General features: G+C 37.9%; 1 protein-coding gene across 1 annotated transcript; it reads left to right on the top strand.

Moving 5' to 3' along the window:
• Positions 1 to 48,808: 48,808 nt before the first annotated feature.
• TMEM106B (transmembrane protein 106B) lies at positions 48,809 to 56,232 on the top strand (the record flags this gene model as incomplete). The annotated part of the gene is made up of 7 exons (XM_079538336.1): positions 48,809 to 49,028; positions 52,049 to 52,112; positions 53,320 to 53,479; positions 54,237 to 54,377; positions 54,487 to 54,536; positions 54,925 to 54,978; positions 56,094 to 56,232. 7 exons carry the CDS (start codon positions 48,809 to 48,811, stop codon positions 56,230 to 56,232), a joined length of 828 nt encoding a protein of 275 aa, XP_079394462.1.
• Between the last annotated feature and the right edge of the window lie 15,857 nt (positions 56,233 to 72,089).

The following is a 72,089-nucleotide window of genomic DNA, read 5'->3' as shown; positions in this document are numbered from 1 at the left end:
TGATCAGAGGGCTGGAGCACCTCTCCTACAAAGAAAAGTTTAAGGCACTGAACTTGTTCAACCCGGAGAAGAGAAGGCTCCATACAGACCTCATTACAGCCTCCTAGTCCATAAAAAGGACCTACAGGAGAAATGGGGTGAGATTTTTTTATCAAAGCAGTGTAGTGATAGTACCAGGAGTAATGGCTTTACACAAGAAGAGGGGAGATTCAGATTAAACATTAGAAATACATTTTTCAGAGGATTTTGAGGCACAGGCTGCCCAGAGAAGCTGTAGATGCCCCATCCCTGAAGGGGTTCAAGGCCAGGCTGGATGAAGCCCTAGTCAGCCTAATCAAAGATCCCTTCTAACCTAAATCATTTGATGATTCTATGTCTAATGAAAAAGTAGGAGCTATATAACAGCTTGTGTTATTACCTGAAATGCAAGGAGTTTCATTGCAACTGACCAAAAAAAACCCCCACAAAATTATATTTTTGTTATAGCCATTAAAATTCTTCTAAGCTTAAGATGCTTTTTCTTTCAAAATTCTTTATTGATATCAGAGTTTCAGTTCTGCAAACTTTTGGGGAAACTTTCCTAGCTGCCCTTGGTATTTTAGTGCGAGAAAAGAATATCAGGAATTATCTACACTTTAGTTTTTTTTAATATTCATCTTACAAAAGCAATTTGTTTGGAAAGCATTCATATATTCCACAATTTCAGGGGGAACTGATAAGAGTACATTATATGTCCTGCAGAGGTGGGGAGTCAGTCCCAAGCACAGACCAAGGCATGAGCCAGCAGAGACATTCATCTCCCTCTTGACTTGAGAGTTCCTGGAGGAAAAACAAGAATATAGAGCCAGGCTGCATACAGTGTGGATTTAGCACAGAGAAGCAGCTTAAACCTGACATAGAAGAAGGGAAATCACTCAAGAGGTCTTAATCTCTGGCAAGAGCCAAAAGCAAAGATTTCTGAAGACACATTTTAAGCAGATTGGAGGGGAACTGGATTGGTACATTACATGGCATGACATTTCAAGCTTTGACAGAAACTAAATAGAACCATTTCCCTGAGCCCATACCACTGCTAAACATGCAAACCCCTCTGTACAAGAGATAATCTTTATCTAACGGAGAAATGGTTTGTGAATTTTTGAAAGTAAATTTTATTCAGGTCGCTCTTGTGCTAAAAATGCCCTTTATCCTCAGGTGAGTATTTACTTTATTTATTTTTTTTTATTATTATTATTTCTAAACAACCCCCTAAATTTATGTTACAGAACAAAACTTACATATGGTAAGAACATGAGAGCTAATTAACCATAACATCATTCCAAGGCCTCAATTTCATCATCTTGTAACATGAAAATTATAGCTTCTCTCCTTCCTGCCTCCCTTCTAATAAAAAAGCATACTTTCACTGGAGCATTTTTAATGGTCTGCAAATGGAATTAGGCTGAAAACCACCTCTGATATTACTGGGGCATCCTCCTTGCCTGCAGCAGCCTAAGGACAGGACACAGTTCTGACAGGCTGCAGTTGTGATAAGTAAAGCCGACAGCTCAGGGGAGATATCGAATAAACTTATCTCATGAATAACTTCACTACTGGAAGAGAGGATAACTTTCGTGTCAGAACAGTCCAGAATAGCACATTGAAATCATGATGTACGTTCATACTAGCACCTTTTCCTGCACCATCTTTACCACAGACTTAACCCTGGTTGGCAGCAATGGCAGGTAAAATTGAAAGCACTAAGAAATGAATGAAGAAAGGCGGGTGTTTTGGTGTTTTTTGGTTGTTTTTTTTTTTCATGTTACTAAAGGAAAAAAATCCAAGCTGTCCCTAATACCATTAGACACTGTCATCTTTTCATGCAAATGAAAAGAAGCTGGAGAAGGTGACTATGCTATAAATATGAATTAATTTTAACACTGTTTTGCAGCTGTTAAAATTAAAATGCTTTCTTTCTGATTACACTCTGAATGCAATTTGAATACATTGATTAACTATTGATTAAGTGCAATAAAGCAGTGACTTGCACTTCCAGAATTTAAAGAGGTAAGTGAAAGGTAGGTTCCAAGGAATTTAAAACATCTGACATTGATCAAATAGTTACCAAAGGAGCTACTACAAATGCAAACCACAAGACTTACAGTATCAAGTACAAACTCTGGTTAAAGTTATTCCTTTCTCCTCTATTCATGCTACTATTTCAGTAGGACACTGATAAAATAAAAACTTTACTGCTCTCACATGGCTTTAATGGAAAAGCTAATTTAAGTAACCACAGTTCCTTTTCTCCATTCCTATGGCCATGTGCAACACTATGTAAAACCACTGTACTATATGGTACATTGTCATGGTATACAGTCTGTAGAATTACCATGTCAGAATACGATTGCTCTGACAGTTTTCCACCATAAATGTACAGTGTGGGAAGACAAATGTGAATCAAGTGCCCAACCACAGCTAGGATTTCTGCTGTGTTGTACTCCCCAGTAAAACAAATGACAAAACTCAAGGAATATTGTGATATTGCTAAAGATGCCCTAAACTCCTCAGCATAAAAAGATAAGCCATCTAAAATATTAACCTTCAGAGTAATCCAAGGACCACAAATCTGGGCAAGGTCAAGTTCCACCTCTCCAGAGAAAACTGCATTACTTATAATCAGTAATACCAAAATCATGTATAATTACTACATATTAATCAGTAATATAGTCAAAAGACTACCAAATCATGGACAACATGACCCTCAAACATCTCCTGCTACTGAGTTTCAACACATCATTCTCAAGCAACTTGGATGACCTTTGCCCCCATGTCTCCTAAGCACCCTTCACAAGATCTGTTAGGAAAATGAAATGGGAAAAAAAAAAAAAGAAAAAAAAAAAAGAAAAAAAAGAGAGAAGGGAAAAAAGAGAAGAAAAAAGGATTTTTCAATAGAATCATTGAGAAAAGACACCTAAAATTAGGAAGTAACAGAATGAGTCTTCTAACATACACATCATCAGCAAGTAATTTTACAGCATTATCCTACAAACGAAGAGATGAACTGACTGGTTTCAAAAACTGGAGATTTTATAACGAAGTGGAAGAGTTTTTTTAAATAACTTTCTTCAGTGCAGCTCCATCAAACTCAGAGCTGATGCATCAATTGCTAAACGCAGCCACAGCAGAACTGTAACTCAAAATCCAGCATCCCGGCCACAGCGCTATATCTCAAACCGTGCACACTCCCCTCAAAACCACACCCACACCCTTTATTTCCGTTTCCATCATTCCACAGACGTATGCTGCACTTGGCGAGGAGCTATTAAGAGAAAACACCATCAACTCGCATGTATGCTAGCAGCGTTAACTGCGGTAGAGGTTTTTTTTCCACTCTACCTTGTCCTTCACTTTCCTCTGGGTAGTTTAAGAGTGCTCCAGAAGCAATCCCTCTCCATGCTGGACGAACACACCCCTATCCCCATCTCCGCACTCCCGCACCCGCTGCTCCTCCCGCATCACTCACGCCCCGACAGCGCGCAGGCAGCAGCGCTCCGCTCGGGCCGGCGAAGCGCAGCCGGTTGAGTCGCTGCTGGCACACACAGAGCAACTCCAGCCCGGCTCCTGGCGCACGCACGGAGCGATCTGAAAAAAGAGCTTACTGCTTCGCGTCCTTCAGACAGTAATTATTTGCTTTAACAAGACAACGGGACGGTTTCACTCCCAAAGACGAGGTTGGCTAGGTAGCGCCCGGCCGGCCCTCTCAGCCACTTCTGTGCCCAGCCTATCTTTGCTTTCTATAGAACTGGCTTCGCGGCACGTTTTTTCGCTTCGCCCTCCCAAGAGAGTAACCACTGCCGCTTTTAAACTCGTTCCGTATAACAGCCCCGAGCTCCCGGGCCCCGTAAGGCACTGTGCGGCGCTCCCGCAGCCCGGCACTGGGCACAGTGGGCACTGCTGTGCGCCGGGCGCGGTCCCAGTGCCGCAGGTGAGAGGCGGCCGCGCGGAGCCCCGCGCACCCTTCCGCGCACCTTTCTGCTGCCAGCCTTGTGTCACCGCGTCCCCCGGCCCGGCTTCGCAGGGCAGCTCCGGGTGCCGATGCTCACCGTGGGGAGGGCATGCGAGGACACAGCGGAAAGGCAGCGCTGCTCCCCCCACCCCGCGCTCAGCCCGCACTCACCGCTCCGCGCAGGGCCCCCTTCTTCTCTCCCTGCCCGCCTCCTGTGGCGGGGCGGAGCGGAGGCTCCGCGCCCCCCGGTGCCCCGCGCCGCCCACGCTCCCTTCCGCGGGCACTCACCGCTCCCCCCCCGCATCACGCGGCCGCCCGCCCCTCCCGAGAGCCGCCGGCTCCATCCGCAATGCAGCTGCGGCCGCCCCGCTCCTCTGCCCGGCACCGCACGCCCCGGCCCGAACCGGCACCTGCGCACCCCGCTGGGTAACTTCGACCCCACCGCCAGCTGTGCGACGCGGGGAAAAGGGAGAGAGGGCAGGGGAAAAATAAAAAAAAAGTGTCATGTACAGGAGGAGTTCTGCAGACTGTTTCTCCCCCCAAAACCTATTACTGCGGTGGACCCCAGGGACGGGGTGAGATTAATTGCTCCGCGTTAGGAAGAAAATGAGAGATGTCATTAATCAAGGAAGTTGTAAATCATCCCCGTTTGGAGATGGAATTCGGAGATTAGCTGGGGCAGATGGCTGGCAAAAACACAGCGCTCGCCAGGACTGGCGTAAATCACTCCACTTCTGAACTCACTAAACAGCCGATGACAGCACTGCAAGCGTTTTCTTAAGGAGAAGTGTTTCTTAGGAAGATGAATATTCACTTCATATTATGGAAGTGCTGCCAACAGCTATTACGTTTCCCTTTCTCAATAATTCAAATGTTGGGTTTTCCTTCCTGGATGTCAGAAAACTCATACCTGAAGAAAGAAGACTTTCCAGACAAATATTTTCCAGACACGGCTAAGAAACAAAGCTAGGCAAATACACGAGTGCACCGATCCTTGCTTCAGTGCCCTACCTGAATTACACAGGCAAGTCTGTGAGCTACTCTGTGTCCTCAGAGGTCTGCTAGAGTCACCTTTATTTGCAGCAACTACAGCAAGACCAACATTTGTTCTGAGTTTGTTGCTTTTTTATTTTATTTTATTTTATTTTATTTTATTTTATTTTATTTTATTTTATTTTATTTCTGTGCACTCTGAGGAAAGCAGTGAATCAATGCCACTTTTATTCATTACCTCTAAAAGAACATTGAACACACAGTGGAATCTAAATATTCCAAGCAGCTTTCTTTCATCAGTCTACCCTAAATTAGTTTCACAAAGCAAAAATGAGTTATGGCATGATCAACTTTAATCAATCTTGCATGATATCACATTGATTACCATGTCAAATGCTTGTATAAATATAAGCTTAGCACCAATATCCATGAGCGAGTAATTGTGAAGTTGATTGCATGCCTTGCAATAACGTGATCAGTCTGCAGTGGCATTCAGAAATTTACAGAAACTTCAGTGATAAATTGAATAATATCATCTATTCTATCACATGAAACAGACAGCAGTCCAAAACATGCCATTTTCAATAATTACTTGAAAATTATTCAGATGTTAACCTGATAGGCAATCTAAATGTTTACTATGCTCAGCAGTTAAATTTTCATTAAAAACTTCTTTTAGTAAAAATCATTTTTTAAATTATTTTACATAATTTTAAGAAAAGCCATGTACAACATAGAAAGTTGTACTCAATTACATTAGTATCTCAATTTACTGAACAGTGTACAGATCACAGAGTCATCTTTCAATGACTTCAGCAAGGGATGCAGAAATAGTCTTGCAAGCTTCACCATTTCTGATGAACATAATCTGAATCTGTGCTAAAATTATTTTTTAATTAAAAATGTAAAAATAATACTTCAGATGGAAAAGCAGGTCATTTTTATGTCTTAGAAATATCACTAAACACTGTCAAAATAATTTAAGTTGGAGGACCTTTCTAGACTCCTTAATCAAGGCAGGGCAACTACAGATCTAGACTGAGTTCAATCAGGTTTCAGAAATGGAGATTCCAGCTTTTCTGAACAACCTGTTTGACTGTGACCAGTGCTTATTGTACAGCATGTTTTAACAAATGGGTAGCTGATATGACTTATCCAGCTTCTAAAAGAGATACTCTTGATGAAACCTACACAATACACAATGGTCAAATTATAACTTCCTCCTAACTTCCTATTTCTGTCAGAAAGAGCAGAGATTTAGGCCAAAGTCAGTTATATCTCATTTGGCCATACAAGCTGACCATGCCATAATTTTAAAGGTTGCAGCAGCATCTACAAAATAGACTTATTTTTCCCAGGTGTTTTATGTAAACAAATGTTCAGTACTTAAATGTTTTTTGGGTTTTTTTCCACTAACAATAGTGATGTTTGCTTGAGACATCATTTCTCAGGTATGAAAGTTAGTCTATCTTTTAATGGACTTATACATGTGTACAACAGGGATACAGCTGATGCACAGTTCAGCCCTGAACAGCAGCTCGGAGGGAGACCAAAGGGAAAGGGAAAAACTGACAGAATGAGTAACCTAGGTTGAAAGTGTTTTCCCTTTAGTTCACAGATGCTCTTGTTTGTCTGCCATCTCCACTTTTAAAAGAGAGAAAACTACAATTTCTAGCCTCACAATTGCACTCACAAATAATCATAAAATCTTTGAATTGTTTACTAATATTCTCATTATCATTTTCATTCTAAACTGTCTTCCTTAATGTAATTTGTGCATTCTCTTTCTACATATCTATATATACTCATAGTTTATTAAAAATATATATATAAGGCATGTAATCTTAAGTCTCATGAATACTGACATTTTTGTTTTTCACTCTGGCAGCAAGCCTGCAGGCATCTCTGAAACCTGCACTATTCTGCTATTGTGAAATCGCCATCTCATTCCAAACAAACCTAACAGCTTTTCAAGCTGTGCTTGTAATATCATTATGGTTTTCTTCAGGCCTATTAGAGAATATCAAGGATGAGAACTGAAAAGAAATCAGATCAGCTGTTCTGATGGCAAGTCTGTAAAGAAGCAAGCAAGAAATTTCTTCTTTAATCTGTTAAGAATTTATGAAACCTTCCAGAGTTTAGAGATGCAAAAATACAAGGGAAAAACCTTCCCTGTGGAGCTTAAAGAGAAGATGTGTGCTCATAGGCAAAGAGCTAAGCAATTCAACATATTGGAGTAGGATAAGGAGGCTTTCACCTTATTTCAGAAATCTGTGATAAATGGACAAAGTTGTTACTATTTTACATATTCTTTGTCTGATATGACATTAATTAGTTACTTCACTCCAATTTCCATTGAGCAGAAACCTAGCCAAGAAATCACCAGCACAGCAGACACTAATTGGTGTTCCTTTTTTTCCATCTATTCATTTTCCAGGACTGTGGACACAGCATACGCAACTCTGCCACTGATTGCTTTGAAATGCTTAGGGAAAAAACAATGGTAAAATGCAGATAGAATTACATTGCCCATGTCCATGAAGTAACTCAGTGCTTACCTGCACTTCTCTGAACCTTAAAGTAAGAAGCTATTGAACGTCATTGAATATGTATTTTTCTACCATGATATTATAGCATACAGCCATTGCATAGAGCTGCAGGAACATTATTTGTCAGTCATGAGATGTGACAGCTCAAAGTCTACCTTATCCTTAAAAGGACAGTATGGAAATCCCTGTATGAAAGACTGCACATTTACAATTCAGCATAGCATCCATTCATTTTTATCAACCTTAATTTCCAATTTATCATCTTAATAAAAACAGCTTTCGAAATATGAGACCTCATGTGAGACCCCTGAGTTGGAGGACTATGACTGCAGTAATGATCAACTGCCATCCAAGCTTGAACTTGTGTGGAATTTGCTGCTCCACGTGGATGCATGCAAGTCCATATCATATGGGATTTATCCCATGGTACTCAGAGAGCTGGCCATTGTCATCACAAAACCTCTCTCAATTATTTTTCAGCAGTCTTGGGAATCTGGAGAGGCCCCAGTTGACTGAAAGCTTGCAAATGTTCCAATTTTCATGAAGAGCAAGAAGGAAGACCCTGGTAATTACAGACCTGTCAGTCTCACTTCAGTGCCTAGTAAAATTATGGGGAGAATTATGCTGGGAGTTATTGAAAAACACCTGAAGGACAATGTGGTCATTGGTCACTGCCAGCATGGGTTCATGAGGGGAAGGTCTTGTTTAACTAACTTAATTCCCTTTTATGACAAGGTCACCCATCTAATTGACAAAAGGAAGCAGTTGATGTTATATTTTCGGATTTCAGTAAAGCTTTCAATACTGTTTCCTTACAGTATTCTTCTGGTTAAAATGTCCTGTATACATTTAGACAAAAAACATGTGTCAGGAGAGTAATTACCTGATGGCTCAAAGGATTATAGTAAATGGGGTTCTATCAAGCTGGAAGATAGTCAATAGTGCAGCTCCTTTTTAGGGCCAGTTCATAGAATCATAGAATCATAGAATCATAGAATCATAGAATCATAGAATCATAGAATCATAGAATCATAGAATCATAGAATCATAGAAAGGCTTGGATTGAAAGGGACCTCAAGTGTCATTAGCTTCCAATCCTCCTGCCAAGGCAAGGCTGCCAGCTGCTAGACCAAGTATAAGATCAGAATTGGCCATTGGCCAGGACACCCTCCAGCCTGGCCTTAAATACCTCCAGGTACGAGGCAACCACAAACTTTCCTGGCAACCTGTTCCAGCACCTCACCACTCCCTCAGTAAAGAGCTTCCCCCTGACATCTAATGTAAATCTCCCTTCCTTTAGCTTAAAACCATTCTTCCTTGTCCTGTCACTATCTACCCATGTAAAAAGTTGATTTCCCCCCTGTTTATAAATTCTCTGTAAATACCTGAAGGCCATAATGAGGTCTCCCCGCAGCCTTCTATTTTCCAGGCTGAACAAGCCCTTTCTTCATAGGATAGGTGCTCCAGCCCTCCTCTGGACCCTCTCCAAAGGCTCCACATCCTTCCCATCTTGGGCCCCCAAATCTGGACCTGGTATCCAGCAGGGGCCACAGGAGAGCAGAATAGAGGGGGACAATCTCCTCCCTTGCTCTGCTAGCATGCTTCTCTTTAATGTTTTCATAAATGACTTGGATGTAAGACTAGAAAGCATTTTGAGCAAGTTGGTTGGTTGACAATATTAAATTGTGAGAAGCTGTTAATTCTCTCAAGGGTGGAAAAGTCCTGCAGAGAGATCTAGACAAATTACAGAGCCAGGCGATCACGAATTTTAACATGAGCAAGTGCTGGATTCTGCACCTGGGAAGGAACAAACCAGGCTACATATGCACACTGGTGGATGATATGCCAGAGAGCAGCCCTGCTAAAAGGAATCTGGGGGGGTCTTGGCCAACAGTGGCTTGAATATGTATTGACTGTGTGCCCAGGCAGCCAAGAAGGCCAACCACAGGGCCAACCAGGGGTGCATCAAGCACAGCATTGTTAGCTGGTTAAGATAAGTTACTGTCCCTTTCTACACAACACTGGTGAGGCCTGACCTTGAATACTGTGTGTTTTTGGGCATCACAGTACAAAAAGGATCTAAAAATATTAGAGTATCCAAAGGAGGGCTATGAAGATAGTGAAGACTATAGAGGAGGAAGATGTATGAGGAGTGGCTGAAGTCCCTTGATTCTTTCAGCTCAGAGAAGAGGAAACTGAGGGAAAGCCTACAGCTTCCTCATGAGGGGGAGCAAAGCAGTGGGCACTGATCTCCTCTCAGAGGTGACCAATGATAAAACCCAAGGGAACAGAATGAATCTGCTACAGTAGAGGTTAAAGTAAGATATCAGGAAAAGGTTCTTCACAGAGAGGGTGATCAGGAACTCCTCAGCGGCCTTGGCACCAAGCTTGTCAGAGTTCAAGAAGTTTCTGAACAATGCTCTAATAGTATGGTCTCATTTTTTCATGGCCTTGTATAGAGCCAAGACTTGGACCCAGTGATCCTTGTGGGTCCCATACAATTCAAGATATTCTATGATTCTACTATTGTTTGTCTGCATAATTTTAAGAAACATATCCAGTTCTCCATGAAATACAAATTACAGACAGAATTTTTAAACTATTAGTTTATTTTATTGATCTCGTAAAAAATTAAATGTATGTTTACAGAGAAATATTTATAAATATAATATATAAATGTGCACATATATCCCTGATAGTTTATGTTCCACGGGGCAGACAAACTAGATGGTTTAATTCCAACTTAATGTCAGTATTTTAAACCTTAATTGCAAAGGAGAGGTGGTACAGAATCTGTATGGATTGTACAGTCCTGAATCAAAGTTCCTGGAAAGTGCTCTGTAATGGGCTTGCACTTTTCTTTAACAAGTACTTACCTGGGAAGGTGAAATACTGTCATTCAGAGCACATCCAATGCATACCAAACAAAAACCTGTCAATTTTAGCATTATAAATTCTGATTTATGAAAACAAGAATCTTTACTAAACACCATCAATGAACTTGTAACGGCTATATAAAACCACAGTTGGATATTACCCTTGTTAATGATATTGAACCTCCTTAACATTAGTTAACTAATAAATAGAGTATGGATAATCTAATGAAACATTGGGTTTTTTTCTTATTTTTTTAAGACCTGAGCATCTATAGAGAGTTAGCAATTCAGAATATAAAGGTCAGTTTCAATTAACGATAGGCGGAATATACACAGAAGGAAAGAATTTTCATGAAAAGCTGGCTCGCTGTGCACTAATTGCTCATTATTCACAGAATCACAGAATCACACAGAATCACAGAATCACCCGGGTTGGAAGGGACCTCAAGGATCATGTAGTTCCAACCCCCCCTGCCTAGAGCTATTCTCATCATTCCATAGGAAACATGCAGATAATCCCAATTCAAGATAAATAGCTTAGCTGAAATTTAAGGAGAATTAACAAGGCTTATATCTACTATGAAGTAGTCTACTGAAGATACAAATGGCCCAAATTATTGCTAAGTCAGAAACTGTAATAATCTAGTCTAGTCACAGAAGAGCAGGGAGTCCTTCCTGGACTAGCCTGTACCAAGTTAACACTGTATCCCCAGCAGCAACCTCCAGTGTGCTTCAAGAAATCACTAATGTATTGATAAGAACAAATGCAGCATTACTCATTTCAGTCTTGATGATGTGCTACTTTCTTTCCAGAGAATCTCCTAACATAGCTATGTGGAATAAGCCCCTCTTTGACCTTGTGAAGAGAAGAGATCTCTTTAGAAGAGATCTCCTATGGCTTTTTTTTTGTTCCAGTTTTTAGTCATAAAATTATATTGGGTTCACTCAAGTGGAACAAAAGTGAGTTTCCCATGAAGACACTATATATAATACTATAAATTTCACATAAATGTTTTGTAAGATCTGGTCTGACAATGTAAACATTTGCTTGGGCCTTTTCATTTGCTGAAAGCAGGTACCAGGTGAACTTATCACTAACACATATGAACTGAACACGACCAATAGAAGCGATCATTTTTAATACATTATCTTTTCTGCATTGGTTTGCTCAGAAATGGCCAAATGCAAACTGCATCTCTCTGGTTTTGGCTCAAACAAATGGAAATATCACTGTTCTAAGGGACGGGATCAAAGGAGAGAGTGCCCATAAAACATAGGAATGGCACAGTGAGTTTTCTGTTTGCTTTTATTTATTTATCATTATTTTTTTTTGGTCACTTTTACCATGACAATACCTTTTGTACAAAAAACTATACTATTTTCTACTAGACTAAAACACGGCGCAGAATAAAAAAATCAATTCCAAGACATTAAACCAGAGTACTATTCTAACGCTACTGAACAGAACTCAACACGTTATCTAAGCAAACAACCAGTAATACTGAAAGAACTCTATATGATATAGAATATATAGGTCTATATAGGGTTATTGTGGAAATGTGGATGTAGAGTATTTATTATCTTTTTAGGTTATGCAGAATATGTAAATATTTTGTTCAAGTAGTCTTTAAAGGCACTTTATTGTCAGGCAGAGTACTGTCATTCTGTGAAGTGGTATCTCGTAAACATTACCATAACATGATAAATCATAATAAGAACAGCCCAGCAGAAATGGTTGCAAGATTGTGCATAGAGCTATGTTTGTATCTCTTAAAATCCCCTAGGCAGAAATCACTCTGCATGTTTATTCATATGACTGGGTCTGCCAAAACCTTAGGGAATTTTCTTTTCTGAGCTATAGAAATGCTTGGTGAATTTTTGCAGATTTTATTCAGATCAGAGTTGATTTTTTTTTTTTTTTTATTTTATTTTGCATTTAAGTGATATTGTGAGGACTCAGCTTCTTGTGAAAGAACAGACATGGCTAAGAGGAAAGACAAAAATAACTAGCCTGTCTCTCTTACAAAAACTTCTAACAAAAATGCTACAACTGAGTAGCACTATCAAAACTTGAGTAAAAACATCAGACACAGGATTTATAAAACCAAATAAGAATTAACATCTAATTCTCATCCCTGAAGTTGAAAACAAAATTTCTGGTGGCTTTGATGAAGATATTCTTTCCTTCCTGCCATCTCTGGTACATATTTACAAGTCTAAAAAGCCAAGAAAATAGAGGAAATATTAATATCAGCGACTAACGCACTATGTACATGTTTAATAACCTGATTTATAACACAAATAGCTAAACAGAAACTTTTTTTTTTTTTTTCAGTGTAACTCTCTAGGCCTTGAAAGTTGATGATATTTGTTTCAAATCATCAAGAAAAATCTCACACTAAGAAGTTAAATGTTAAAAAACTGGGTGCTCTCTGCTCTTTAGACAAAAGAATCCCCTGGATTAATAAGTGTGCAAGGCCCCCAGGTTGGAACGTGCTTGTAACAGGTATTGCTTTCTCTGTAGCTTCTAACAACAGTAAAAAAACAGGAAAAAAAAATCAAGAAAAAAAATCAGACCTGTTCAAAGCCTGCAATGAATCAAGAGGAAGATTGCTTCAGTAGCTGAGAGCTGGCAGGAATTGGGATTTTAGTTACAGTCTTTTCTTTCTTCTGACACATACCATGTACTGACAAGATTGACAACCATGATCAGAAACAGGTCTGTAGGATCTGAGATACATACAGAATTATGTAATTACTTTTTAATATAAAAAGAAGACAGTACTGTCAGTTATATATCCTAGATATAAACTTTTATTCTATTTTGATGCAGTGAATAAATGCATTAGAGTTATGGGTTAAAAGTTATGAGTACAATATTGACCAGCAAGTAACAATTTTTAACTTTGTTGCTTTTCCTATGTTTTTCCTCATACAGTTGACTCAAAGATCAGAAAGCTGTTTTATGAAAAAGGATAATACATCACCCCAATAAGGCACATAGAATCCTCATCATAGACTAGAAAGAAATGAGAGAGATCTAGAACCCTACATGCTATTTCACAATGAATACTTCATTACATTTTAATTTAAAGGTATTTTTAAAAAATTTCATGGATATCAGTGTGCCACTCTGAAGTAACTCTCTTAGCACAGTATGGAGGGAAGATAAAAGAAAGGTTCTGGTAACAAGATTTAGTCCTTTTTTCAAAAAGCAGTTATGATAGCTAATTGAAAACCTTTTGAAAATTCACAATTAGACACCCTCTAAATGAAAAAATTATATCAACCTACCTAAGGAGTGGTTTGAATTTCTGGACAACTATCTGGCATAATCAAAAGCTGTTCTTTCCCACTCCCTTTCTTTTTCTACAGCGAGAGCATGCTTTACAAAGCCCCTAGTGGCACTAATGATGCTATCGCTCCTTTTCGCTGAGCTGTCATTTCTCCTAATTACCATTTATATTGGGTTCTGCTACATTCTGATATTAATGTTGCCACATATATACTTTAATTATTAGGCAATGCTACACACTACTTATTCATAAGAGAATTCCAGGCCCCCAGACTTCCCTGAAGCCTTGAAATGTTGATAGACGCCTTTAAGATGGTCCCTGCTTAATGTTCATTACCAGGAATGAGATGGCTGTCCATAAAGCCTTTAATTTTATACATGCAAATGGCCATTGATTGAGCAAAATGGATAATTGAGCATCTAATTAGTGAATACCTGCTTGCACCCACAATTAGTCAATTTACAAGAGCAGATGCTGGCTTATGAATACAGCAAAACTGGTTCAAGTGGTATGGAAGTTCCCTTCACAGTTGACTCCCTTCCACCTCAAATGTCAAGTTACTCTCTTTTTCCAGACATGCAGGGAGGTAAAGAAACGTCACTCTGTCAAGTATTTCCTTAGCATTTTGCACTTGAAAATAACATGAAAATAGAGTAAAGGGTCTTAAAAATCTCTAGAAATTCCCTCATTCCTCAAAAATAACAAATAAATAAAAATAAATCCCAAGAATTTGGCTCCATCACGTTTCTGGTCACAGCACAACTGGAATAAGCATTCTTGCTCATCCTGTCTTTTCAAATCAATCTGTTACATGGAAGGTTCATTGAGCTAGTAAGTACCAAGGTTTATTTAGAAAAATTCTAGGTTCTATAGTATCAGTAAATTCTATAGTTAACTCCTACAATACATACTTTCAGACTGCTTGTTTAAATCAATAAGTCAGCCTGCTATCTTATGCATAATTTATGTATTTCTTCCTCTGAAAGAAGGTTTCATTCGCCTTGTTTTGACCAATTCATTTTTTACCAAGGAAGTTTGCTGACTATGCTACCACAGCATAATCTGATCAAATTCATTATTTTTGCAGATTTGGTCACAGACTGTTCTCTGGTAAGCACAATTAATTTCATTATCACTACGTCATCAGAAAGCAAAAAGTAGCCTAAAAAACAAGGATAACTAGTCTCGAATCCAGATTACTATCCTCAGTTGTTCCTTTTGTTCAGGATATGTGCACATAACATTGGCATAACATAAATTTCATTCAATATATTCAGCTAAAATTACTTTAGTTGTTCTAGTTTATGATTGTACCAATCTAAGGTTAATAGAAATATAAGTGCATTGTTATATGAAATGCCCGTAAGGGACAACAAAAGTTTCGGAAATCTGAATGTCTTTAGATATCTTTACTGTCTAGTTTTCCTATTTTCTTCAATTCTCTCCTTTTCTGCCATAAGTTAAAGCGCAGCAAAGTAGTGAATTGTAGGGGAAGAAAAAGTGATGAAAGATGCAACATTGAAGTGAAACAGTAAGAAAGAAATCACTGAATCAGAAAAATGAGAAAAGTTGTTATGTGTGGACAGAATGTACGTAGGTTGCTTGAAAGTGAGGCTTCCTATTTATTTCCATGGAAATACAGCAGGTAAACGAGAACAATAGCACTATAGATAGATGAAATCCTCAAGCTAAGAAATATTATTTCTCAACACAATCGCAACCATTAGTTGTGCATTTTCTACAGCAAGAGCCTGCATGCCACACTCATAAAAATCTGCATGGCCATCTGGAAAGTGGCTTGTCTTTCACATCTCTGTCATCACTGCAGAAACACACACCCACCACCTCACTGTGTTCACATCCACTCTTCGGGCTTCATAAACATTCAGCAAGTGTAGATGAACGTCAACAGGTGCAATTTTTTCTTCACGGAGAAATTTAGTTCCACACCTTTGCTTCATATCCACTTTCATGTCAGACATCTTTTTGTCAGACTGCCCCTCTGCTGCCATCTGTCACATGACAGAATATAAAGATTATTTGTGGAAAGGTTCAAGTTCTACTGCCTCTGACCTCCTGGGCCAATATAATAAAAATAGGAGGCATTACTTTCAAAGCAGCTCTAGTAAGATTCTTCTTGTTGAATCAAACCCACAAATCCACTCTGGAACAGTAAGTTGATGTTTAAAGTGGATTTTGTTTATAGAGAGTGGTATGGGCACAGATGGCCTGCTAATTACTGTGAAACAGAAGTAGTGTGTTCCATAACTTCAGGCAGCACAGTGATTCACCCATATTACTAATAGAATCCTGGTCAATTCTAATTTTGTTTTTTATAGAAATGAATGTGCTGATTACATCTGATTTGTGTGAAGAACATTAAGAAAAATAAGTTTGTAACATTAAATATTGAAGGACCTCTTAAGTTTCTATGATTACTGTTTTGTTGCTAGTTTTTTGTTTGCAAACTTAATTCTAACTCTGCTTTGTGATCTATACTGAAATTTACTTATATCCTTTTCACAAACAGTTGTACTTAGGCAATTTTTCTCAAAAGACCATCTTGTGAAACAGAAATATGTGAAAGCGTGTTTTGATTTAACACTTTGTGGTATGTTTGCTTAAAAAAATAATTGAAGATCAACTACAAATCTGTAACTACTAAATCTAAATCTGCCACTACTGTCCTTGTTGGTGAAAAAAAGAAAAAAAGGACCGAGACAAAGAAGTAATGAAGACAGACAGTACAGTGAGGTAAACAGTTCACACTTAAAATGAGTAGAGAACACAGGAATATTTTTCTTGGCAAACTGAGTGCCTTCAGTTGTATTCTGGTAAATACTAACCTTCCAGAATAAGGTAAAGTAGGAGAACAAGTTATTGCAACTGGGACAAACCATCAGGGTGGTTATCCAGACAACAGAGGGAAAAGAGTGTTTTATCCACTGGATCACAAGAACTCTTTAAAAGCACTTTCAGCAGCCAGTAGGACACTGAAGAAAGCCTGTAAATTAGTCAGGATTTGCTATCCCAGGAGCAATGAAATGGAAGATAATGTTATCAAGCCAGTCATCTTTCCCTAGTGAAGCAAAGGGACATGCCTGTATTATGCTCAGATACAGAGACACTCTACCCTCTGCTATGGGGCAACTATATGACTCACATCAGAACTGACTAACAGAGATGTGGTCTAAATTCGCCCTTTTCCCAATTTTGTCTAATTTAGATGATGTGTGGTTCTGTGTGTGAACACATAGCGCTGACTTATTACAAATCATTCCCGAGATTTTTGAGTGTTCATAATAATCTGAAGTTTGGATAATTAGCCACACTTAGTATTTTGGAAACGATACTATTTCTTAAAATACTTGTCTTTCAAAAGAAATTCGGAAACCTCTGCACACTAATCATCAGCTCAATTAAGGTTCCAAGCATGGAAGACTGTTCTGCCCTTTACAAAATTCAGAGAAGCAACCTCTAATGAGGCATAGAGTTGTGAGTGCTAAGTACAGTCATATTCACTGAAAAGCTGCCCTTTAGCCACAAGTGAGTGTATTCTTTAAAGACAATATGCAGTGCATCTGCTAAGAACCAAGAATGCAATTAGTAGCTTTAGAATATCAGAGATATTGCTACTTGTGCACTCCTCTTAGGTACACTAGTTAGAGAAAAACATTTTTATAGCTTAGCAACCAGTCTCAATCATTTCGTCATCTATTTCATTGTCAGGCTTGGTCATTTTCTTTTTGCAGACTTTTAATAGATTGCTTTTAAGTCCTGGGAGTGAAATACTCCCCACATAACAGGCACTATGCCAGCATGCTGCTAACTTTCATCTGGCTTTCTGAACTTCTCCAGCTGCCTTTCAGCTTGACTATTTCACAGTTACACAAGGCCACAGTTTACCTAGTAAACAGCAAGGAGAAAATTGGTGCTACATCAAAGATTAGAAAAGAAGCTTTCAGAAGAATGGTTGATCTTCTAAAGCTACATTTAAGGCCACAGATGCTGTGAACCTACACCCTAGCTGTATGTTAGGCTAGCATAATGCTTATTTCAGAATTTTACTTTGGGACTTTACTTGGAGCTAAATATGGAGAGCTCATTAATTTGCAAGGAAAAAAATGAACAAACAAAATATTTTGTCATAGGATTTCAATGATCAAACCAACAAGCATGAAAATAAGCTAACTAATTATGCCTAAAGTTCCCGTTAATTGACCTTGAGGTTCGCAGTCACTTCTTATTAATGTCCATAGCACAGTTATTTGTTATTTCTGTGTTGTTATTCCAATAATTCATCTTGACCTATTGCTTTAGCCACTGATAGAAGAAATGCCATTAAAAGACATTCAGAACTCCTGCATTAAAGCACCGGAAGTTATACCTTAGTTACTCTGCAAAAACCTGACACAAAGTGTGAAGTGGCTGACAAATGTCTAATGCATGGCTTAAAGTACTGTGGGTGTTTTTGTAGCATTCACTTGCTGCAGGGAAATACTCATGTTCCATACTTCAATAGAAAAGACATTAGCATCCTTCTGAATGCTCCCCTCCCATTCTTTCCCGCAACAGAGGGAGAACATACCATTATCAGCACTGCCATCATGGTGCAGAAGTTCATTTGGAAATTTTAATGTCTGTAGTTTGGGAAAAGCTTGGGATTATAAATTATTCTTGGAATCCTAACACTGTTATGAGGCAGCATTCAGGTCACTAACAAATATGTCACCCTCTTACTTCCAAGGTCCTCCTTTCTGAGTCAAGTTTGTGTTGACAACGATGGAGGCATGCATTCCTACATTGGGATTTCCGAAGTGGGTAATGCAGATTCTCAATACAGCATTGGAAACCTGGGAAAAAAAAGCAATCCATATTTTTTTTGTCTTGATTCCTGTAACCTTTTGCCATGCTAGGTCATCTTCCTGTACCAGCTGTAGATTTCTAAACCTCTGAGTAAACTTTAAATTCAAATAAACCAGAGGAAACTTGCCCTCTCTTAGTAACACCGATTAAAGGATTTAATTGAATTACAGAACCTCAGATAACACGAAATGAAAGCAGAATATATCAAGAATCACTTTTTCATGCAGAAATCTCATAAAAGTGTGTAATGGCCCACATGGTAATACTAATCTGGGAATAGATGACAGAAGGCTTTATGAGGCAGAGCCACAAGGCATGAAGGATAGAAAGTGCAATGAAAAGAAGATAAACTGACAAAGAATATACAAATATCAACCCACTAATAACCGGCAAAACATCATTTATTTGTTCTTTCAAAAATTTTTCATTCAAAAATGAAAGTACCTGATATATAAATTATTACTTCTGAATATTAAATTAAATGTCATTTCCTGTATCCAAAGCTGAAAATATTGTCTGCACAGTATACTTCATCTTTTATTTCATCTTTTCAAAACATATAATGGATTTTAATAAAGCTCCAAAGAAAAAAATATTACAATGGATTTTACTTTGCATTTCTTTAGAAAAATTCTCATCTACTGATAAACATTAAGACTCTCTCCTATTTTAAATCTCCATCTAGGAAGTTATTCATTCTGAAAATGACAAATATCAAGAGAAAGCACCATCTCCATCTGTGGGCTATTGTATCTAACTGCACTCCCTGCTCCAAATCACTGCACTTTCTGCTGATGTTCTGAAAGGTGATTTGCTGATTAATACAATAAGTTACAATATCTAAACCTGTAGTCAATATAAAAATAGCTCAGATCTTATTAACTATAATTCTTACAAATACGTCTGTTTTCCAAGAGTGCTTGATTACAATGGAACTAATCAGATGTATGAAACATGTTTGTAATCATTCACAGCATGGAAGAAACATTCTTCATATTATTTCATAAAATACTAAAAATCCCATTGATTTATGCCTAACAGTCTATTTTAAAATCCTCTATAGAAGCAAATTTCCTTAACCATCACATATGTTTAGTATCTTTTACAGATGCATCATTATTTTTTTCAGATATTCAACAATTCTTTTTTTTCTTCCTGCTTTGTTTTTTGAACTACACTAAAAGTTAACTTTGATGCATGTCATCTATCCAAGATTAGCCTTACTTTTTGTGAGTGACCCTTGTTAACTGAAAACTGGGCTTTAACTCTGGCTTTTAAATGAATTTAATTGGAAGGTAGGTCAAGCATGACCATAAATGACTGGGCAGAAAGGTAGTACTTGTTTATTCTTAAATGAGTCAGGTTCATTAGTTAGAAGCCATGTACTGTGCAGGAAAAGAGAATAACTGAGACAAAATAAAGAAAATTCCATCTTTTGGAATCTCTGGTAAAAAGGAATGATATTGTCTCATTAAATCAACAGCTTATTCCTACACTTACTTATATTAAATTACTTATTCACTCACACTACCTACTCAGTGCAATAGCGACTACTTAAAATATCCCTATATTCATATGAAGCTGGATAATTTTATGGTTGGAACTCATTTAGCAAGCATTTAAGCATTCTAGATCCACCAGGATGACACAGTAGACACAGATTTTGGGATGACTCTTGAAGTAACTGAAGGCTTCGGAAAAAAAATTAAAAATTAAAAAGAAAAAAGAAAGAGGAAATTGGAAACAGCTTCCCAGAATGCTGGATTCAAAACAGATTCAAATTTTCTGTGCTTGTGTTGACTACACTCAGGTTGTGTTATCAGCACAAAATGCTGAGCTCATACATTTGTCTTTTCCAAATGAATTGGACTTCTCATGTGACTTCCCAGGAATTTCAGTGTCATTTTTCTTTGTCTTTAAACATACCGCAGATGATCTGCTGGAGTGCAGCGATTCCTTTCTTGGTCAAACCTTGGTCACCAGTGCCTCACTACAGTTTTAACATAGATCTTATCCTTTCTATAAAAACATTGTTTTTAAAAAAATCCCCTTCCATATTTTTGTCTGTGTGTCATCATTTCATTATTTCTAGATAACATTGCTATCTAGATGTAAGTGTGACAAGAGATAAAAACAGATAAAGGCATTACTACATTGAGATTTTAAAAACATTTAGGAGTCATGCTAATTATTGCTAAAATTTAAACAGTCCATTCCCTCTTTGCATAAATATATAACCAGGCCATCTGTTTGGAAAACAAAAAGATTAAAAAAGTCTCAAGGGATAGAATGAGTGAACTATGTAACATAACGTGAAATGATTGATTCTGAGGTGGAATTGAAAAAATATGACACTGTCATTTCACTCAATAAGACTAATAAAATATAGAGTTAAAACTCAACATTACGTGCTGTAGTGTATCATTATTTAGCATCTTACTTGGGAATATACTTTCATTTAACACTTCCATAATGAAAGAATAGACTGTATACATAAGCGCAACCCTACAATATTTACAAAACATAGATACACAATGATTTCCCCAGTATTTACAGAAAAATCTGTTGCAGTACGTAGAACAGTCTATGCACAAATTACAAGGGCTGATTTACTGTGTTAGGAGTTAACCTGTCATTACTCAGGTAATTTGCATCCCTTTAATTATTTTACCAAGACCAACAATCAAAATTCCTTCTCTCTTTGTCTTAAGGCAGTCATCAATATTTGTTTTTCTACAGAATAGCATAAAATAAGACTCTTTTGTATTGGGACTCATAGCATGAGCCCACAATTTGCCCTCCAAATCTGATGCCCCAGAACTAGCCTGACAACTTGGGAACTCATACAGCTGTGATGTGGCATTGTGAAGACATGCCACACTGACGGAGAGCATTTCTAAGTTTACAATATAAACTCAGCTGCAGCCTTAGAAGTGGTTCTGATTTAGAATGTCTAAGAAAAACATTTAAAATTTTCTATTGGAAAGCTCTAAGGTTTGCAGTAGTCCAGCCTCACCTGACTCATTAAATCAGTTATTATTAATTAAAATGAACTAACGCTCTAACATGACAGCACCCACACAATTATCTTCTCCCAAACACTTCCCTGAAGAACAGGTTCTGTATCCAGCAGCCAGGCCCAGGCAGCAGTTCCTCCCATGTGGCAAAGCCTGGAGTGCAGCAGCTGCCGTGGGAACACTGCAGGGCTGTCTGCTGTATGTGCAGCAGCTCTTCTGTGATAGCTGTAAGTCCAGTTAACCTGGACTTAATTCATGAATGCCAGTTATAAATTCAATATCCCCTTGTACACAGCCACAGCCAAAAATATCCTTAGGAAAAAAGAGCAGAGCTCCAGACAGTGCTATAGTTGTATTGTTTATGCTTCCATCACCAAGGCCAATGCAACATTTGTAGTACAGTCTGTAGCCTACAAAATTTGAGAATAATTTATGCCTTGTGGCTGCTGGTGGTTTATAGCAATCACAGAGCAAAGAGGATCCTCTGAAACTAATATACCCCATGGTGGGTGCTCCCCTATGCAGAAGCTGAGAGAAAATCACAACCAGCACAGTAACAAGAAAGGGAACTTCTACAGCACTCAGCTGCTTCTATTTTTTCTGCCATTACCCTTCCCCAGCAGGGGTGCCCAAAAGATATAAATGAGGCAAGAACTGCAGCTGCTCAGCTTCTCTCCTCCTCTGCCTCAGGGCTTTCTGCTGCTCCTCCTCAGACATGTGGTGTGCCCATGAGCACAACCTGCCCACTGCTGTGGGCACGAATGCAGGAAACCCATTCAAAAGGAGTTCTCAGCAACTCCCTTCCTGTTGTAAGGAACTGGGACTGCAGCTATATGATTAAATTCAATGTCATTATGTTAACAGCTTAAAATGCAATAACAAAAAAACAAAACAAAACAAAAAAAAACAAAACCACAATGAAGTCTTCAGGGTCATTGTATTTCTCCATGTCAAGTAAAGTAGTACAAACAATGTCAAATAATTCTTGTGCTAAATTTCCTTCATATTAGTATCTGATACTGTTAGCAAGGATAGAAGTATCTTAAAAACATGCCGAAATTTGGCAGCATCCTTTAAACAGAGAAATCCTCACCCAGGCTCTCCCACTGGGCAAGCAAGGCCCAGACACATTTCTTGGTGGATAGCTGCTTTCTGGATCCAAGACAGGCAGTCCTAAAGTGGAAAGCTTGTTAAAGATCAGAAGGACAATTCAGAAGCTGTACTTATTTCTGTTTGGATTTTGTGGATTTTATATGATCATTTATAGCACTAGGAAGCTAAAGAGATTTATTTATTTATTTATTTATTTAAGGATAAAAATCAGTACTAACAGAAGCTAGTTTCCCATACGGCACTTAAGCAATAACATTTTTTTCATAAGTATTCCTTTTTCTTTTTGTTCAAATAGAGCCCATTGCAGCTGAAACTGCATGGCTGTCTTCTGCACTTTGAACATTTGTTTATGCACTAATGAATCTAACTAGGTGTCATAGCACACTTTAATGAGCATCACTCGCTTTCATTTAACTCTACAGCTTGCCATTATACACTTTAGAAGAGCTGTTGGTTTATTCATAGCAATCGCTAGATATTCTTTTTCATTAGATAGATACCAGTTTTCCCTGTTGTACCTTTTGTTATTAAGGGAACTATGAAATGTTAATACTGGCCTCAAAACCCAGGGCAAAAATGCCCTCGATCCTATTTTAAATGCAATTGCTTCTGTTGTAAATTACCTTAAATATCTGAGCACAAACAGCTTGAAATTTTCTTCATTTATTTATGAAAGAATGAGAGAAAGAAAAATCAAGAGGGTGGCTCTGTGTAACCGCTTTACCTTGTTAACTGAATTTCTCTCCTACTAATTTAATCAGCAGGACTGCAGTTATGAAAGAACTCATAAATAACTATTAAGTGCTGTCATATTCCTATCATGTTCTTAACTCTAGAATTTAAACCCAGCAAAGCTTACACTTCTGAGAGTTTAGCCCTGAGATTGATAAGGGCTGTTCTCTAACAACTCATCTCTGAATTTTTGACTGCTAACAAGGAATACTCCAAAGCAGCCCCCATGAACTGTGTATGTATAGAATATATTGGCGCAGATTATGGCCAAACTGAGCATATAATGGTCATATAAGGTCTTATCAGATCCCAAAGGCTTAACTCCAGTAGAACTGAACTCATTTTACATGACAATGATGCCAGGCACAAGTTTATATAGAACTTACATGTTTTCATGTGTTGTAAGTACAAAGAACAGACTTATTCCATTTAATTTAATAATCCTTTTATTTCCCATGCTTCAGTTCTCTTTTCTCTCAAGTTTGACAAATTTAAAGCAATTTGCTAGTCAGAAGTTCTATTTCGATCAAAACTTTGCAGAGTTCATAAAGTAGGGTATATTTCCATTCTTTTTGTTTGTTTTAACCGCTTTATCTCATATTTGTGCCTGATTTAGGGTGGCCAGCCTATAAATAAAGATAAACGTAGCAGATATTTGTATTCAAATTTCATTATTCTGCCACCTCACATATTGAAACCTGAAGATTATGCATTTATTTTACTTGACATTGCAGTCACATCATCATTGTACATAGACTGCCACCGATATTGTATCCTACAACATGTCTTAGGGCATAAATCTACCTCAACTAATTTGTTGCTTTTCAGACCCCTCCTGTAAACGTGGCTAAGCACTATTTATGTTTTATTGCAGTGCTTTAGTTGTAGTCGTGCTCAGAGTACAAGAATATTAAAAAAAAAAACAAAACACAGAAACTTAAGGGTAATAGCGCAGATGTCATTTCTGTTTTGTTGTTGTTGCTGCTGCTTTTATATAAATCCAAAGACTGACATATTTTATTAGGTCATTATTATACTTTAGTGAAATCCTTGAGAAAGAACATGGCCATATTGTGCCTTGATTTATTTATCCTTACGTATCTTCCAAGTGCTAAGACAGGCCAAACTCTGCTTCTGGAAATTCACAGCTAATCAGATATTAGTGCCAGGAAAATGTTTGGGTTGCATTTAAAGTATACACACAAGCACTTAACAGTAACTCTAGTGCAAAATGCCATTATTTTCTTATGGATTTACCTGGGTGGGGAGGAGTTTCAGCATAAAAACCTTTCATTTAAATACTGTTTTGTATATTTTTAAGATGAATTAGTAATAGTGGAACAGCTGAATTTCTAAATGAATAATGAAAAGAAATACATACATATTGTCAAATAAAAACAAACAAAAAAAAAAAAACCAAAAAAAAACACAAAAAAAAAACCCTCAGTCCTGCAATTAAGCTGCAATATGGAGTTATACACTGCCAACATGAAGTTTTTCTTCATGCAGTAAACCTTCTGCTAAGGACCCTATCAAAACCACCTGTATAGCAGTAAGTAAATCTCATACTTTTGAACATTAATCTTTGAATTAACAATGAAGTTTGAAACATTTTTTTTTCTGCTCAGTTGAGCAGTATAGTTGTGCTTCAATTCAGACGTTTAGTATTTTTGTATGTGTTTGCATTAATATCCAGTCAACTGTATTTCATATGTTATAGCAGAAAAATTGAAAAACAGTATTCATTCACTCAGGCCATTCACCAGTGTATTTGCTACATAGATAGGCAATACAGAACAGAACAAATAAAGCAGCTTAAAATTTAAACACAATTTTTTCTTGAGTTGGAAGAAATTTCTTTCTGCCCCCAACTAGTAAGAGATACAGTATCTCATTCCAGTTCCAGCCATATGGCCTTATTGGCACTGGCAACTATGATTATTGCTGAGACTTTTTCCCTCTTTGCTTGTCTGGGTGAATGTAAATACAAAATACAAAGTATCAGTGCCCTGCAGATAATTACTTAGAATAAACAACCAAGATGATTAGAATACCACCTGGGATTCTGCTACAGCAAGATGAATGGCTGAAGGAGAAGCTATGATTCCTGAAGAACCTGAGATAATTGATAAGTAGCTGATTATATACTGAATAATCACAACAGCAAGGTATATTACCTGTTTATTACATTGGAAACGAGCAACAGGGAAGGAAATGCTTACTGAGGAGTTCATTTCATCATATGTTGTATATAAGAAATAGAATTCATCTCCATATCCATAAAGTATTTTTAGAACACTAAAATTTACTCCATCTATGTTCATATGTGTTCTATGAAGTAATGGATTAGTGGAATGATGAGGCATTCCCAAGAAACTTAACCCTAATCTCAAAGAGAAAGCTGGTTTCTCCAGTAGGCTAAAGGCATTTTGCCCAAACTGCACACCAACAACTCTAGAAATCTTCCCCTGGTCCACGCTTTATAGTCTCCATTCAGTTTTCTCTTCCTCTCAAAACCTGGTTGATATTCTGTTCAAAAATTTCATCTCAAATTCCATATATGCTCAAATAACCCATTTCATTTCAGATGAACCATAATAATAATGAAAGAGAGAAAGAGGAAAAGTATGTTGCAGACTAGGGAGGAATTAGTAAGGAAGACAGATGTGGCACTGAATGAGTCTTCATTGCTTATACACCTTATCACTGAAAGGAAGCAATAAGACTAAAATCAGGCTATGAAACATCCATAGTTAAAGCTAGATAATCTCTTCTAACCATAGTTGAAGCTAGATAGTCTCTTCAGATTGTTTTGTGCTTTTTTATTTTTCCCTCCTGCCAAAAGATTTCTGAACTAGAAATAAATTAGCAGTTTCTATACTTCCATCTTGCCCATCACCATAAAATAAGGACTTGTTTCTTTCATAAAAAGCTGTCAAATGTCAGAAGAACCCATTTCTCCTACTGAGTTTTCCATTCCCTTATATAATTTCCTCTGTATTTTCTTTTTCTCTGCTTATTTTTTTATTTATGTTAGCATTTTTTTTTCTGACACCATTATTAGAAATTTTGAAATATTTATGATCCTGCAAAAAATCCCCAGAAAGTTCCTGTGATATTTTACACATTTAGAGAATCATAGTAATAGTGTAACCATACATGAAGGATGAACTAATGATACTTGGAAATTGTTTCTGGGATGTTTACAGGGAGCTGTAGGACTCCCACATCTTTCCTGTGGAATCAATTATGAAGAAAAACTGAAAGAGCAATAAACTAAAAACAAATATTAAAAGCAATCCACATGTTGTCATCTTGCTAACATGTGGTTCAGGCAAACTTCAGCAGAAATAATTTCAAATATTGAACAAATCTGTAAGTATTAGCTGATTTCAAGTGTTTCAGAAGTGTATTTATTTCTGATTTACATTATTACGTAAATAAATTAAGACTTATTTTTTTAGCTTAGGAACATTTTTAATTCATTAATTGATTGCCCTAGCGCTCTTTTCTTAATGAAGGATTAAGAATTTTGCATTTTAGTTTAAATCTAGAATATCAGCATTATGGAATCTTAACCATCCAATTACAGTGAGTATGTAAAATCACAGGCAAATTCAAGAAATGTTACATACTGCATAAAATAAGTATAGCAGCCACAAGGAAGTATCTTAAAATGTGACTTGTTTGGTTTTAATATCCAAAAGAACCTACAAAAACTTTAAATAGAGAATTATTTTACATATTTTCTACTTCTTTTCTTTCCACCACACTTTTCTCCTTATCTACAGTGTCTTAGTCTATTTACACTATGAAGGAAAAGATAGTAGGTACATCCCGAATATTAGAAATGTGCAGTCAGTCCTGTAGAAGTAACACTAGAAGGTACAGAAAGGAGCACAGTTGCTAGACTAGAAGAAACTGAACTTTACAGCATTGTACCCACTTGTGTTTAAGAGAAAAGGAACACTTCTTCAGTATCCCAGTTCTGAGCATACAAGTCTCAAGGATTCTTACTCTTTTATTTCTCTGTCTCATCTTGACACTTTGAAGGCAGGTTCATCCACTTCATAAGCAGCTTTATCTGGTTAGCACTCATTTTCAAACATCCAACAATTATAATGCAAAAATAAAATGTACCTAGATCTAAAGAGGAAAGAGCAGGTTTACATTTGCATTAAATATTATATGCTACTGATGACTTTTCTGCTCTGCCAGAAATTCATTGAGTAAACCTAGTAGGTCTATAAAATTACTTCATAACTAACCTGTAGTTAGTAACAAAAAACATCCATACAAACAGAGCTATATCAGTACCAACAGACCCAGCTTTGTGCACTCACATCTGCTTCACTGTCCTATAGCTCTCCAGACAAAACCCACCATAGCGTTCTGCTGGCAATCCATCCACATTTAGAGGCAAAATAACCAACCTAGTAAGGAGAGGGAAGATAAATCATCCACACTCACACACCTGTGATCTTAGCCCTTCCCTGTAGGCACTGTTGTACCTGAGGAGGCTAACATATAATTAGTGCCTCTGTTCCATTAGCATGGGGGTTCTGGTGAAACAAGATTTACTAATTTAGCTAAATTATACTTTTAAAACCTTTTCAAAAAAACCTATTCAAAGGAATAGACTGGAGACTAAATGTTGGGGTTCAGGAATGGGAGGCTACACACATGCAAAAAATGGCCTTACATGTTGCTAGTAGGAAGGACTGATCTCATGTGAGGGAATCTCAAAGCCCCTCTCAGTACAGTGAGAAATCTTTGGTGTTAAGAAAGACACATTAAAACAGGCCAGAGGAGAGCTGTAGTTAATTAGACCATGAAAATATTCTTACATTCATTTATTTCAATTATCATTACTATATATTTCATGATAATGTATAACAAAGGAAAAATAGCTATAGCATGAGTTTGAATTGAATTTCAAATAAATTTGTAAAAAATATAAATATTGGCATGCCTAGCTTATGGAAAGTGAAATGGACCCATTAAGAAGTCATATCCCATCTCACCATTTCCTGTCCCTCTCAGACCAGCAATAAGTGCTAGCTAAGAATGAAATGTAGATCATGTACAATGAGTTGTTAGTCTCAGGATAGATCCTAGCAGAGAGACACAGGCCTCATAGAACCATCTGCAGATAATGCTACCCCAAGTCTTTGTCCTGCAGACACTTACATGAAGTTTTGTGCTTGTGAGTAACATCACTGGCATCTCATATTCATTAAGATCAGTTCATGTATAAGCATTTGAGTGTCTGAACACAGGCTGACCACCTCAGCAGATTTGTTAGAAATAGAAGGAACATAAAAACTGAATTATCCATTCACTGTTTGTGGTGGACTTCTAATTGTTAATGGAGAAACACAACTCTGTGTCCGTCTGCCTGCTAGTATGCAAGCAGTCAGCTATCCTTGTGCTGGGAAAATTTTTTTGCTGTAGAAAAGTTGTCCTGTGGAGGATATCTTTACACTTTAAAGCTAGAAGATGGAAACTTCTATTTTTATGAAAAAGAAAAACTAAACTATAAATCACCTTATGATTAGAAAAGCTATATTTTAAAAGTCTCTTACCTTTCTTTCCAAAACAAGTGACAGACATATTTTCCATTTCATTAACTCTAAGAGACTGTAATACTGATGCTTCTTATCAAAGTAAGATGCTTATACTAATAAGCAAAAACTCCTTATTTGTATGAATACTGATTAATGTTCATTGTATCAGTACTTGAACATTGGCATTGCTCTGTGCAAGCCATGAGAACAAAAGAACCATTTTTTCACCGTATCTATACATGAACAGATAAAAATCCATGTTATTTGTTGTCATGAGATTGTAGCATATCCTGCCACAACTGCTCTGCTTTTCCATTTATAGAAAGCCAGCTAGGCCATACCTGTTACTTTGTGCAGGCAAATCAGAGATGGTAATGCCTTGATAGTGTTAAAGCAACATTGTTATTGCCTTAATTTTAATTCCTTCCTTCTAGAAGTATAGGGATATATTTTACACATGTGTATCTACACAAGTAGTGCTTCCTATTTATTTCCATGGAGAGTGCAACAGATACAAAGAGCACAATAACACTCTTTGATAGAGCAAATTCTCAGCTATTTTTCAATAGACACCACCATTACTGATACATTTTCCCCAGCCATGAACAAGAGACTGCAAGCCACGCACCAGGGTAGCTGACAGTTGTCCAAGTTCCAGGAAATACAGTACGATCACCCCTTTCCTATCCCAAAAGACAGAGCAGATCACCTACCTGCCAAGGGCTGCGTCTTGAACATTTTCATTGACTGGGAATTCACAAGCCACTGCTCTTTGGAGTGACATTTGGTCTCTGGCTCTTAGTGGTGACACCACGCCTCATCACCGGTAATGATGCAATATAGAAAACTGTCACTATCAACCTCATATCATTTCAACAGGTCCTGACAACCTTGCACACGGTGTTCTTTTTGTGCCTGTATAAGCATCCAGAGGTAATTCTCCAATATATTCATTCTTTTTCCATAGCTCTGCAGCCGAGGACTTCCTCAACCAGAAAGTGTGCTTGTAAATAGGTTGTAATTAGACTAAAGGCTATGAAATTTCACTCTGATGTACTTCTATAAAAGTTTCTTACTGGAATAAATCACTTCAAAGTTGTAAATGGTATCTGGGACAACCATAACATATCTGGCCCTAAGAGTATAAAACCAGATCAGCTTAAAGGTGGGAAACTCAATTCCAGTGTGAACTTAATCCTGGAAAATAAAATTTGATGGATTTTTCTATGAATGTGTTGAATTGCTTTTGTAAAGTTCTAGATCCCTAAAAATCTATAGCAACACTTTCTTCTGAGTAATTCTAACTTTGTGAAGGAAAATCTATTTGTTTTGAGCTTGTCACTTGATAATTTCATTTTATTTCCTAGATATACTGAATAATTATTCCTTCCCTATATATCATTACCATTTTATTCACAATTTATATACTTCTATTACTCACCTGTTTTCTCTTTCTGAGGCGAACTACTCCTGCGCTGTTTTTCTGCTTCTCATATGTCTTTAATCAGCCTTGCTGCTCTTCTCTTTACCTTTTCTAATCTCACTGTGTTATGTTTAACATATTCTTTAGTTGGTGACATGTTAACTGATTTTAAACATTGATTTAGAAAATCCGTGATTTTAATCCTCATATTTTCTTTACTTCTCACATAAAACAGAGACAGCAATGTTGTATTTCTTTTCTTTTATTTTATATATATATATATATATATTTGGTAAGGAAAAGAAAAGAAACAAAAACCAAAAAATAATTTATTTTTATAAAAAGAAAAACAGAACTTGCAGAAGCGAACTGAAATGAATTGTATCGCATGAGTCATACTGCAGTGAAAGACCACATGTTTCACGTGCTTCTTCCCTAAATGTAAAAATAATCTCACATCTTAATCACGTGACAACTTATAATTCAATTTTGAATGGAAGCTTGTTTTTCTTGTTCTAAGCTTTGTACTTTCACAGTGTTCTGCTGATTGTGTCACCAAATATGGTTCTCCGTTGTGTGGCAGACACATAACACAGAACACCAATGGAAGAAACGTGTAATTTGTGTTAGGCTCCCTTTCGGTTGAATTTAGATAAAGAATTTGTTATTTTGAGGACACAGGTGTCTGGCTGAGCCTCAACACCATTACTAGCTCTTTAAAATGCTGAGCTTTGGAACCTGGCCAGCAGGGTCCAGTGTCGAACTAAAGTAGCATGCAACAGTCCAGTGTAGTAAGATATTAATGTAAGTACAGAACACAGTATTTATATGGTATGCTCTCAGAAGGAATCTATCAAATATATAGACACCTCATCTGTTTACTGAAACAAGTGAGGTGTTTTTTTGTTGTTGTTGTTTTTTATTATTATTTGTGATGGTAATACATTTAAATAATGTTTATAAACACCATATATATTATGAGCAATAGAGATAGTAATAGTAATAATTATCTCAAAAATTATGAGCGTTTTTTAGTGGAATAAGTCATTTTGGAAAAGCAATGCAAGAACAGTGTTAGCAACATAAATGCTTGAAATTACTGAAAAAAATTGCCTAGAGTGGGTGATGCTCCAATACTTATGTAGCCAAATGGAGACTGGTTACTGGCTTGCACAGGGTCAGAAATTTCACTCAGAATTTCACTGAGTGAAAAATATGGAAATGTGTAAAGCATCCATTTCTTTTCATGAGAGCTCTGGAATTTCAGGAAGATGGGTTTACCTGCCTTTAGGCTGTTCACATAATATGCCCTCAGGGACAGACGGGTTACAATGGTCAAAGATGGCATTTAAAATACCAGACTGATTTATTCCTGTAAGAAACCTTTAGAAGCACAGCAGTATGAAATTTCATAGCCTTTACTTTGAGTTACAACTTCATCTAAATAGATATCAGAAATGGGGCAAAGCCTTACCTGACATAAACCATATTCAGTTTACTGAACCTGAAAAAGAGCATGTGTTTTTTAGAAGATCCATAGAAACGGCAACCCAATGTTCATGTGCTTTAAATGTAACAAATTATTATAACGCCTCTTACCAATGCAAAGATTTTTAAACCCACTTCTATCAAAGAAAGTGCTTCCTATGAGCAGTCTCTCATTATTTGCTACCTTTATATCTGCAAACTTGAATGACATTTTAGCAAAGCCTTACCTATCCTGACTGCCATAATTAGGCTCAGCAGTCTGATATATTGTTGCCTCATCTGCCATCAACCAAAATTAAAAAGATCTCTGGTGGCAATTGTCTCATGGAACTTGCTTAATCTCTCTATTCTCTGTTTCTTATCTGCTAAAGAGTTGCATTTTTCTGTTTCTTTGTTGTTTGTTTGTTTGTTTGTTTTAGTAGACAACTCAGTTGTCAGCTAGCAGCACAATCAGAGTATAAAAAAATATTTGATGTCAAGCTTTAATTTGGGAGATCATTAGTAGAATCTGCACATTGTAGAGAAACTAAACAACTGGATGTCCTATGAAATTACAAGTAGTATTAGAAACCAAACTTTAACATTTAAGGTACAATTACTTCCACATACATAATACTTTATCAAGAGTTATAATAGATAACTGTATTTTCATCAAAATCTTTAAACATATTTTTACCATACATAGTTATAATACACTTGTTACTTGAGGAAAACAAACAGAAAAAGAAAAAAGAATCAGTATTTTCTCTTTTTCTCATATATGTATTTTGTACAATTTGCAATACAGTGTGAAATTGCCTCTATACAGTTTCACCGATGGTTAACCACATTTTCTGTTTTATGCAGTCATAACTGCCAACATTGATTAAGTAGGAACAGTGTGACTTGCTATTTTATCAGGATAGACCTTTAAAAAGTTCATCAAGGGTTGGTCCTCTCTATCCCAATCATCATATCCTCCTCATACAGAGCTGAAAAATATGCTTGTATATGCTCTTCCCAGGTTCTGAATGGAACCATTTATGCATAATTGAAACTGATGTGCTATATAGCATTTTGTATTTATTTTAATTTTCATGCTTATTAGAATAAGGCCTTTGTAACAATCTGTAAACCACATTTCCATAATTTCATGCACTTATGCTCAGACCCATCTTTGTTCCGTCTGATCCAGTTAACACTTTAAGAGTCACCGAGCAAGGCTTTAACATCACACCATGATCCATGTGTTGTCTGTATCCTTGGTACTTCTTTTTCAGGAAAGTTGTAGCTAAAAGGTAATTGTGTTTCTGATGCCTTTATGCTTTTAATCTGGAGATAAACTGATGCAGATTAAGTGATTTAATCAGGCTGTAATTCACATACAAAGCCATGGTAAGAAGTGGCAGTAGTCTAGCAGGAAAGTGGAACAAGGAGACAAGCTAACACCAGTGAGGCTTTCCCCTGAAAGATTGAAAGTTGATTTGCTGTGGCTGTCTTAGTGCTCTGCAAAGCACTTTGGTGAAGTAACAGCACTGAATAATATGTGGGTTACTATGATGTTAACCTACATATGAGTCACAGTCATACAGCTAAGCACAGGGAACTTTGAGATAGGCACCACACGCCCTGGGAAGAGGGCGTGAGTAAGTGCCAGCTGTGCACCCTGACCTGGAATACGGAATCGACTTTATTTCTGTGAGTAACATAGCTGACTGTGACTATGTCAAATACTTGAGCAAAGGTATGTACAGCTGATACTGAGGAATTCCAGTGGGATTCACTGGATCATGCATAGAACAGGTGGGAACCTGAATATGCAGTATACAGGAGTCAACCTACAGATGAGCTGGGAAGCTCTTCTTAGAAGAAGACATGAATTCAGTGTCAATGGAGAGCAGAGCTGGCTTTGCACCCAGTCACTGACCCTACTGGAGCCAAATGCACTGGGAAGGGCAATGCAGAGCCCCCTGGCTCTGTCTTCACCAGAACTGATGAACCTGATAAACTGTGTGAGGGCACTTGGAGTACAGTCATTACAACCAGCAGTGTGCCTATGGTTTGGCCTCCTCTTGGACATTATCTACGGGTATTATTTCAGCTAATGAAAGCTTAATACTAGTTACACCTGCTGGAGGTAAAATATTATCCTTAGATATGCACGATTCAGCTTTGTACATTCTGCTTCACCAATCTGTTATGTTCCTCTCAGTCTTAATCAGTAAAACAATTTGATCTGTGATGAAACCGATCTGTTTTAAATTGACCTTTTCTATTCTAATTGAATATCAACAATAGCAGAACAAATATTTACTGATGAAGAAACAGAAAGTAAGAAGAGATTTGCTTCTTCCAAGTGCTGTTGTTTTAATAATATGGTTTTACAAGAAAGAAGGAATCTTAAACATATTGCCTGTGTGGATATACTTGGGTGTAATAAACTTAGGCAGGGCTACCAAAAAAATAGAAAGAGAGGGAGTGATGGGACTACACCATCCAGCACTCCCTACAGCACTGTGCAACACAAGGCATTGTGTGTTGGGTAAGAGAGCTGCTGTACCAGCACAGTTATGCACAGTGCACTCCCATTGGTGAAACATAACCTGGGGAAAATTCCCCACAGCATAGAGCAGCACAAAGGACATGTGCACTTTGCAGAACAAATTGCATAATATTTCCATCCTTTCTCTAGGCTGAGAAAGGCAGCTGAAAACAATAACAGCAGCTATGTATCTAACCTGCCAGCAAAAATAAACTGACAGTAAAAATAACCTCTTCCTTTATATACACATAAGCTGAATTTCCCCTCTAAAATTTTTTATGTTTACTGGTGTGACTGCAGAGGCCCAGGGCCAGGCTAGATCTGGTGCAGCTGGTATCCATGCAGTGAGCTCTTGAACTGGTTTCAGAGAGGCCACTGACTTGGTGGCAGACATTCCATCCTGGCCTCAACCCAGCCCTGGCCACATGGTCCTGCCACTCTGGGGCTATGGCTGATCCTGGTGACCACTTAGTATCTCTTCCCGTCTTAAGTCATTTATTAGGGCAATGGAAGAACTGGCATTGATCTCTTCTTTCTCTAGAGAGCAATAGGATGCAAGGGAATGGCAAGGAGCTGTGCCATGGGAAGATCAGAATGGGTGTTAGGAAAAGGTTCTTCATGAGATGGTGATCAGGACATGGAGCAGGCTGCCCAGGGAATTAGTCTTATGCCTAAGCTGCCACAGTTCAAGAAAGATTTGGACCAAGGCTCTCAGAAATAGGGTTTAGATTTTGGGTAATCCTGTGTGAAGACAAGTGCTGAAATCAATGATCCTTGCGGGTCCCTTTCAGCTTGGGATACTTTGATTACTTTGGAAAGGCTGATAGAATATTTCATTTGAACACACGAACAGAATAATAATCTGTTCAAGTGGAAGAGAAAAATAGAGAATGAGCAGTAAAGGATCAGGTCAGTTGCCTCCACTGATGGGAAATAGTGAAGACAGAGCTGTCCCAGTAAGCAAAAAGGAAAAGGTTAAGTTTGGAGATGGTTGAAGATTATTAGAAATGGCTAAGTGATTCAGCTTTTGAGCAATTAAGTTACTGAATTTCTTTATCAGTAAGATGACATTTCATCTATATCCATCATCCATATCCATATCCTATATCCATCAGATGAGTGATGAACATCCGCTTTAAAACAGAAAATGGTAAAAGCAGAAGACTATTTCCAGTTTATGAGACAAAGATTCCGCCATACTTTTTAACTTAACCCAGAATAACCAGAATAACATTAAAGAGGTGGTAACTTCCTATGCAACAGTCTAGAGAATTGTTTGTAAAAAAGCTCAGTCTTGAAATGGTTGCAGAGAGCTGGATGCTGAGTTAGTTACTAAAAATACCACATTCTACAGGCAATGTAGATGTGTCAGTAGATAATGAATTCAGGCAGTATTCCCCATTTGCTCCTAAAGGGAAATATTGCTGTTCTTGACAGCACTGCACATTCACAGTCTTCTGGTTGTGAAGGATAACAGGTAAGGCTGAAATCAAGCCATAGTAAACCTAGCCATGCAACTAGTCAGGGATGGGAAAGAAGAGCCTGTGTCTTCCTTAAGGTTGAGAAAAACCATAGCTATAAACTATGCTCAGTATCCAGAAGTGAAACAACCTTCATCTTTACTCATCTGAACTGTTCCAAGCTATGAAGGCCATGAGGATGCACTTTCAGCTTCTCTGAAGCATGACTTTAGTACAACTTCTGTCCTTTTGACAAGGACTATTATAAGAATTTCCCCTTGAGACATATAATATGCCATCCATTCAATGGGATTTTTTCCTGATATTTACCTTGTCTAAGTCCATTACCAAAGTGATTTCTGTTTTACTAGGTACATTCAATCTTTCTCAAGGAGAGGAATCTCTAGTTCAATCAATAGGATGGTTACATTTGCATCATTCTTCATTGTTAGGTTTAAGCTGCTTGTAGTTGATAAAAGGTGAAATAGTTGGTAGCGGCCAAACCTGAGAAAATAAATACAGAACAAATTTAAACTGGCAGCCAAATGTACATTTAATCGACTTGTACTGATTTACAATTGCAAATAGACTTCAAAATCTTTTCCAAAGCTATAACCAGGCCGCTAAGAGAAGTTTTATCTTTATATGTGTTTAAGGAGGCTAGTTTACCGGAGCTTTTTGTTACACAAGAGCAAATATAATCAAGTTTAAACCCTTTACAACTAGATAGTTGAAGAAAACATTATGTATCAGGACTTAGAAGCTGGCACAAAGAATGAATGAATGTCCATGCAGATTGTAACCCTTAGTGAATCCTAGAAATTTAACAGAATAACTTAAACCTAGCTACACATGGGAGCATGGCACAGTTGCCATTCAGCTACAGAACTGAACCTTCCATAAAGTACTGCACTAGTTTCCTTGTTTTTAAGACATGGTCATAAAACAGTATTCTTCCTACTGCTAGGTAGTAAGCTCCATTGGGATTGACACCATTCCTAGAGGATCGTAAAACATCTCAGTTTCCTAATCCAGGCTCTAGTGAGCGAAACAATTCTGCTTCTCTTTGTTAGGTCAAAATGAAAAATAGGTCTCATACTGGACTGAAGTCTTTTCCCGATACTGTGGTCTCTGTTCAAGGATGCTTAACTGAAACAAACCAGCTGGTGTATCTTTGTGTCTTTCTGCGGGAACTTCCTTATTGATTGGTTTGGGGGCAGTAATGAGATATGGTCTCTCCTCTTATCTCAGATCCATGATGCAAATAAATAATCAAAAGTGGAGTCAAATTTGGCTTCCACAAAATGCTTACAGACTTTTTGACACAAATTTTCCTTTGTGTAGCTGGGAATCTCTTTCACACGTTATGACAATTTTGTGATTCAAAGATGTTGAAATAGCCTTTGACATACACTCAAATTTCCCTTTCCAAACCAAGAGCATGGCTGCTCTCAAAACATATTTAGGGAATTTGATCACACCAATACCTGAAATCATGTATTTATCTTTTCTTCTATGCCTCATATGCCCCTGTATATTTCTAGTGGCTTTTTCATGGAAATTTTAGTGTCATTTTGGTGGCACTTTCCCATTTTCCTTAATTTGGATTTCGTAGCTGTAGGAACACAGAAGTGAATACAAAATACAGATAATATAATACAGAAATATAATTCTGCTTTCTACATTCTTCAAAAGAAAGGGAAAAAATTGTGAAAAACACATAGCAGGTAGTTTGAAAACTCCGAGTCAAAATTCAAGTAAATTTCCATTTCATTTTATTATTTCTGTATGACAGAAAGTACACATTGATGATTTTCACATTTGGTGTCAGAGAGTGTTGTATGTTTTAGAGATTATAGCTAGCTCATTCTGTCTGGCCCTGTGCCTCTTAACTCTTGAGTCATATATCAGCTGTGAGGTGTCAGCTATCACAAATCAAGTGTCAAAAGAGTATTTTCAGGAACAAAAATGAAGATAGAAAAGCAACTTTTCAGCCTGATCACGTTGATGGCAAAAGCTATGTCATTCCCAGAGATCCATGAGGTGGACTTGAAATGAGATATTAAATCAATGTGCTACTGTAATATATGAATACAGCTCCTGCAAGCACACCAAGATTTCAGAGAAACATTTCTGAAATCTCCGCTGCACTTGCACAATAGCTTAATTTATTCTCTGAAAAGGCAAGCTTTAAAATCCTGTGGCATTATGTACGTTTATAAAATCATATTACCACCTCTGAGAAGGTGCTAAGAAGCAAAGCTGTAAAATGCAGATATATAGACTTCTCCATATGGATGACTGCTTTCTGCAGTTGCTGACACCCAGCTCATCTTCTGTTTGTGTACAGTACAGACACAGTGTAGGTATACCATAGGCTACAAAGCCAACACTGGGGAAAGGAGATTGGGATGGCTGGTAAAGCAAGCTGAAGGGAAGCTTAGCTAGGTGGCATGCAAGACCCCAGGATTTTTCTTCTGTTGATGTGCATCCTGCCATTCCCATTCCCATGTCCAATGGCAGCCAGGAAGTCCAAAGATGCAAATACTTACATCTGGCATCAAAGGCCAACATGAGAAGAGCAGTGCTCTCTCCTACACCCACACAGCTTCCATTTTGCAACAAAGACACTTGTTTTGAGTTGAACACTTCAGGTAGTTGACCATATTCTAACCTACCAGCTAATTGGGCTCAGAGGTTGCAAGCACATCTCACGTATGCATGTGGGTCTCTGGGAGCTAGCTCTATTGCATCTGCCCCCAAACCTATGGGTCACTTCAACAAATGGTCTCTGCATTCAAGAGCTGGCACTCCTGTCCAGCCACCAGCTAACTTGTCATGAGGCTCACTGTCAGTCAGGCACATTCACTTGGTAAATAGACAGGAATGACAATATGCAATTAAAAGATGGACAACACAGAGACTGTCAAGCACAGGGCTTGGTAAGACATTGCTCACTGGTTATTGGCTTGCTCACATACAACCAACCCCTCTTACCTCCTTTCCTCTCCGTTTTCCCACTCGTTCCTGATACATCTCCACCTCTTCCTTTCCCCATATTTCACCTCTTCTCTAAATATGCCATAATTTGGCTCATTTCCACAATCGTTAAAACATGCCACAGTAAATTTTACAGAACTTCACAAGTCCCCTCAAAGACTCAAAACTTTCCTCATCCCCATAGTATCTATGATAATCTCATTTTGCTTGTTCTTACCAGTGACAAAGCTCTGGCTGTCCCTCTTCAAGGCTATGCTTCAGCAGGTCCTTTAATGGCCTATCAATCACCAACCTAAGGATTCCCATATTTGTTACTGTTTTGTTATCTCCTCTTCCTCAGAGCCTGCAGATCAGAATGTTTAATTTATTACTTTTCTTGTTTCTTTTTCTTGTGTTTTATGCTGAGAAGCTGTTAGCCAGATATCCTCACTTTCCATATAGCCTTGCACATGCCCTTTCTCAGCTTGAATGAAATGAAATGAAATCAAATTGGCAGTCTGGGAAAATGTTCTTCAGTCTCCACATCTCTCCAATGGAGTGGTAAAACATTCTTGTTCTTTACAACTGAGAAATTCTGTCACTTATGAAACAAGCTGTAAATATCTCCATTTAAAAATTTTTGTTCTTCCAGAATTTCTTTGTTATTCCAGCAACTTCTAGAGGTTTTAAATGTGTTCACCTCTAAACAGATCTTTTGTGGGGGGAAAAAAAAAAAAAAGGAGTTACTCTTCAAGCAGTGAAGTTTGTATTCTTCATATCACTACAGTGCCAACCAACAACAGAAGCTATCTCCTGTGTCACAGAGGAAAGAATGACAGAATAATTTCCTGTGATACTATCCTGTTTAAAGATGGCATTGCTCTTTGTTGCAATAGAATCCTCTAATTTTTAAAAAGAATAAAATTATACTCTATATTAGAAGAATGAATACCTTTTTGTTATATACTGACTAGAAACACTACTCTGTAGCAATGTACTCTGTAAAAAGGCCATTCAGACCAAACTAGTTTTGAAAGAAGAAATTAGATAGTAATAGGGTGATTAAATTTTCAATAAAATATTTTGACATCATCGTCATGATGATAATGAAAAGCATTTTAATAGGATATTATTTCAAAGTAATGCAAAAATAGACAAAAAAAGCAGATGCAACGGATTATACTCATTAAGATAATTTCATTGCATTTAAATGACAATATTTTCTGTGATAAATTGTTTTTTAGATTATGATGAGACGAAATATTAATTTCTAATCTCATCTTTATATATATCCATTAAAATTCTGCTGAATGTATTACTCTGTTGTGAATAGAAACATAAACAATGGAACCACTTTTGTACAGCAAATATCCTAACTAAAATGACTATGGAAGTATTTTCCTGAAGAAAGAAAACATAGTTGCAAAGTACCAATCTTTGAATAGCACCTTAAAACAGACTTACATATTTTTATTTTTACTTGCCTTTAAGTGTTATGATACTGTTTTTTTTATGGTACAGAAGTTTATCATATAAAAAAAAATACAAAAGAGGGATATAGAAAAAAGAAAGCTTTTATTTAGTAAACAAATTATTAAAAGTGGAGCCAGCTGAATGGGTGAAAAAAAGAAAATAACCATAGGCACTCCATGGAAGATCCTTTGAAAGGTGAGGGAATTCAGAGTGTTCCATTTCTTGGACAACTTATGAATATTTATGTTCCTTTACAATGCTTCACAGTTTGGTTTAGTCAGCGATAAGTAAACCTTGTAACCACTTGAAAGCTAAACCTCTCAAACAGTAAGCAGCCCCTGTGTGCCTCAGTCCATTTTCCCAGAAGAAAAAAACATGAAAAATCACATCTTCTGTCACCTTTACCTGGCAGGTTTTCAGAAGAGGCTAAGGGCTGAGCATGCCTGTGATTGGGAAGAGGATATCTTTATACTGATAATGTTTTGAATATTCGTCCCAAAATACTTGTATATCTCCAGGTGAGTTTTCTGGCAGGCTAAGAAACTTCAAGTTATTTTAAATCTTCAATGAGCCATCTATCATTTTTCTATACCATGTAGGTTACTGAATAGACATATGCTACTGAGGAATACTACATTTACTATTGCAATACCTAGAAGAGAAAGCATTTAACTTAGAAAGCCAGGGGCAAACAGGTTTCAGGCAGTATGTGAAATAATGTCCTCACTGTTATCTGCTTATACTTGTGCTTCTGATGCTGCATATTCAGTTATCTGTTTATACCATAAATCAGTATCTATGTATAAATGGTAGCATGAATTGTACAGAAAGTTGTAGACTGGCTTCTGAGTCTTCAAACCAGTCCTAAAGACAAGAGAATACCAGACTTCTCCCAGAGCAGTTTAGTGAAAAAACATGGAAACTCTTAAGGTACAAGTGGATTTGTGTGTTTATCAAAAAAAAACTTACATAACAATGAAACAATAGCACAAAACAATTATTTATTGCATCATGAAATACTAATTACATAGTGTTGGCAAAGCCAGTGAGAAACTGGTTATCATCACTTGCATGTCTTCCCTAATGCAGGAAGTTATTTCTCCTCTAAGGTTTATGCATCTCATACATCTGTCATTACTTTTCCCAAATATAAGTAGAATTGTATATCTATGTATATACATATTTAAAGTCAAATTAATATGAATGGTAGAAGGCAAAACGTTCCATTAATTCTACTGTAGGCCACGAGCAAGTGAAAAAGCCTGCCAATAAGACTTTTAACTGCACACAGCTCACTTGGTTAAAGCTACTCAAGCCATAAATTAGAAATAATAAAGCTAGAATCTCTTTCCTCAGATTTTGCTCTGCAAGAAATTGCAACACAGATCAGATATAAACTAGATGAGTCAAAAATCGATGAGGCTGCTCAGTAGGTATCATTCTATGCTGGTATGTGTGGCTGAATGCAGCCACAGCTGCACCTGCTGCCATGTTTCTAATGTAAAGACAGGTGTTTGGAATGTGATTTGTAAAAATCTTATTCTGAAAGAAGCTATTCAAAAGCATTAAACTATAATCACTGGGTCATCCACCCAATTGATCAGAGTTACTATTCTTTGTCTAGATCTGTGGTCGTTGGCATTTTTGTATCTCCTCGTCAACATCCAGTTTCTTGAATTTCCAGTTTGTTTGTTTGTTTTTTTTCCCAAGGTGAGAATATACAAAAAGGATAAAGATGGGCTACTTTTCTTCAACTCCTGGAAGCACACAATGCAGCAAGCAAGCCATAGTTAATGCATAGCATCAAAATTGTGGAAGACTGGGCACAATTTCTAATTCAATTTTCATCTATCTACAGAACATAATATCTCAATCATCAACTAATGCACAATTTAAGGCTTGCACACAGGTAATGAACAAGGAGAAACTGTAAAGTACACACTGCAGAAGACCATAGTGTTGCAAGAATAACATTTGTTGATAGCTGTGCAATATATCAGAAATACGTCAGTTATAAAAGGCTGTTTATGTTTTATTCATGCAAAATAACTCAGAGCACAGGCTCTATCATCAGAAAATATATAGCAATTAAAGTACCAGTGACAAACCATGCTCAAGCATTAAATGCATCTGAAAATATTTATCACCGAATATCATTAAAATCAGCAATTCTGAAATACAAGGAATTCTTCACAGGGGTGAAATTATTTCTGCAGCTGACTGAAATAGAGGGAAGAAAGTGGTCCACATATGCAGCTGTAACAGATCTGCAAAGCCTACTTTGCCTTATATACCAGTGGTAATGGCCAATCTAAAGCAGTTACAAGCTTACTTAAAGGCCTTCTTCCCTATCAGCAAGTGGTCAGTGCCCATGCTCTTCCACATTGCTGCTTTATATTCTAGATTAGACAGAAATCATTGCTTTCATGTTGCTTTATTTATTTATTTTTGAGGGGTTTGTAGCTTAGGTTCTTCTTTCTGGTTTGTTTGATTATTGCTGAAGAGAAGTTTGGATATATGTTGGAGATAAAAACAAAGCTAAAATGTTCTATCTACCTCAGCACTCAGGTAGCATGCCACCAATTTCCGGGCCTGCAGACTGTGTGAAAACAAGATCTATGCAATCACTCAGTAACTTTGAAGGTGTTAGCCAGTTTCAGCTGAGTCTGAGAGATAAGAAAGTTTATACAAACTTCATAAAGATAGATAACCAGGCAGAAGAGAGACAAGGGATTGAATGTTTGGAAGTCAATGCGTAATAACTTCCTATCCAGTAAGGAAATTTCTAACAAATTCTATCTGTGAATGTGGCAGCCTGCATGTTATTGTCAGAATACTCTGCAAGAAAAGATGTGAGGTGTATGCAGTTCTTTTGTTATAATTTGGGTAAATGGTCATCTGAGAGCTAAATCTATAGGAAATTAAGCTGCATTAGTTTCAGTGCTCAGTCAACTAGTAGCTTTTATTTCTAAAGGTGAAATAAATGCAGTCAGTCTGAAGTTTCTTCAGATCAACAATGTGATGGGGTTGAAGAAGAAATAAAATTCATTAGTCTCTCATGCATCTGAGGTCATGCAGATATGCACTGGGAGCCTCTACACTGGTGAAGTTGATCGCTCTTGATATTGCTAATTCCAGCTCTTGCAAGAACATGATTCACCTGTCATATCTGAGCTGCAGAACTCAACTTGAAACCCGATTCATCACTTGGCTTTCTCTACTGATGCACTACTGGAAGTATAAAATGCACCTGATTAGTGATCTATGAGAACTAAGAGCACTTGCAGCTGCCCCATAACTCAGTTCAAAGGTGATGATCTCAAATTCTCTGTTCCTGTCATTTGATTGTTTCCATTTCATACCCCTCACAGTACTATTCATGCTGTACACTACTTGCCTATCATTTTTATTAATTTTTATATCTATGTTTAAGCATACAGTCCCAATCCAGTGGTGGTTAGCACAATCCAATCAGTTTCAGGAGCTGGTAGTACTGGATGCTGTACAGTGTAAAATGTGTAAAATACCCCTTCTATAACCACAGCTATTTTGTTTCTATCAGTCCAGGCTCAGTGGCCCACTTCAGTAACACTTTCAAGTATCTCATCTCATATTTCAGCACTTCTAATGTGTTTGTAATGTGTACTTCTTTTTATCAGTAATACCACATACTTCTCATGTTTTTCAAGCTTGCATAGTGAGTGTGAGACTTTACAGGATTTCTTATTGTTGCTTATTTTCAATTTTTATCGCATTAATTTAGCCTATAATAAATAAATTATATTTAAGGCAAGTATAAAGGAGCTTAAGACTAATGAGTGAGTGAGATTTTTCCAGTATTTCAACTTCTTCTTAAATGATGTGGATCAATATAAACTTGGGACTGAACCAAAAGTCAATAGCCAGTGAAGCAAGTAGCCAGGCTTACCAAATTCACATCATCTGGCATTTGCTGCTGAATATGTCATGTTCATATACGTTCCAAACAAGCCAGTGTTCTGTTCAAAGGTTCTTACATATAATTTTGTATTTGGGAACCCACAGAATACCATGGTCATCCGCACTCCATGGGAGCTTTGATGGGGACCTCAGGAAACTTGAAGACTGGCAAAAGTCTTGGCTGAAGAGGGACAACCACCATGACATGACAGCTCTGCCACTACTTTCAGATGCTTGACTGTGTCTGACTGCAGAGGAGGAGTCACCAGCAAGTAGCACACAGGCCTCTCCTTTACATGAGCCGACTCACCAGCAGTGAGGATGACTCTAAACAAGACCTTTTAAACTTCCAGAAAGCACCAGGAAGTTCCAAGGATAAAGAAAATAAATGGGGTGACATTGGCTCAGGTAATGATATGTGCAGACCATTTTTTTTCTGAGTGCGTATTTTTGCAGGTGAGTTATTTTCTTTGCCTATCCTTTTGTGGACACAGAGCCCAACATACTGCCAGCAGGGCTCTCACCTGCAGCAGCTCTGGACTGATGTTGTAGGCCATGTGTCCATTCCCAGCATCCAGAGCAGCCTGGAGCCATGCCCCGTCCTCATGCTCACCCCATGCTGTCATAATTTCTACTTCCTTATCCTCTCCCTTGAAGTCTGCCCTTACATTTGCCCTTGGACTTTGGTACGTGGCCTCGTTCAGGTCTTCCCTCCCACAGCCCCAGACCTGATCCATTTCTGCTGTTGGCCTCAGGCTCCCAAACTGGGATGCGTTCCTCCCTGGCCCTCCGAACGCCTTTATCCCCAGCCATTATCCCCAGACATGCATCCCTGCACGGCCTCATGTCCCTTGGCTGCCCCACGCTCCTCCAGCAGCCTCCCTGGGCAGCCATTTCACGGACCAGCTGCAGGCACACAGGGAGAGCAACAACCTCAAGTTCATTCCATTCCAGTATGCTTTATTTTGTTCCGGTAAAATGCCTGGAGAAAACATCTCACTGCACTTGCCCCGAGTACACGTGGGTTGTGCAAGACCCTTGTAAAAAGCGATGTGAGTTACAGAACCAAATGGCCGCCCCCGACAGAGGCACCATGCCTATTTCCTATCGTCTTTATGCCGGCCTGTCACAGCTCTCTTTGCCCTCGGTTCTCACAGGAGCGCGGCGGGGTAGTTTACCATCGGAGGGAGAGGAAATAATGACAGTGCCTACTATAACAAGAAGCAAGCCCACCTGGCTCACTTTATGCCGCACAACGCAGGGCGCCGCGCTCCTGCCGGGCAGCAGCCACCATCGAGGCGCTCCCCGCCCGCAGCGGCACCGCCCCCCGCGCCTGCGCACGGTCCGGATCCGGGGTTAGGGGCTGGGGAAGCTGCGTCGCCCTCGGAGCCTCCGGCCCTATCAATCCCCGGTGCCTGGCGCAGCCCGGCCCGGCCCGCCGAGCAGGTGGGGACGGGGAGAGCCGGAGAGCGGTGGGGTCTGGGGGCGGGAGCTGAGCCGAGAGCGGCCTGGGGTTCTGAGGCCCTGCAGGGGCCGGGCCGGGGCCGGTAGGAGAGCCGCGGCTGTGCGGTGCGGGCAGACCCGCAGCTGCCCCGTGCGCCTCGGCGCTGAGCCACGGTCAGGGCTGCGGGGGAGCACGGATCTGCGGTGATCGGCCGCCCTGCGGGACCTCGCCGCGTTTGCGAGAGCAGCCGCCTGCGGGGCTTACCGGGTGCAAAACGTTGGGGGTGTCGGGAAGGGTCTTGGCCTGTTGGTTAGTGTTTGGAAGAGCCAGTCTTGCAAAAGACAGAAAGGTAGATGGCGAAGACTCGGTGAGAGGCAGTTTGGTGCTGTGCATCCCCAGACGTGCCTGCCCGTGCGAAGCATGTTTGTGAGTGCCAAGTCATTGCTGCGCCTCTCCTCGGTGTTTTGGATGTTAGCAATGATTCAGCCACAGCTGATGGGCCAACGGAGAATTGCCATGCTTAGGAGCCTTGTTTTGTTGTGAAAAATAAGTAGTTTCCTAACCTCGAGTTTGTGCATAAGAAGTAGGAATGGCATCCTAACTTTTTTTTGGAAGAGTACAGTAATTGAATTAAACTCAATAAGATTTCACCAAGCTCCGAAACTAAAAGGGAGTTTCATAAGTGTTGCTTATAGTTCAGGATGTGGTTGTTTCATGTGTTGAGTTTTGTCAGTGTTGTGTTCTGTGGTGTGCATCAGCTATCTGAAGGGAGAAAACTTAAAGAAAACTGCCTTATTTCAACATTGTTTTTTAATTTGCAAAGCTATCTCTTGACAAACTCTAAATTCAAGGAAACTACAGAAGTTTAAGGAGACTGGAAAGGGAGAGACTGGGTCCTAGCACAGCTGTTACAAAAAAAGTAGGATGTGAGAATTTGTTGACAGTGTAGAAGCTGTCAGATACAAAGGTAACTCTTTTCTCAGAACTGTTGTCTGACATACAAGGGGTAAAAGAACAAGGTGTTCTTAAGTGTTGGTCGGCTGTTGTAAGGTTCAGCTCTTGTTATATGATTAAAGGGCGGTTAAAGAGAGCATTTTGCAGGAATGTGTTTCACTTGAAATTGCTGATGTTGTCATCTGCAAATTAGGATATTAATCTCCTAAATCACTGGTGGTAGAAAAAGGCTATTAAATTCTAATTATTGAAGTTTGTGCGTGCTTGGCATTGAAGGATACATCTGCATTACTATTTTAATTCAAATCGAGGGTGTGAAATGAATTTGCAGCTATCTTTGCTTGCTGCTCTTCAGTTCACATCATGGTGTGATTGGAAAGTTTGTGAGCTGTCTTCCTGTTGAGAGAGACTAAAACAATGATGTGCTTCAATTGCTAGTGGTTGTTCAGTCTCAGCAAGAGATAGTATGGAATAAAACTCATAAAATGATGTATAGTGGGTGTTGGATCCTCAACAACTGTTTTTACTTCTAGTGTTGTTTTATTGTTCTGTCTTTGTTGGCCTAAGTCTCCCATCAGTAGAGTAGGTAAATCGAATAAGGTTTAAATGCAGAAAGACCAGGGGACTGATCTATATGTGTAACAGCTGTTACCTAAGCTGCAAGACTTGAGTTCTGTAGCATGAAGGCTGTAGTTCAGCTACAGAGATAGTAGGAAGGAAAACTGTGCGTAGAATGACTTCAACCTTTTTTTAGGAAACTTTTTTCAATAGCTCGCTGGTTTCAATTTTCATTTCAATAATTTCTATTACACTGAATGGTTCCCTAACTTAGAATGTTTCAAAATTGCTGTAGCAACAAAAGTTTTCTTTCTTGTATGGGTTTTATTACCCTTATAGTAAATAATAATATCATGTTTGCTGAAACAGTAACTGGAACCTGCTAGTGATAACTGAGTTACATTTCTCTTGCTACATTCACCTAGCTTTTGTGGCAGTACAATTCATTAATGCTGGGCTTATGTTACCATCACCATACTTCAGATCTATTTCTGTCTGGAGTGGTTGGTCTAAAATAGTCTGACTTGCGTTTCTCTCTTGATCACCTTTATTGTGCTTCCTCTCTTGGTGTGCCAGAGTGATAATTACTAGCAAAAATTCTAATTGCAATGGAAAAAACAAAGTGCTGCATACTTGCTTTAAATCCCCCTGTTCTCCAAGACATCATCAGTGAACTGGGTGCCTAGTGTTTCTGTTGGCTAATTAATTAAAAGAGGTTATGGATTAAAGCTGGACCAGATGACTGCCATTCCTGGACATATATTTAGTTTTTCTTATTGAGTTGTTTCATACCTGTTGCAAATTAGCAGGGTGGCCACTTCTATCACTTTGTTGTGGCTTTTGGTTTCAACCATCTCATGGTAGTTTCAGTGTGGCTGAAGAGGGATGTTTGTGAGAAAGTTATGAAATCACATGGGTAACACAAACTGTTTTTGTGATTAGTATTTTAGCAGGCCTTTAAAAATGCTACGAATTGACAGCATTAACTTTTTTTTTTTTACCCTTTATTTTTATTGTGAAACAGTTTTCTTTTGTGTTAAAGAAATCATCAGTTTAATCACCTGAAGATCTGTATTTCTATCCCAGAGATTGCCAGCTGATCCAGTTTGCCCTAAAAAGCTAATTAGAACTGACTTAGTTGCATGTGCAGGTTCTGCTGAACATTGTGAGCCTGGTTTCTGGAGCGCGTTAAGTTTTAAGTCCTGAAATTATTTTATTGAGATCAATGTGTCCTGTGGCCGTTTGTCCAGTGCTGCTTGACTGCTGTAACTTGTTGCCAGCAGTTGGTTGTTCTGTCTTGGGAGCCTGTCATCCACCCTTGTTTAACCCATGTGTGTGAGCATCTGAATGGGTCTTCCCTGGAGATCAGATTATTGGTTTGAGACAGACTCCAGGTTAACTGGGCCCTAACACTTTGCAAGTCTTATAGAGTCTAAGCACAACAAAAGTAAATAGGAGCCTAGTCTGAGTAATGATTATACACTAATAGTTACTTGATACGGAGGGGTAAATTGCAAGCCATATTTGAATCATTCTCCATGGAAAAAGCTTCTTTTGCCTTTTATTTTAGAAATGGGAAAATCTCTTTCTCATCTACCGATACATACGTGTAAGGAAGATGGCTATGATGGAGGTACAGTGTCGGATAATATGAGGAATGGGTTAGTTCACTCAGAATCACACGGTGAGGATGGCAGATGTGGGGATGTGTCACAGTTTCCATACGTGGAATTCACAGGAAGGGATAGTGTCACTTGTCCTACCTGCCAGGGAACGGGAAGAATTCCACGAGGTAAGTTGCCTTCATTTCTTTACTTTTTTTTTTTTTTTTTTTTTTTTTTTTTTAAGGCATAAATTTACCTCATAGATCTGTGCAGCAGTAACTATAATGAGCAATAGCAAATAACTCTCTAGTAAAGATATTTTGTAGCCATCTTTTCTTTTTAGCACTGAGCGTTTTAGTGTTATTATGCTGTGTGAACGAAATGTGTATCTAATCAGCTTTGACTGCCACCTGCTAGCTCTTTCCTTGTCTATGCAGAGCAGCATGCCTTGCTTTTCTGCTTTAATCCCTAGTTTTTGCAAGTTGAATTTGCTGACATCTTATTTTTTAGACATTTCGATGTATTTTTTTTTAAGTAACAGTTTTAAACTATTTGAAAAAATACACAACTTTGCAAAAGTAATTGCAAGTATTGAGATATCACTAGACATGGGGAGAAGAGTAGACCTGTATAAATTAAAGCTGATCTGATGTTTTCATGTAAAAAAAAATAAAATTAAATTAAAAAAATCAGAATTAATAAAAATATTTATTGCAAAACTTGTGAGGAACAATGCAATCTTGCTCTTCCCTTGCTTACCAATTGGCATAAGGACAGCAGGCCAACTGATTGTTTTAGAAGAACAAGTAGTGCTTTTGAAAACAGGTGGGTGTGGGCACTGGTAAGGGTGCAAAGTCAGTAGTTAATAACACTCAGCTCTCCTTAGTAGATCATGCTTTGGTATTGTTATAACTTGGAGGAGAATTTCTTTTTTTAAAGTTGTATACTGAAAACCAAATCTCAGAATTGTTTGAAAAATACATTCTAAAACATAACATGCTTTTCCAGGATGATTGGTATGCCTGGGATGTCCCTTGTTCTTTTTCTGCAGTAGAAAGATGCTTTCAGTATAGATATGTTTTTCAACACTTGAGCAACTGGTTTGACAGGTGAACTCTGTGCATGTCAAATATCAACCAGAGTCGTAACTTACTTGAAGCCAGAGTTTCAGGTTTTCATTTGGAAAGGCTGTGTCCATAGGATGTCGATAGACAAGGTACTGGATTATTTTTTTTCTAAGAGCATCTGGAAAATTAAAATCTTGGTTTGCTGTGTACCAGAGAGAAATTGAAAGTTTTACCTACAGCATTTTTCCTGGATCATGCATAGCTGTTTTTCTGCCCTGTTTTCAGTGCCCTGCACTTTGCTTCACGTTCCCTTTGTCCCATTTGCCATTGCTGGGTATGGGAACACATGCATTCTCTGGCTGTTGCAGGAAGGAGCACACTGCACCTTTGCTTTCGTGATTAACAGTTTACTTTACTTGCTGCCTTCATTGTTCACTTCTCATTGAATAAAACATTTTGCTTTATTACAGTTCCTTCCTGTATGGTAATCATCCTGTATAGCTATTTAGAAATCAACCTTTTAAGGGAAAATGCAGGGTACATGAAACTGGGCAGGAGAAAGTGTTGAATGCAGTGTGCTGAGGCATGGCCTTCTGCCTTTACCAGGGGAAGGAACTGATGGAAGGCTTCGTTTTTGTTAGAACTCTTATCCTATATAGTCATAATATTGGTTGTAAAAGCTCACAAAACTGATTTTTAACTTGCAACTTGGGCAAAATGACTGCTATACAGGGATGGTGTGGCACAGATACATGTGCTTCTGTTGGATTAAGTTTTCATATAGTTCACAAATAACTTGCCTCCCTTGGAGACAAGTGTTGGGGCACAGGATGTTTAAACAGTTGCAGATATCAGAAGGGATTTGTGTAGTAGCTGTTAAACGTTATACAACACTGTATTCTTTGAGTACTTCCAAATGTATCAAATAGGAAATTCAGTGAAGTAATGTGACAAAAAATATCTTAACTAAAAGACTACAGAGAAGGAAGTTTGTTTGCTTCCTTACTTGAAATATTTAATAATACCAATGGCAATTCTTTACTTATTGTAGTGCAAGGAAAAATTCTGTAATGATGGGATTTCTGTGCTCAGAACTTATTTCTTTGGCTGGAAGATTTTTGGATATGAAGCATTTAATTTATTAAACATCTGACTGCATATTATAAATATTTGTTTTTCATAAATTATAATTAAATAGATTAAAACTGAAACTTCAAGTGGGTTATCAAAATAAATAGGACTGTCTTTTTAATTATTCTTCAGTACTCTTAAGAAGGAAATCATATCTGTTTTTTTTTTTTGAGAAGAGAGATGAGAAATTAAGGGTTCTCTGGATCACTGCATGACTGTTATGGAAGACCACAGTATGCCTATGATGATTAAACTGTTCAATACTATCATGAAAGTGCATTTTGGTACTTGGACAGCTTTAACTTTTCAGTATAAAATTGCTAAGCTGAAAATCTGCATTAAATTGGTAGAGCTCTTTACAAGGTTGATGTTTTATACTAATTTATGCTTAGCAAGGGCTTGGCTTTGTGATTCAGGTTGAAATCACTTCAGCATGATTGTTTAGCTAAGTGATAGTGCTGGTCAAATTCTGTATTTGACTGAAAATGCAGATTAGAGTTCTTATTGGGGCATGTATGTACTGGTATAGATGAATCTCAATTATATCTTTTTCTATGACAAAGCACATAAAGACAGGTGCCATCCATGTGTTTTTCAGTAGATCCTCTGTGCTTGTGTTCTTGGTTTCTGACTCTGTAGTCTAATATAGAGAGCTGAAATCTGTTTGGCACCATTTGCTACAGAGAGAAAAGGAAGCATCTGAGGTGTTTTGCCTCCTGTAAATGAATACAACACAGAGGCAGAATTTGTTGCTGTTTTAGTCTTTGTCAGCTTTGTGTGGGTTTGTTGTTTTTTTTTTTTTCCTTCTGGTGTTGGTATCCATAGTCTTATTTGAGGAGGTGGCATGGGTACACATGCTATAGCGATGTTTTACTCGAGTCATTAGCTGGAATGTAAATGTTCATCCTAATTCAGTGCTGTAAAGTTGTAAAGGCCACTTTTTATTTGAAGTAATAGCAAAAGTAATGACTCTTCTTGTTTAAATTCTGATACAGTGTTTTTATTTCTAGGGCAGGAAAACCAGCTGGTAGCATTAATTCCATACAGTGATCAGAGACTAAGGCCAAGAAGAACGTAAGTTAATAGTTGTGATGCATGAATCTACAGTATTCACATTCTCATCCAGCTAAATTTAATAATTCAAAAGAGATAAGAAGAATCAAGCAAAATCGCTAACTATTTTTTTTTTCTTGTTTGGTATTGAAAGAACTCTGCTTGTACTATCAACCTTCACCTCTAGCTCTTGCAGGAGTTATTTATTAATAGGCGGGCACACAACCGTCAAACTATGTCTTGTAAAGTTGGTAATACTGCATGATGTCTTCATGTTGGTATTTATCTGAATATCAACAGTTATTTTGCAACTAGAATTAATTTTTAAAGATCTGAGTGGCTAGTAGAATAAACAAGCATGTCTTTCTCATGTAACATAATTTAAAAAGATGTATTTTCTTCTAGGCTCTACTCAACACTGTAATGAAACGATTAAGGGTTTCTTTTTCTCACATACATGTTCTAAATCTTTGGGTGTCTCTGGTAAACAGTAAATAATGATGTGAAAAAAAGACAGTAAATTCACATAGTAGATAACAAATAATGAATTTGATGTAGCAGTAGTCTAAATTTGAGAAATATTCATTTAGTGTTCTGACTTTGAGAAAACTACAGCTGATGTTGAGCCTTTTATTTGTGTATTTTTATTGCTTAAAGTCCCTTCCTGCTTTTGTGTTAATTTAACTGCAGACTTGCAGTTTCATAGCAGGGTTCTAAGATGTTCCTGATGCTTTCCCAGAAAGTGTTTTTGTGTTGTTTTTTTTTTTTTTTGTTTTGTTTTGTTTTTTGACAAAGAATCCCAAGAAAAAAAAATGTTATTCCTTTCTGGGTATGTTTTGGTACAAGCAGAGCGTGCTGAAGATTCTTGCAGAATGAGGAAGGTTCTGCTATAAATAACTTTAAAGGAAGTGCTTTTTTCTTAAAGCAAATGAACGTTTTCCTCTTCTGTTTACCTCAAATTTGTGAATGTTGGGATAACCGCATGTTTTGTAACTTATTTTTTTTAATATACATACAAGAGTATCATCTCTATTTGTGATGTAGACATAAAGTGCAGCATATTTTCCCCTCCCATCACCCCCTTTGGAAATCAGTGGCAGTTAAGAAGAGGCTGAATGTAATTGTATTGTTTAGTCTTGTTCCTTATCACTTAAGAGGAATTGTGTTGTTTTCCTTTAATATGCTTTTAACTCTGAAATGTGCTCTCTTTTTTTTTTTTTTTCCACAGAAAGCTCTACGTGACTGCTTCTGTAATTGTATGTCTCCTACTTTCTGGACTGGCTGTATTTTTCCTATTTCCTCGTTCAGTTGATGTTGAATACATTGGTGTGAAGTCAGTTTATGTCAACTATGAACAGAGCAGACGTATAATATATTTAAATATTACGGTAAGACTGTCCATCTGTTTGGATGTTTGCAATACGTGGAATGAGAGATGCTGCTGGGACAGTTTAATATACATAAAATTGTGGGCTAGCTGGTGGACTTAGTGCCTTAAGAAATATCAGCAGATTCTATCAGCAATTTGAAAAATGCAACTGGACTTGTTGTGGCTGCTTCCTGTAGCTGTAGCTAATACAGCTGCAGTTGTAGGCTACCACTGAGTCTTCTGATTTCATGGGAACTGTGACTTTAAAGTTGTTCTGGTTATTTTGGGAATACAGGTGGAATATGGATACAGGGGTGCCATTCAGCAACTGGTATTGTGTATCTGTCAAAACAGGTTTTGAAGAAAAATTATTTCCTACTCATCTTAAAACTTTAAGAAGTTCTTTCCATACACTTTTGATGGAATTCTTCATGGTGTCTTTGAATAAAACAAATAGCTATGTTAGGAAATGTCCTGAAATAGTTAAATTTCATGGAGGGGATAACTGAGTATAGTCAGTATTTGTAGGGGAAGAAAGTCATCAGTGGAGTTGTGAATGTATTGGGAAGCACAGTCTTCAGCCCCTCCTCAGGGGTACTTGCACAGCAGTGTTGGTTCCCTTCCACTTTACCCTTAAGGAGACCTCAGATGACAGGAAAGTATAGTTGCATGATTTCAGATAGTATTATTTCATATGTAAATTCAAAAATTTATGCTCCTCAACATGAGAAGTTCTTAAAGTTGTTTGTTTGCTTTTTTGCTTTTGTTATTTACAGAACACGCTAAATATAACAAACAACAACTATTATTCTGTTGAAGTAGCAAACATCACAGCCCAAGTTCAGTTTTCAAAAACAGTTATTGGCAAAGCACGGCTAAACAACATCACCAACATTGGTCCTTTGGATATGAAACAGGTAAATAGCGTGGGCTTTTGTAGTTGGGTGTATGTAAATCTTCATACTTGATTCTGCTCAGTTGATTTTTTTTTTTCTATTGCTTTTTTTTTTTTTTTTCTTTTTTCAGATTGACTATATGGTGCCCACAGTCATACAAGATGAAATGAGCTACATGTTGTAAGTATACCAGCCACTAAATATTGCCTGTGCCTTGGTAAAAGTTATGATGGTTATGATCTTGTAAAATGAAATGTATTTCAGAGCTGAAATGTGTTTATAGAGATGAGTGGATGTTGCTTCACAAGACATTTTTGTTGGCAAGTATTTCATGTAAGCAAGTACACCTGAAAATACTTCTTGTAAAAGCAAGACTGTGTATAAGTAGACCTCGGCATGCTCATGGACAGCGTTTTTTCAACAAGTGTTTTAGTTGTCATTGCTACTGACTCTACAAGCTCTGTGTACAGATAGTAGGATTTCTGGTTGAAGCAACAATTCTTGCTTTTTAGATAACTGCGTATAAGATGTTGATGTAAATCTAATAGCTGTTTTTCTTTTTTTTCAGCGACTTCTGTACTTTAGCATCAATCAAAGTGCATAACATAGTAGTGATGATGCAGTAAGTATGGGAATTTCCTATTTGTTGGAAGCAACTTTAAAAGCCACATGGTCCTCAATGAAATGTTATTCAGAAGGGTTTAATCCAGTTTCCTCTATCTTTGATAAAATGACATCAATTTACTTCCTAGTATAGTATCTTCAGTTCTTTAAATGGAACTGTGGAAAGATAACTTCTTTTGGCAAGGTCTGGTAGCATAAAAGTACTTGAGTAGCTGCAACCATTAGTACTTGTATAGGAACTGCTGAATCACAGCCTGAACCTCTGATTGATCACCTGAGGTGAGCAATGAGTCAGACATGGGAGCACAGGTGAAGGCAATTCAGCTGTGCTGCTGGAAGGGGTGGAGCCTGGCTGCACCTCTCCTAGACCCATTTAAGAGGTGACTACCAGTGGGGAAGGATCTCTTCTGGAGATCCCTCCTCTGGAGTTTTGCAGTGAGCCCAGGATGCAGGTAAGCATCCTATCTATTCTCTTTTTGTTCTTATAACCTGCTTAGTCAAACTCTCTTGTTTATTTTGTAATTATAACATCCTTATATTCATTGATTATACAGTACTGTATGTGCTCTGCAGCTGGACTGTGACATGGAGTTCCTATGATCTCACAAATTTTGTTATGAGCTTGTGTTTATCAGCTGCTGTTCAAAACTTGCTGAAAATCTCATGACCTTGAGTCAGTCAAAGGTTTTTAGTACTCTGCCAGGATCTGCTTTTTGTAGCAGATTGAATCAACAGCTGCCTGTTTTGGGTGGCTGGAAGGGGTGGTGTGTAGAACATTGTTTGTGAAACTTCTGTAATACTTTTTGTTCCCCTTTTAAAACCAAGTATTAATGATTAAATCCTGGCTTTACTGTCTCTAGGAAAAAACTCTGGTCGAGACTTTTGTTTGTTTGTTTGTTTGTTTTTTATGACAAAAAATCTGTGACTTGTGAAATTTGTGATGAAAAATCTGTAGATTGTGTTAACTGGTATTATTTTTTTTAACTTTTAAAGAAACTTTGTTCCTAACATTACATGTTTTGTTCTAAAACTTCATTAAAAACCTATTAATGACTTTAGGGAACTTTATAGCCCTTTACAAAACAAGCATCTCTTCTGTTTTGTGTTTCTAAGGGTGACGGTGACAACCTCTTACTTTGGCCACTCTGAGCAAATATCTAGAGAGAAATACCAGTATGTGGACTGTGGAGGAAACACAACCTACCAGCTGGGCCAGTCAGAGTATTTAAATGTACTTCAGCCTCCTCAGTAAAAGCACCTGTTGGTTAGTGTGGAATGACTGCTCTTGATGCTTGCAGAAATCCTTTGAATAGGACTGGTACTTTGTAAAGGAGAGAATATGTGCGTGTTATGCAAAGGAAACATGGTGGCCTGTTCACTTTAATTGCAAGGAGGGAAAAGTTTCAAAATGTATATAGATGCACTTGTTAAATGTTGTGTTTTTTCCCCTTCTGTTTGCTTTCTGTTACTGTAAACACTTCTGTCAAGTTGTGTGGTTGGAGGGAGAGGGGGAATTACAGATTCTTGAACTGAATTGGGACCTTGCTTTTACAGTGTGGTATATCAATTTAGAGTAACTGTGTGTATTTGTCTGTTTAGGTGAAATGTGTCACTAATGAGCATTTTAGAAGAATTGATACTCATAACTTCTAAGTTTATATTTTCAGTTCTTGATATTTGACTCTTGAAACTTGCAGTATAACTACTTAAGATTGCTTTGAGGGACCTCGGCGTAAAACTAATATTAGTAAACCAGTGGCAATATTTCTTTGGTTGGAATTCTACTTTCTGCTATATTTGATCAGAAGTGATATGCAGTCTGTGAAAGCCAGGGAAGCTCTCATGGAGGTCGCTATACTTGAATGTGCAACTTTTAGAATCTGGCATCCTCTTGTTCATATTGCCCCCTGCCATCTCTTGGATGTTATAAGGAGAATGTATGTTGCTAGGTTTAAAAAAAGAAATTCTCCCAGCCAAATCATTGTTGACAAAGGAAAAATTCAAGACTGGAAAGTGAAGGAGTTGAGACTTCGACAATGTCATTCCATTCTTTTGTTTTTCAATTAAACTTTTGAGTAAAACTATTAAAATCAGAATTGTGTAGTTAGGAACTAAGTGGAAACCTGTTTGAGCATGGGTTTGGGCAGCTGGATGTAAATCTTTAGCATTTTTATTGCTGTGATATACTTTGTATCTAAGCTCCTTGTCAGTGCTAATACTTTGGGGTGTGTGTATTTAGTGCAGAGGCTCAGAAAGCAATGCATTAGTTACCCGAATCTCCTGAGTGCTCATAGTTCACATCAGCTGTGGGGTTAGGATAAAGCAACTCCTTCTGAAAGAGTAAATGTTAACTTAGAACAAAACTAATACAAAATAGTTTAATCGGTTTCGTTTGCACAATGAGAATTTCTGGGGTTTCTATCAAACGCAGTAATTGTAAGTTTCAGGTTCCAAGTTGCTTGACTTCTAAAAACTGACTGTTCTAAGGGCAAGGTGCAAAACTCTTTAGTTAACTAGATTGGGATTGTTTTAATTCTGAATTAAGTGAAGCTTCAAGAAAGTTCTATTGAGACATTGTAATGAATACTAAATTTTTGAAATGCTGTAGTTTTTATGCTGCCCACCTCCTGGAAATAAGCTATATAAAATGATTTAGCAATAAACACTATGTAAAAAAGCTACAGAGTAACTTGTTGCCACTAATGATCCTGTATGCTGCAGTAATTTGGTGAAGTTGTGTCTATTGTTCTTCATCAGTGTTCTTCAGGTGGACCTAAAGGTGGTGGTGGGGAAACAAATCAGTTAGGCAAGTCTGATTTTTTTGTTTGTTTTTAAGGGGAAGGGGAAAAAAGTATAGAAAAAAAAATCTGTCTGAATGTAGTGAGCACTTATTCTGGATACCAATGAAAAATCTGACTATTATATTGGAATGTAAACTGCCAGTTTCCTATAGTTTCTGATAGGACTGAAAAGTTGAGTTTTGGTTTAGGAGAACTTCAGTACTGGAATCTTGAGTACTACTCAAGACCAGACTAGAAGGAAGCTGGCTAGAAGCAGAGAAGTAACATCTAGTATGTGACATGGAAGGATTCGCTTCTGTTGGAGCATATGGGAAGAAATCTGTTTTAAACCATGTTGTATTTGAAGTCAACCAGTAAGCAGTATTTTTTCCCTCTGTGTTTGAGTATTTAAGCCTTGAGTTTGTTGTACTTGTTTTTTTATCTTGCTTGATTTTGATGTAAGAAAAAACAACCCTAGGCATATATATATATATATATATATATATATATATATATATATATATATATATTTTGTACCAGTTTAAATCAAAATTTTATTCAAAGGAAAAAAGTAATCTAAAATAACTGGAATGGTGTGGTGATGTACTTATTTGGTCACAGTAGGTAGCAGATGCTGCTTGAACGAGTGTTTTTAGGGATTTTATGCTTGCTTATGTGGTGTTGTGACACAACTCAGACTGACATTTGGAAGTTTGGCAGACATGCTGAGCAAAATGCATGCTTAATCTGTGAATCTCCCATTGCTTAAAATGCTGTGTTATCTGCTTTAAAATAAAATGTGCCGAGTGGGATTATTCTTTCCATGCATATGGAGGGATAAAATATTGTTTTTAATAACTACTTTTCACCTGGGATACCTAATGGGTATAAATTTTAACACTATTTATTTGTGGTGGGATTACTGAATAAATAAGATTTCTAACCTGAAAGTAGAATCTGGTAGTATTGGTGAATTTTCAGATTAAGTAATTTACAGGAGCATTAAAAGCATGTTACTTTGTGCTTGCAATAACTGTCAGCATGTTGGTAACCAAAGTAAGTTTTGCAAACAAGCTATGATTCAAATGAAAGACCTCTTATAACCTCATTTATTTCTATTGATTTTTGTTTTGTAACAAATGAGAGCCTTATGGTCCACTGTAGTCCAAGTAATACAAATTCTAAATTCTTTCCAGAAGTTCAGCTTGAAGAACCATTGTCTTTCCTGATTTCTTTTCATCTGTGTAAGAGGTTTTCTGATGGGTTAACTTATTTATTTTTCTGAAATGATGAGTAGTTCACTTGTAACTTATCCCTTAATCTTAGAATATGATCAAATATTTGAAGGGATTTATTTCTGGTATTCTTTTCACTTGAACTATTTCTTGCAATTCCTGTAGCAAAACCTATTGCACTTTAAAATAAAGCTCTTTCAGTTATCTGTTGAAACAGTGGTTCAGGCGTTGTAGTGCAGTGGCACAGTCCAAAACAAAAACCTTAATGTATTCCATATATAATAGACATAAAATTTCAAAATTTGAAGTTAGACTGTTATGAAACACTTAAATGAGTATGAATGTTAGCTGATTTGCTGCTCTGACCCACAGAACAAAATTAGATTTAAATATGATGCTATAAAAATGAATGAGTGAAGCCACTAAAACTTGAAGATTTGTTTATCCATCTTGGTGTTTGGGGGGCAATTGCTCGCTGCTTAATTTCATGTGAAAGACGAGCATTAGGTATCTTATCCTGTATAGTGCAGCTTTGAAGTTCTTGCTGCACTTCTGGCTTGTGTATGACCTTGATGTTAATGGTGTGGTATATTTTGCAGCCTTGTGCTGGTACAGTTAAGTACATGCCTCAGTTGACTTTGTTTCAGTTTGTCCTTGAAGTCCTTCAAGTGAATAAATTTCTTCATAGCAATTAATTGCAAACATGACTAGTCTTTCTAGTGTGTGGCTAACCACAGAATTTCTGAGCTCTTGGATTAAACTGTGAGGGTTTTTAACCATCAGACTGAAACATTGTGCCCGCGTGATGGGAAGGATGGTTCTTGTAGTAGCATAAGAGAGATTTGTAGACTTGAAAAAATAATTTATTTCTTTATCTGTTGTTTGCTATTTGAGGCTTCCTTCTGAGAGGTGGGGAGCTGATGGGAAATTTAGTTGTGGTTTTGCTTTTTTCCCCTGTTCTCTCTTCCCAGTCTGTAACGGGTTATCTGTGTGTTACCATCTTACAAAATGGGTGACTTGTTTCAGAGTCGGGCACCTACATGAACCTTCACATCAGTGAGACTGGACAGGTAGTTAAGATACAACTAAGACTAGCAGTAATACTCTCCTCTGAACTAAGTTTTTTTTATTGCCTCTAACAAAAACCAAAACTCTAGCAATGCTTCTAGGCTTATTACTTCTGAAAGGGAAGGATGAACAGGATGAGTGCAGCCAATGTAATAAAATCCAACCAAACACATTAAAAACAATTATTTGGGTATGGCAAAAACATCTGGTATTTGTCTACTCGAGAAGCCATTTTCTTTTTTTTCTTTTTTTCTTTTTTTTTTTAACTTTTAAATGGAGATTCTGGTAATGAAGGAGATTGCTTTGCTACCCCTATAGCTTTTGTCATGCAAACCTGGTTTTCTGCCTTTGGGTTGGTCTGTTAGACAGGAGCTGTTCTTTGTAAGAAATCGATACAGTTAGAGCTAGTGTGTCCAGCCCTAAGGCACAGTGTGAGACCCTGTAGTAAAGGTCTTGCAGTGTGGATGTGGGTCTTTTGGATACTGAAACTGCTTTTGCTTTGTGTAAGTAGGGATGTTTACTGCCAGACATGCAAGCGTTACGGTGCCTAAATATTTTGGGCCTAATCATGAGTGATTTAGTTTTGAAGTTTTTTTTGTTTCAAGTAAGTGAACTTAACCACTGTTAACATCCACTGTACAGAGTGTGCATATAATAGCTTGAACTATGTATAGAAATACTAATGAGTTATAACTATTTTTGTAACTTAATTGTAAACCTGTTCTTGTAACTGTGTGGAAAACTATCAACTTCAGCATGATAAATAAACACTCTAAGGGATATTCGGGATATGTAAGGCACTCTTAATGCAAGTTAACTGAGACAATGGATCTTATTTAGAGGTTCAAAATCCGAATTTAACTTCATTATGGATATTTGGTTCTAAACAGAATTGTTTGACTCAAAGAATGATATTAAATTTTCTATTTAAAAAAAAGTCTGGGTCATGAATCTTTTTTAAAACTGACTTCATATTTTTCTTCTTCCTCATCCCCTATACTTTTCTTGCAAGTTTTCATCTAGTTTCAATGGTGTCATTTCCATTTTTAAAATTATTGGCATTCTATAGTGTAAAAACTCTGCAGCCTACCTTTTTTGATATGTTTTAATGTGTTAGGCCTGTAATAAAGTCTAGTAAAGCAAAGCAGCATATATGAATGATTTACTGTTGTCTGACTTTGGACTACTAAAGAAACTGACTCAAAAGCTGAGACTGTTGTGATGGGTTAACTCCAGCAGGCAGGTAAGCCCTCACCCAGTTGCTTGTTCACCTCTGCCCTTCTGGGGTGAGGGAGAGAGCCAGAAAGGCAGAGCTAAGAAAATTCATGGGTTGAGATAAAGCCAGTTTAATAGGTGAAGCAAAGCAATGTGCAGAAGCAAAAGTAAATCAGGAATTTATTTTCTGTCAGCAGGCAGGTGTTCACAATGGGAAGACAAACACTATTACTCCTAATATCCCCCTTTCTCTTACCTTCACCAAGCTTTTATTGCTGAGCATGACCTTCTGATATGATATGGAATATTCCATAGTAGGGGTTCAGCTGTCCTGGCTGTGTCCCTCTCAGCTTCTTTCCCTCCCCAGCAGTTTATCTCCTGTGAGACAAGCAGGAAAGGGGTGGAGGCATTGAAACAGGAAACCTCAGTGCTGTGTGAGCTCTGCCCAGCATTAGCCAAAAACACTAATGCGTTATCAACAGTCTTCTAGCCACAAACCTAAAACACAGCATCATAAGGGCTGCTGTGAAGCAAATTAACTCCATCCCATCCAGATTCACTACACCTATTTACAGTGTTATTTTATGAACCATTATTGCCTAGAAGTTTTAATCTTTAACAAAGGCTTTATTTGATGCATTCATGGCATGTTCTACATAGCATGCTGCAGGTAATCTGTTACAGATGTTTTGGAACATGTGTTTTTTTTAATTTGTGCTTAGAGAAACCTATTTCTGTATATTTATGAAGGCTACATTGGTTTTCTGCTCTAACGCATAATTAATGGAAGGTGTGGAGTTTGGGGTTTGTTTTGTTTCAGTTTGTGGATGTCTTTAAAAAAGCAGAAAGTTAACTTTTTAAACTGCAAGTTAAGAAGGGGGGGAAATAACAATCATGCTTTTTATTTTCTTTTCTATACTCCATTTTCCTTTACAGAGTTGTCCAGTTTCCTATTCGGGCAAGCTCTCTGTTGAACACTATAAATTGGAGAATGGGAAACTTCACTGTTTTGCTACGTGTAAATAAGAGCTGAAAGATGTGTGAAGAGCTGCTTTTCTCTTGTGCAACCTGTATTGCCTACCTTGTGTTACCTTTAGCAGTGAAAAGTTTGTTTGATCCAAATACTTTACATAGTTTGGATTCCTCTCTATTTATTTTCTAGCTAGAGCAGTTAGAGGAGTGCAAAGGTGAGTTCCTACCAGGCAAATTTCAAACTCTGTCTCCTCACATTCTGAGGAGTGTGAAGAATACACTTAGATGGGAGTAGGTTATCAAATACAAATTTGGACAAGTTTGACGACCCAAAATTTCCTAGCACCGTATGTTTGTCAGTGTAACTAGAGAAAGATTTGACACCTTAAAATAGCCTAGTTTCAAAGATCTGACAGTGACAATTGCTGAATGATTTTGGAGGCTTCTCTGGCTGGCTGTAGTTTGCTTTTCCTTTTATTTCTCAATTTCATACAGCTTTCTATATGACCGTGAAACTGAGCACATACCTAGAAGACATTATTGTGCTAATGTGTTCACCTGAGGGAAGATTGTGTACACCAGTGATGAATGACACTAATTGCCTTCATGTGTGAAAATGATGTCTATCTGGCAATGTAAAGAATACCAAATCACATGTTTAATTTTGCTGGAAGTCTCTTGATGTCAGATAAGGTAAAGATCCCTCTACATCTTTGTTTTGATTTTGCTTGTTATTCTTTTTTCTTCCTCCAGGAATCCCTGCCTCTTAAGCCTGAAAGCTGAGATGACTTGCTCAGGTTTCCTGTCTATGGGGAGCAGGTGCCACACAGTTTAATGAGCTGTCATGGGTTCTGCAGAGCTGACACAGCTCCATAATGGAGCTACTTTTTCTTGTGGCAGTCAATTTTCTTGAGGCAGTCGATCACCAAATACAGCAAAACTAGAACTTGATTAAGGAGCTTCAGCATCGCTGCAATGTAACATTTCAGTGACTGCAGTTATGGGTATCTTACCTGAGAGGTTTTCAGGAAGAAGCAATGCTTGTAGCTGCACCAGCCGTGTAGTTGATGTAGAAGAATAAACGTAATTTGCCTTTATTTCACTTTTCCTTTGACCACCATGCCACAATACTGTTGTTCTCCTAGTGATCAGAAGAGTAACGTAAGAGTTACCATGATGTATGTTAATGTCTAGAAAAACAATAGGTTAAAAATCTACTGACTGTTTTTCATATCAATTCCTGGATGTTTATGTTCTACAGGGATATGTATTATTTCTTGAATGCTAAATATGTTTTAATTTTGTTTTTTTTTTAGGAATGTTACTGGCTGTCTGCCTGCATATCCATTTAAGTGATTGAATTTGCTCACTCAGTTTGTCACCATATTTTTCTTTCAGTGTATTTAAACAGTGCTATTATGAGTTAAGAACTAATTCACTTCCCACACTGACAGTGATTTTATGATTTTTCATCGAATGTGCAAAGAAATGTTAAAATAAATCCTAGAAGTCTAAATATTGTTGCAGATTCCAGAACTTGCACCATCTGCAGCTACTTCTCGCTGCCTGTCCCAGAGATATGGCAGAGCTGCTATTTCTATTTTAGCCTGCTCTGTGACCCAGCAGGCCAGACTAATTTGTGCACAATTTATGGTCAGGAGAGCTTTGTGGCTTTGACATCTCTGCCACTGTGCACCAGGATCCAGTTCTTCAGTGGTGGTGTTTGTGGTGGTCATGGCTGGGTGTTGCCTTGTGGGCTATGGGAGGGCCAGTATAATTCTTAGAAGCTCCCATTCTTTGATTTCTGTGGAATGCATGGATGTGCACACTGTCCTGCTCTGATTTGAAATGAAAGCCGGGTTTGTTTTAAATGCAGGAGGGATTCTATTTCTGTCTCGAAAGAGCAGCAGAAATGCTAAATATGACTCGGTTACTTCGTAACATTGATGAAAGAAGAAAAATTGGGAGCTGGAAGGTAGGGGTGATGGAGGAGTACATAGGGTCCTATGCCAAAGTGCAGAGCCTCCTGCCCCCCTCCCCACCCCACTATTATTGCCGATTTATTAATATACGTAATTGATGGCTGGCAACCTATCTTCCATTCTAGGGGATTCATGCTTTTTCTAAATTGGAAGCGTGCTGCGCTGCTGCCTTCCCTCAATAGGTGGTGCCGTGACCTCGCTGAGCGCCCACGGCCGCAGCCGTGTTAGCGAGATGGGATGTTTCGGGTTCCGTTTGAGGAGCTGAGGGCTGCCTGAGGAGAGGAACCTGGTGAAGTGTTTCCTGCTTGCCGTCCTTCTTCCTTCCCGGCCCCTCCACAACCAGCGCTTAAGTGCAACCAGGAGTAAAAATAACCTTTCAGAAAGGGGTAGAACAGTTAACTGTGCACAGGGAATGGATATTTAATCTTAAGGAGAAAAAAAAGTGGTATATGGCATTCACTCTGAATGTGTGAAATGCTCTCGTTCACACATTTAGGATTATAAAGCATGTGGGACTTGAGTATGTTTTATCTGAGCAGCAGCAGGAAGACAAGCAACCCACTCTGTGCCAGTGCACCCATGCAAGGCTTACCAATTCAAAGTCCATTTTCCTTCCCATTACTCTTCTAGTGACCACCCGGTAGCCACAGCCTGCTTTGACATTCAAGCTGAACTGCTTTTATTTTATTTAAGTCCCTTGCCTAGTTGTTTATGTACTGCCTTTGCACTCTGCAGTTATCAGTGGTGAATGAACAATTTGGGGCTTACTCAAAAAAGAAACCATTAAAGCAATGTGCTACCCAGATACACTGCAGGCTTGTACCTGCTCAGCTCATGGCCTGCCCACACCCTTAGCAGAGATTTATAAATTCAGCCCTTCTACTGATAGCATTTGATGTGGTACTAATTCATGATGACAGCGTGCTTTCAGGAAATGTATTCAAAACTTATTCAGCATTGTGCAAATGTATCTGTGTGGGTATCAGTTTTTGACTCTGTTCTCTACTAGAGGCCTTCATTGATACCCTATGATCCTCCTTACTCAGCAGTAGTGAGTTGTTAATAGTACACTGAGAACTCTACCTGAAATACAGTCTCTGACATTTCCCTGTGTAGTTCATAGTGCAGTCACTTGCATAATAGATTTGAAGCTTATGTCTAGTGATTTTTAAAATCAGATGTGTTGCTCACTGGCTTGGACCCACTATTATAAACCAAAAATTTCTTCAATCGTTCTCTGTCTCTCAAATTGTGACTTCCAAAAGGCAAACTCCGTATATTTTGAAAATGTGGATATTCTCGCCCTTTTACTACAAAGAGTCTTATATATCTTAGAGGCATTATATTATATGTCAAGCATTGCTCTTAATGCAAATCAGTTTTCTAAAAGCAATTTTTATATGAAATTAACTAGAATATATTTGAGAGTTAGTGTGCTGGTGTATCTGGAATTGTATCCCTTCTCTGTAGACACTTCAATTTGTAGTAAATGGATATCTGGCCAATGAAAATAGCCTGGAGCAATGGAATTATTTCTTGATAGCTAGGTGGAAAGGAAGTACTCTTGGGAGAGAAGCAATGTTTAGTATAGCAACAAATGCAACGAGCAAATACTTGAGTGTTTTGTGAGAGATCCTCCATAGTTCTCAGATATCCATAAGGCATGGAAGAGCATCTCTGACACTGCAGAATATATTTGCAGTGATCATACAACAGACAATCTGTTCTGGAACTTCAGGTTAATGAGGGCAACGTTTTGCTGGATTCTTTTTTTTTACTCCCATTTGGTCTCCTGAGTTATTTGAATAATAGGCACTATCTGTACTATTACTTTATGGGATAATATCTGACAACATGATGTGTTTATGATGGGCTTCACAAAATACATCCATGGATATATTTTTTTCTGTTTTGGGAAAACAATCTGGGCAGCCTTTATATGGTGCTGACGTTATGCTACTGAGCCATAAGTAATGGATAGAATTTCAAATACGTTAATACTTCTTGATAATTGATATATTTGGTCTGTGAACTAATTTCAGCAATCCAGAGTGTTTCTTATTGTGTCTCCAGGAAAATTTGACACATTTCACAGCTGCTATTGTGAGACTCTAGCAGTTACGTTCATGTCGCTAGACAAGAAGCCTGTAATGAATCGCTGCAGTGCAGCTGTACAAGGTTTGTTGCTGTTGGATGGGGGTTGTTTAGGTTTTGTTTGTTTGTGGTGGTGTTTTTTGTTGTTAGTTTTTCCTCTATCCTGCCCCCAAGCCTGATCTGTTCATTTCAACTAGTTATTGAAGAGACACCGCAGACCAGTGTGTGCAGGTCCCTGGGTGTGGGTTCCTGCAAGACAGCAAGCTGCAAACAATGCTGCTGTCTTGCAGCAGCAGCGGTCGCTCCATTAGGATGGCTGATTGATAGCAGGAGTGGAGTGAAGCATGGGAGTGTGCAAGGAACTGCCAGGAGACATAAGCAGGATGGTGCAGAATCTGACCCAAATCTCATCTGAAATGTCAAGAAGAGCAATTACTTTATTACTGAGCTATATGAGATGGTTGGTGATTCAGCCTGTGCGTGTGTGCACACATACGCACATTTTCCCATGTGGGCTTCTGATCCATTGCATTTGCAGTCTTGCCTTTAAGCCTGTGAATGCTCTGCTGAAATCTAATGGTCAGAAAATTGATCATTAGCATAATACTGTTCTAAAACAGCTGTTTGGGGATCTGTCATTTGAAAGTAAAACAATACTTTCCATTTATCTCTGACTGTTCATTAGCTGAAGTAAACAAATTTTTCTCTTAAAAATTGATTCAGATTGTATGAATATGAAAAGTGATATCATCAGGTGACTTTAGAGCTGACTTTGCAGCTGATGATGGTATAAAAAGACACAGAAGACCTTTATTTCTACTAATCACTGCTGATCATGTGGTGCTGCAACATTAACCTGAGATCAATGAGTACTTTCACTGAATAGCACTGAGTATCCCTGAAAATAACATGTTTAGAAGTCATATACTGGATTTTAAATGAGCAAAGCAGTGCTGTAATTTATAAAATATGTGAATTTGTGCCTAAAATATCACTGAAATGATATAAGAAAAACCTTCTTTCAAATCAGCTCTCACCTCAGAGCTGATAAGTTACTTAATAGATGTTTTGGCTACTCTTTGGAAAACAAGGTACCAGCTGTAAAGGTATATCCAGTATCCCAATGGAAGCTATCAGGAGGGAAGAACAGATGTGTTACCTCTGATGGATCTTTGCACTAAAACGCTGAATGAATGTTGGGTATATTGATAAGATGGGCCAGTGTTCAAATATCCCACGGAAAGCTAACGATATTTGCATTTATGTAGTGCTTTAGGAAATGAAGCTATTCACCTAAAAGATAAATGAATACATCTGAGCTAACTTCTGGCTTCAGTGTTTTAATCTTGAGTGAGAATGTTGCTTCTTATTACACATTTAAGTGTACTTCTCTGCTTGGTGACTGATAGAAAGCTGTGCAACATGTACAAATTAAACTGTGCAAAGAATCACTGCCACTGAACTGAGGTAATAATAACTTTAAGAGATCCTGCATAGCGGAATTATCAGCATGTAGGTGTGAGAGGGAGGAATCGTAAAGTAGATACTTTGCTAAATGGAGCCATGAAGTTGATTTTTGCACCTCATGTAGTTCTCAGCTCATCTTTCAATTGTGGATTTTTTTTAAATCTTTTTTTTCCTGTGCAAAGGAGAATTATGTAGAAGTTTGGGATTTTTATCTATTGCAAATCCCCTAGTGTTCTCCTTCGTCAACTTAATCATTTAAATAGAAGAATAAAACAAATGATTTTAAGTCATTTAGGAAAATTGAAGGTCTCACTAATGAAATATTAACTGTGCCATGCATAAGAAAAGCATTCAAATGCAGCAAAAAGAAGAGTTCAGTTAAGATAATTTTAACAGAATTGCAAGTAGCTGAATAGAAAGGCACAACTCCTCTGTGAGAGGATGTGGGGGAGAAAGGTAACTTACCCTCCTCATCCCTAATCTTATTAGAAGTAACATAAAATAATCAGAATAACAAGGAAGCAGTGTCATATACCTTGAAAATGCATTTTCAAGACAGTTCAAGGCTTGCAGCTATAGCTAGCTTAAGATTTTATCTGACTTTATAAATTTTTTTTTCCAAATGTATTTTAAGTATTATTTTATTGGTGCATCATAGAACGAATCATAGAATCACAGGATGGCCTGGGTTGAAAAGAACCACAATGACCACCTCGTTTCAACCCCTCTGCTATGTGCAACCACTAGACAGGCTGCTCAGAGCCACATCCAGCTTTGGCCCTTGCATCACAGACCTCAGTCTAAAATAGTTTTCCAGAGATTTAGAGACATATCTGGCTTTTGTCATTGCAACATCTTGATCTTTCTTACATGGGCTTGTTTATCCTTTTTTTTTCTCCTCCTGCAGACATTTACAGATTGCTTCTCCAATGCTTAAGTCTTAGAATTACATTATCAGTGCTGGCTAAACATTGGTATCAGTAGAAATATTTAGGTTATGTTTGAAATTGGAATGAAGAGAGTAGGAATTTTCCAGGAAGCAAAATTCAGATTAAAGTAAATTTTATTCTGCTCCATAAGCAGTTTCAGTGTCCCAGTGTGGAGACCAGGCAAACAAAGGAATGCTGGTACTTGTATGCAACTTTGCAGGCAAAGCTGGACCCAGGAGCTCGGAGATCCCATTGGTAAGGTTTAGGACGATGGGCATTTGAATTTAGTAACAGATTCAATGCAAGATCGGTCAGTATGAGTGGTTTGTCTGCTAAATTAAAAATGAGACTAGACACTGAGTCTGTATGTGTGAAGAGAAAGGGTGCCAACACTGCTGACGTCCTGACAGTTCTCTGTGGATCTTTTTCTCTCAGTTGATCAGAAGTGCACTGTAACTTTGACCTCTGATGTGCCATGACGACATGTATATGTGTTTTCATAGGCATATATGAGCACACATTCCAGTTAATAAGCACGAAAGACCCATGATGGAGTACAGGCATTGATTATATCAGAGCCTAACAATTATTCTGTGTTGTATTTTTTTGTGTTCTTTTTTGCTGATGAATAAGCTATTAGGCTTTCATATTGCATTGTCTAGACTTCTTTTTTTCAGAAGAGTTATTATATAAAGGCTGTCTGTGCCTTCTTTGTAATATACTGATGGTCTTGACAGATTTTTCAGGAGACATGTGGGACTCATTTGTTACCCATCCCAGGAGGGATGTCATGATGATAAGTAATGACTGTATCAGCCAGCACTCTCTAGAGCAATGTTCCCCCTGGAACAGGGGTGACTGGAGAAAAAATGGCTAATGGCCCAAGCTGCACTGACATACAGACTGAAGTTTCCATGTGACAATATACTGAGCTGAGGACAGGTCCTGCATGTCAGTATACATCACCTCAGATGGGAAGGCTGCTGTCCAAACGGTTTCCTGATTTAGTTTATTCAGCAGCCTTTCCCGCTTTCCTCTGGCCTTACTCCTGGCTACAAATGATACAGTACCCATTTGCAACATGTGTGATGGAAATGTCTGGCTAGTAGGCTGTACCTGAAAGTGTATTAAATAAAAACACAACAATGCCTGAGGGTCACAACCATGGCAGTGTCAGGTGGAGGATACTGGAAACATACTTTCTAGTTTAGCTGTCATTTGAGATGCACTGAAAATGAATAGTGAAGTTGACATTTATATAAATATCCTATGTATTTTCTGGGATATCCAGACTCAAATCTTTCCACGTGCTCATACATGCAATGCGTTTTACAGCCTTCCAGGCTTTACACTGTCATACACAGGTAGGACATTGTTGCTGAAGTCATAAAGAGCGAAAACCATCAGCGATAGCTGTCCAGGCAGGCAGCCAGTGTGATATGCTGAAGGTGAACAAATATTAGAAATGTTTAAGTTCTGGAAATTAATTGCTTGATATCCACAAAGTGCATTTACAGACTTGAAGGAAAAAAATGAGATTAGAAATGTTCCATCTTGCAGGTTTCTATCTTCCAGTCACCTCTGTGCTGGAGTATCTTCCAAGAGAGCAGTCTCACAATTAGTTCTCTTTAATCAAATATTTGTCCTTTCCAATGAAAATAATTGTATATTTTGCTGCCAGAAAATTGTTTGAAACATCATTTCCTCCATTGTCTATTTCCACTTATTCTTGTGAATGCATATGCCTGTGCAGGTATTCAGAATACAGAATCTGTACACTAGATTGAAAAGGGAGCTTCAGCAACAACTGTGCATAGCAATGTGAAGTCAATAAGCTTCATTAAGAAAGAATCATTAGCAAAACTTATTCCTGTATCTCTGGCAAACCTACAGCATTCAGTCAGGACCATCCTTTCATGTCACATTCTGCCTGGTTAAACAGCGGATAGAGAATAAATTGTGCATTGCTCTGCTGCAAACTAGTTATGGACTAGGTCTAAGACTCAATAAAATGCATACTCTTTAAGATATTTCATGCTTAAAATAATAACAGCAGTCTTTTTTAGGATTATTGGTTGGATTTGCTGTTTTGTGTTTTTCTTTTAGATGTTTGGGCAAAAGTTATGGAAAGCTTTTAATTAATGTAGGAAAAAAAGCATCTGTTTTGAAGCTAAAATGAATGTTGTAGATGCTAGATAAATCTTATTTAAATATTGGTGGAGGAGTGAGAGGGGTGAGAAATAATCATTGTAATTCTGCTAATGATTTTAATGTGATCTAGAAAGGCTGGCATCTCTAGAACTGTGACAATGTTTGCATTCTGCTCAGAAGCTGTGCAGAGCTGCAACTGGAGAGGACGGAAGTGGGAGATGCTGCTTGAACCAAGTAAAAGCCAGTGGTAGTAATGTAATGTGAAGTACTGCCCGGACATTCTGACCCCTTCCATTTGGTCATGTATGTGACGTGACAGTCCTGGTGGACAACTGGAACATAGCCCTCAGCTACAGTTCAGAGGACTTTCGAGCCTGCTCATCTGGTGGACTTGTCAAATTCACCACAGGAAATGTGAGGACTGAGGGAATGGGCAGGACTGATTGGTTTCAGGGTATCTATTTGGGTTCAAGAGCTCACGTGGTCCTTCCTGAATGTCCAGAACTTCTTGCATGCTTCTGCCTTTCCTCAGCAGGTGCCACCAGTGTCCCTGTGGATGCTCTACCGCTGTGAGGTGACATGAGGGACAAGCACACATTCTGCAGGAATGTCCCTTGAGCCCTTCCCCAGGAGACTGTTATACTCAGTGTGACAAACTCCACTTGTCAGCTCCTGTCATTTTTGGTATTTGATGTCCATAGACAGAAATCATTTGTTTATTTAATCATAATCTATGCCTGATTGGAGGCAGTGACTTTGTGAATGTTTTTACTCACTCTCATAAGCATGCTCATGTCCTTGTACCCTTGGGTCATTTTGCATTTAATTGGAATAATACATGTATGTGTTACATGCTGTTAATATTTAATGGAACTCTGAGATTTCCACCAAGATCATATTTTGAAAACCAGAGAAAAGAACAGAGAAAAACATTTAAAAAATAAAAATCCTGTAATAACAACAGTTGTAGACAGTGCCGTTTTCTTTTGTTTGCAGAACCTCAAGTGAAATAGGTTTCTGAACTGTTAAATACAATGGGGAACATATTATTTGTGACGTAGCCACACATCTTCATAAATAACTCATTTGCGGGGGCTCATACTGAGGACATAATTCCCGTTCTGTTTTACATAGTCAAACAACATATGCTTGGATGAGTTAACATGCCAAGATAAATCCAAGCCTTCCACAGAATTGTAACATATTTTAAACATAT

The sequence above is a fragment of the Tetrao urogallus genome (genome assembly GCF_951394365.1).
Source record: "Tetrao urogallus genome assembly, chromosome: 7".
Lineage (NCBI taxonomy): Eukaryota > Metazoa > Chordata > Aves > Galliformes > Phasianidae > Tetrao > Tetrao urogallus.
Note: the sequence above shows the minus strand (reverse complement) of the source record. Positions and strands in the feature narration are given on the sequence as shown.